Source organism: Bufo bufo, chromosome 1 (assembly GCF_905171765.1).
Source record: "Bufo bufo chromosome 1, aBufBuf1.1, whole genome shotgun sequence".
Taxonomy (NCBI): domain Eukaryota; kingdom Metazoa; phylum Chordata; class Amphibia; order Anura; family Bufonidae; genus Bufo; species Bufo bufo.
This window is the reverse complement of record NC_053389.1, coordinates 520,058,428-520,130,516: the sequence shown is the minus strand read 5'-3', so window position 1 is coordinate 520,130,516 and position 72,089 is coordinate 520,058,428. Positions and strand designations below refer to the sequence as shown.

General features: G+C 44.4%; 1 non-coding gene across 1 annotated transcript; it reads right to left on the bottom strand.

The window, feature by feature from the left end:
- Positions 1–54,486: 54,486 nt before the first annotated feature.
- LOC120987364 lies at positions 54,487–54,669 on the bottom strand. Its single transcript, XR_005775997.1, has one exon. It is a non-coding gene; the product is annotated as a U2 spliceosomal RNA (small nuclear RNA).
- Positions 54,670–72,089: the final 17,420 nt, after the last annotated feature.

Here is a 72,089-nt window from a genome sequence, read left to right as displayed (position 1 = left end):
GGAAAGGCCGGCAGGCCCATCTTATTCTTCATCTTCTACGCCTGTTTTAGGTGTGCAAAATTGTCTAAATGTAAGACAGCTCAGAAGCGCCTCTTCATAAGGCCTCTTGCACACAAAGGTTGCTTTTTTTTCGTTTACGTTCCGTTTTTTTCATTCCGTATTCGGATTATATACGGAACCATTCATTTCAATGGATCCGCAAAAAACGGAAGGTACTCCGTATGCCTTCCGTTTACGTATTTCTATTTTTCCGTTCTGTTCAAAGATAGAACATGTCCTATTATTGTCCGCATAATGGACAAGGATAGTACTGTTCTATCAGGGGCAGCTGTTCCGTTCAACAAAAAACGGAATGCACACGGACGTTATCCCTATTTTTTTGCGGATCCGTTTTTGCAGACCGCAAAATACTAAAAAAGCCATATGGTCGTATGCAATCTGCCTCACTCCGGCGATCCACCACCAACATATAAAACACTGGTCTTAATAAATGTGACCCTAAATTTCTCTGCAAAACACTTTTCTGGAAAAGAGACATGCAAACCTTCCAAAGGGAAAAAAATAGAGTGTCTCATACCAGCAAAACAGCATTTATTTTTTAATTCTTTCCTTTTTTATTTTAATCAGAGCTGTGTAGCAAAAACTAGCTTAGCTACCTAAGAGGCCTTGGTTGGGGTCCAATGGGGGTATTATTTTTCCTTCCTATGTAGAGCGACGAGTATGAGCGAGGAGTATTGCAGTCCTGGCAATGTTCCTCTGGGTTTCTGGGCAAAATATATGCAAATTAGGACTTCTTACATCTGCTGGCATTGATAATTTTGTTAGGAAATTGCCATATCTTTCCCAGAAACAAAAGATATACAAATCTAAAAAGAAAAGCAAGCTAAGCATCCAAATTTGTTGGCACAAATTTACACAAATCTGAATTTCCTCGTGCTTTGTGGTAGCAAATCAGTTTTTTCTAAAATGGTGGCTGCACATGTTACAAAGTGAAAATAAGAAGACGGGAATGCAAGATCACCCATAATGCCATGCAGCCAGCAAATCTGTTATGTCACAGCCCTATAGAACCCTCATTCTCGTGGCCATTGTCCAATAAGCTGGGCATAGGGAAAAACATGGCAAACGCTCATGTGCTAGGGACAGCGTTGCTGAAAATTATTAATAAAAGAATATTGGAGAGGAAGAGTGGAGGGAGAGTGCAAGGAGAGTGCAGTTAGTGTGCCTCAGTATTAAAAGCACACTAACTAAATGTGTGATATATTGTCGTGTGCATCACGTTCTAGTGCACCGACATTCTGAGTTAGTCCGTTATTTTAGTGTTACAATTACTATACACTATGGCCAACAGAGATTTGCCTGGGCCCTCGAAAGGATCGGGCAGTGGCAAAAATATTGCTGTAGCCGGCACAAGCAGCAGCAGAAGAGAGGGTGGTTACGCCCACCGCAACTGGCCAAAGTTGTCACTGTCATCCAGTGGTCGTGTTTGGACTTTCTTGGAATTTCTTGGCAAGCTTCGGCGAAGCTGGCGAATAAAATGTTTAAAAACTTCGCTCATCTCTAAATATAAGGTCACCGCCACACAGTCAGGTTTCTGCATGCAGTTTTGGAAGCCAAAATCAGGAGTGGATCATAAGGGGATAGAAAGTATAAAGAACAGATTTGACTTCTCTTTTTTTTTTATTAACTCCCGTTTTTGGCTTCCAAAACTGCATGCAGAAACCACTAACACTAACAATTTTAAGCTTTTAGTATGCATTTTACAGTCATACTAGCACAACTAAATTTGGGTGGTATACATTATGGCCAAGAAAGCTAATACATAGATTAAGCAGGTTCATGCTGCAGCAATAAATGTCAAGGGAAATTAATTATCACAGTCCAGATAGCAAGTGTCATAAAACAAATTCAGTTGAAAAGATGGAAATAATAAACTATTCACTGGTACTGGATTCCTGTCAAACAAAATAAGAAGACTCATCTGGGAAATGCTAGATTGACAGATCCATACCAACCCTGGCATGATTTATTGCAATGAAATGTATTATCTCATCATTTTCCAAATTTTATATTTTGTGCCTATTTACAGTGGGTACTGATGAAGGGAGTTTAATGGTTGTCCCAAGCAACATTAACACCAAGTAAATGTCAAAGGGAAAATAAATATTTATGATATCACTACTTCACGACCATACAGTCATGACCCGTAATTTTATATATCATAGTTCCTCAACTATAGTCATAACGGACATTGACAAGATGCAGCAATATGGAACTATTCTATGATTTATGCTACTGTCTTAATTTGTTATTCAGAGTTCCTCTCTAGTGTTGATCGAGCACCAAAGTGGCCGAGCACCCGAGTATAATGGAATTCAATGGGAGAACCGAGCATTAAACCAGGCACCCCCTGCTCTGATGAGGGGAGTGTGCCTGGTTCATAGGAAAAGGTCAGAAATTGATGGAAACACCACCGAAATGGTTCTGGAACAGCATGGGGAGGATGACTGGATGCATCTTGGACTCCCAGGTCGCTGCTGGGAATGATGTTGTCCGAGTTGAACGCCACTTTTACAGACTGACAATAATACGCACAAAACCAAAGATAAAATCAATTTTAGAGGAAAAATTGTTAGGAAACATTCTTTCCTGAAAAAAGGCACTCATGTACACAGACCTATTGTCAGGATTCAGTTCAGATGCTATGCTTTTGTTTCACAAATCACACCCAGACTGAAAACGTACTTGTGTGAAAGAGGCCTAAGGCCCCTTTCACACGGGCGTTGCGGGAAAAAGTGCGGGTGCGTTGCGGGAACACCCGCGATTTTTCCACGCGAGTGCAAAACATTGTAATGCGTTTTGCACTCGCGTGAGAAAAATCGCGCGTGTTTGGTACCCAAACCCGAACTTCTTCACAGAAGTTCGGGCTTGGGATCGGTGTTCTGTAAATAGTATTATTTTCCCTTATAACATGGTTATAAGGGAAAATAATAGCATTCTGAATACAGAATGCATGATAAAACAGCACTGGAGGGGTTAAAAAAATAAATAAATCATTTAACTCACCTTAATCCATTTGCTCGCGTAGCCGGCATCTCCGTTTGTCTCTTTTACTGTATAGGACCTGTGGTGAGCATTAACTATAGTTCAAGGACCTGGGATGACGTCACTCCGGTCATCACATGGTACGTCACATGATCTTTTACCATGGTGAATCACCGATCGTCTCCTAGCAACCGTGCGTGAAAATCGCACCGCATCCGCACTTGCTTGCGGATGCTTGCGATTTTCACGCAACCCCATTCATTTCTATGGGGCCTGCGTTACGTGAAAAACGCACAAAGAGGAGCATGCTGCGATTTTCACGCAACGCAAAAGTGATGCGTGAAAATCACCGCTCGTGTGCACAGCCCCATAGAAATGAATGGGTCGGTATTCAGTGCGGGTGCAATGCGTTCACCTCCCGCATCGCATCCGCACGGAATACTCGCTCGTGTGAAAGGGGCCTAAGGGTACCAGCTAGATATGAGCGAATCAATGTTGATGAAGTGGAATTCGATCCGAATTTAAGGAAAAATTTGATTTGCACACAAATCCGAAATCTCCTTACGCTTCGTGGTAACGAATCACATTTTTTTCCTAAAATGGCTACTGCACATGTTAGAACATGGAGCAAAGAACTCTGGGAACGAGGGATCACCCACAATGCCATACATGCAGCCAATCAGCAGCCTGCCAGCCCTGTGATGTCACAGCCCTATAAATAGCCTAAGCCATCTTGGCTATTTTCATTTTCCAGTGTACTTAGTGCAGGGAGAGACGTCAGCAGGTGCTAGGGAAAATTGCTAGGAAGAACTTGAAGACTTTTATTTTGCTGAATAGAAGTTCAGGGAAAGAGAATTAGAAGCGTAGGGAAAGGATAGGGAATAATTATTCCACAGTATTAAAGCAGAACAGGGTTCAATAGGTGAGTATACAGCCTGGGTAATAGGAACAATTCTATTACACCTTGCTGCACTGACTGGGGATCCAAATTAAAATTATACTGCTGCTTTTAGGTTTGCAATAGATGATACCTCTGTAATTCCAGCAAACCGTTCTCTTTATTCAGGGTGCAAGTGCTGTGTGATACAGTCATTAACAGGGTGTATTACTAGGAAATATTTCTACATCTTATTAGCCTTTGTATGGTGCAGTTATATGTTCTAAAGCCTTTTTGGCGTGTCTTAGTGGAGAAAAAAAGGGCTTATTTGCCATGCAGCTGTGCAGTTATATGTTCTAAAGCGTTTTTTGGCGTGTGTTAGTGGCACAAAAAGTATTATTTGCCATTCAGCGGTGCAGTTATATGTTCTAAAGCCTTTTTTGGTGTGTGTTAGTGGGGAAAAAAGGGCTTATTAGCTGTTGTGTGGTGAAGTGAGAAAATTACAGCCCTTTTTGGCATGTACTAGTGGCAAAAAAAAATTGATTATTTGCCATTCAGTGGTGCAGTTATATGTTCTAAAACCTTTTTTGTTGTGTACCAGTGGCAAAAAAAAGTATTATTTGCCATTCAGCTGTGCAGTTATATGTTCTAAAACCTTTTTTGGCGTGTATTAGTGGCAAAAAAAGGGCTTATTAGCCATTGTGTGGTGAAGTGACAAAATGAAAGCTCTTTTAAGCATGCATTAGTGCCAAAAAAAAGTGTTTGCCTTTCAGCTGTGCAGTTATATGTTCTAAAGCCTTTTTTGGCGTGTATTAGTGGGAAAAAGGACTTATTAGCAATTGCGTGGTGAAGTGAGAGAATTACAGCCCTTTTTGTTGTGCATTAGTGGCAAAAAAGTATTATTTGCCTTTCAGCGGTGCAGTTATATGTCCTAAAGCCTTTCTTGGCATGTATTAGTGGGAAAAAAAGGGCTTATTAGCTGTTGTCTGGTGAAGTGAGAAAATTACAGCCCTTTTTGGAGTTGTAAAAAGGTATCTGGAATCATCCTGGATGGAATGTAAGAGCTGGTATTTTATGTGTCAGCAGCAGACATTGCTAATGGACACCTTGATACTTAGTATAGCTGATCCGGGACAGCTCTTACTGGATGTAGTCAAAGTGCTGGGTAGGTGACTACTCCCTATGTTCCAGGCCGGGTTTTGTCAGGCATAAAAATCAGCCAGCACTGCCAGTTGTGGTGGATTTACCTCCCTTTGATAGTGGAGCTCAGGAGTGTGTATGCTATGAACTGAGGGCTGTGCTGGGATTTGAGGTTTGAGTCGGGCTGGAGGACTCAGGCTGCTCTAAAGGCGAACAGGCCACCTATGGACTTGATGAGGCTGAACTGCTAGCTAACAGGGTGTAAATTAACACCCAGGAGAAAAGGTGACTTTATTGTTTATGGACTTTCCTTGTGTGCGAACAAACACCAAGCGACCTGCGTTTTGTGATGCACCTTATCTGCATTTTGTTATATATCAATGTGTGAATAAACACCACTGTTTAATTAAACTGTGTACTTTGCCTCTATACTGCATCCGCTAGTCCTAACTACCAGAGCGAATCCCCACAATTAGTAGAGGCTGGTGTAAACGCCGATATATATTTTTGGGTTTGCATTTTTGGGCACAGTTGTATGTCGTACATCAAACCAGCTGTATTTCAACCCGTGCCCCACGAAAAAATGGAGGCTGTTGTGCAGGCCCTCATGGAGGCTAATTTGCAGCAGTGAGAGACAAACCTGCACCAAAGGAAGGCTAATAATCAGCAGCAAGAGACCAACCAGTTGCTGCTACATGACTTTGCAGACAGCAGGAGCAACCCCAAGCGTCCACGATGCCGGGAAAGCAGTCCGTGCAGCGATCCCTAAGATGACACCCGTAGACGACATCGAAACCTACCTGGCGATGAATGAGAAAGTAGCTACCAGGGAAAAGCTGCCCCGAGACCCGTGGGCTGAGGTCGTTGCTCTTTTCCTGGCATCAAAGTCCAGCGGGTGTAATTTGACTTGCCGGATGATCAAGCGGACAACTACCCGAAGGTAAAGGGTGAGATTTTAGCAAGACTGGGGGTGAATGTGTTGGTCCGGGCCCAGCGGGTACATCAGTGGGGGTTTAAGCTGGCCCCAGTATTATGACTTACTCCACCTTTTGAAAAAGTGGCTACAGCCTGATGTGCTGAGTCCCACGGCTATGCTGGATAGACTATTGGCTGACATATTCTAGAGAGCGCTGCCACCCCCTCTCCAGCACTGGATCGGCCAGGTATCTCCTGGAAATGCCCTGGAAATGGTGGACCTGGTGGAACGCTATGAGGCCACCAAAAATCTCAAGGAGGGTTCTTTTGGGAGGAGGGCAGGCAAACTCCAGAACTCTACACCCCAGGACCACCGGTATGAGCAAATTAAACCCCCCTGGGAGGTTCCCCCTATGGGCCACACCCAGTAAATCTTCCGGCAGTGTCAGGAACTTGGCCACACCAGGGCTGAGTGTCCTCATTGGGTTGAACCCATGGATACTAATTGTGGTTACCGACAATCGCTATATGCTAGGAAACTGTGTTCCGCAGGTACTCTGGAGGCTCTAGACCACTTGTGGCAGGGGGAAGTTGGAGACACTCCAGCAGAGGCGCTGCTGGACTTAGGGAGCTTGGTAAGGGCTACCCTGGTGCAGTCCGCTGAGTATACTGGCTGGAAAGTTGGGATGATGTGCATTCATGGAGACTTGAAAGACTACCCCATCGCGCTGGTGTCTCTAACCATGGTGGCCGGCAGGTGGACCCACGAAACTCAAAATAGGGAGAGACTTTCCAGGTTTCCCTGCCCTATGGCCGGTTGTGAGAGTTAAGGATACCCCTGAGACAGGAATAAGCCCAGGAGATTGGCCTTGTTCAGGGGGATGGCCAGAACCCTGGGAACCTGTTGCCGAAGAGCCAGCAGTAGGGGTGACTGCCACTTCGGTGGAAGAGGGGAGACAACCCCGCGTAGGGTAATGGTGGGAGACGTGGAGGACTTGCCACCGGGTCCTGGGTTGGCAGACCTCAATGTCTCCGGGGAGAATTTTGGTACAGCCCAACGCCGAGACCCAACCCTATCCCGGGCTTGAGAGAATGTGGTAATAATTGATGGTGTACCCTAACAACCTGGGGCCGAGTCAATGTTGCCCCGTTTTGTGGTCCACCAGAATATGCTAGATCGGGTAAACCAGCTGTGCGGTGAAACTGTTGAACAGTAGTGATGTCCTGAACTATTCGCCGGCGAACAGTTCACGACGAATATGGCTTGTTCGCCGCGGCAGGCGAACATATGCGATGTTCGGTCCGCCCCCTATACATCATCATTGAGCAAACTTTGACCCTGTACCTCACAGTCAGTAGGCATATCCCAGCCAATCAGCAGCAGACCCGCCCACCTCCTGGACAGCATCCATTTTAGATTCATTCGGAAGCTGTAGTCTTAGTGAGAGGAGGGACAGTGCTGCTGCTGCTGATATATAGGGAATGCGTTAGCTAGGGCAGTGTTCTGTGTCCACAGACTCATCTGCTGTATATTAGGGCTGGTACATCAGTCTGCTTTTTTTTTTAAATATATATATATTGCAGTTGCCTGCCCGTGTGTGAGAAGCTGCAGGCCCACAGACTGTGCTGTGTGCACACCACTCATATAGGGTGTCACAGTACCTTGCAGATAAAAAAAAGTCCATTATTATTTTTTTTATATATAATCGCAGTTGCCAGACAGTGAGAGGCTGCAGGCTCACAGACTGTACTGTGTGCACACCATTCATATAGGGTGTCACAATACCTTGCAGATAAAACTAAAGACAATTTATTTTTTCTCTGTAATAAATATAATCGCAGTTGCAAGCCAGTGAGTGTCTGGCCTACAGACTGTACTGTGGCCACTGGCCAGGCCACCACTCATACCGTTACAGAGTGTCACAATGCCTTGCAGATAAAACTAAAGTCAATTAATTTTTTCTCTGTGATATAATCGCAGTTGCAAACCAGTGTGTGTCAGGCCCACACAGACTGTACTGTGGCCACTGCCCACCACTTATATAGGGTGGCACAGTACCTTGCACGCATAGTACCACTTATCTAAAAAAAAAATGACAGACAGAGGCAGGCCACCCCGCAGGGGCCGTCGTGGTCGTGGTTCTGTGATTTCCACTGGCCCTGGAATAATGCCCAGTGTTAAGAGGCCAAGTACCCTGAACCCGAAAACAAGGACCTAGTTGACTGGCTTACACAGGACACCCAATCTTCAACAGCTTCTACTAAGAACCTTGACGCACCATCCTCCTCCAGCTCAGCTTCGGTCACCTGCTCTCAAGTTACCACTCTTCCGCCCGCCGCCACCACCACCACTACCACCACAGCCGCTTCACTTGATCCGTCAGAGGAGTTATTTACACATCAGTTGGATGAAATTAGTGATGCGCAACCATTATTGCCAGAGGATGTAGCTAACAGGGATATGTCTCAGTCAGGCAGGATTACACACATGGACGTACAGTGTGATGATGATGATGATGATGATGATGATGTTGTACCCGCTGCTGCTTCCTTTGCTGAGGTGTCAGATACAAGTGAAGTAGTTGATGATGACGATGTGTCCGTGGATGCAACGTGGGTGCCTGCTCGAAGAGAAGAAGAAGAGGGGGAAAGTTCAGAAGGGAAGGAGGAGAAGAGTTTGAAGCAGGGGGAGGTCGTCGCAAGGAGCTAGTGGCACAGTCAGACAGCATGTATCGGCACCCGGGGTCAGCCAGAAAGCACGCCAATCAACGCATGCTGTTGCCACCACCAGAATGCTGTCATTGCAAAGCTCAGCAGTGTGGCATTTTTTTTGTGTGTCTGCCTCTGATAACAGCAATGCCATTTGCAACCTGTGCCAAAAGAAACTGAGTTGTGGGAAGTCCAACACCCACCTCGGTACAACTGCTTTGCGAAGGCACATGATCTCACATCACAAACGTCTATGGGATCAACACATGAGTACAAGCAGCACACAAACTCAAAGCCACCATCCTCCTCCTGGTCCAGCATCTTCAGCCACGTCAACCACTGTCCTCCTTGCCCCCTCTCAACCACCCGCCACTCCGCCTCTCACCTTCAGCAGTTCCATCTCATCTGCCCACAGTCAGGTGTTTGTCAAGGAAATGTTTGAGCGTAAGAAGCCAATGTCACAGAGTCACCCCCTTGCCCGGCGTCTGACAGCTGGCTTGACGGAACTCTTAGCCCGCCAGCTTTTTCCATACCAGCTGGTGGAGTCTGAGGCCTTCAAAACATTTGTCGCTATTAGGACACCACAGTGGAAGGTACCCAGACAAATTTTTTTTTCAAAAAAGGCAATCCTAAACCTCTACTCTGTTATTGAAAAGGAAGTCATGGCATCTCTGGCATACAGTGTTGGGGCAAGGGTCCATCTGACCACTGATACCTGGTCTGCAAAGCACGGTCAGGGCAGGTATATCACGTACACGGCGCATTGGGTCAACCTGCTGACGGCTGACAAGCATGGAATGTGTGGCTCTGCAGCGGAGTTGGTGACACCGCGACGACTTGCAGGCAGGCCTACTGCCACCTCCTCTACTCCTCCTACTCAATCCTCTTTGATAACCTCCTCAGCTGAGTCCTCTTCTGCTGTGGCGTCTGGCTGCACATCAACTGAATCCCCCCAGCTCCCCAGGGGCTATTCCACATCCCGGATACGACAGTGTCACGCTGTCTTGGGGTTGACTTGCCTGAAAGCAGAGAGCCACACTGGACCAGCACTCCTGGATCAGTGGCTGACCCTGCACCAACTGGAGATCGGCAAAGTGGTGTGTGACAATGGAAGCAATTTGTTGGCGGCATTGAATTTGGGCAAGTTGTCACATGTGACGTGCATGGCACATGTGTTGAATCTATGGTGTCAATCTATTCAATTCACCTTTCGGGGACCCTTGGTGTTGTACGTGGCTGGGTGGAGGAAGAAACCTTCAATGACATCAATGGGACATGGCTAGCTTGGTATCCAACCCTGTGCAAATGGGGAGTTTGCGGTTGGGCAAATGGACTGCTTGCGGTTGTTTGCGGTGCATTAAAAGGGGAGTTTGGTCTGTCAATGTCTGTGAAGCAGGCGTAACCCTTACACTACCTGATCGATACAACATCATACCTGATCATATACACACACTGGATGTTTTAAACTACGTTGTTCAAAAAAAATTAGGATTGTTAGGTGATTTATGCCCTTTATGGATTAAAACCCAACTCTGCGTCAACTATGTAATTTTCCATGGGAGTTTTGCCATGGATCCCCCTCCGGCATGCCACAGTCCAGGTGTTATTCCCCTTGAAACAACTTTTCCATCACTACTGTGGCTAGAAAGAGTCCTTGTGGGTTTTAAAATTTGCCTGCCTATTGAAGTCTATGGCGGTTCGCCCGGTTCGCCTGTTCGCGAACATTTGAGGAAATTCGCGTTCGCCGTTCGCGAACTGAAAATTTTATGTTCGCGACATCTCTATTGAACAGTTGGTGGTGCCCAGGGCCTATCGAAAACTCGTGTTAGAGTTAGCCCACCAACATCTTCTCGGGGGTCATCTGGGACTGGAGAAGACAGAGGACTGGATACTCCAATGGTTTTTCTGGCCCAGTGTCTTTAGAGAGGTGGATGACTTTTGTAAGTCTTGCCCGACCTGCCAAACGACTAGCCCCAGCACCTGTTCCACAGTCCCTTAGTGCCCCTCCCAATTATCGAGGTAACATTTGGGAGAATCGCTATGGATATCGTAGGCCCAGTACCGAAGTTTGCTGGGGGGAACCAACACATCTTCGTCATCCTGTACTACGCCACTCGGTACCCGGAGGCGGTGCCACTGCGACATACAGTACAGACCAAAAGTTTGGACACACCTTCTCATTCAAAGCGTTTTCTTTATTTTCATGACTATGAAAATTGTAGATTCACACTGAAGGCATCAAAACTATGAATTAACACATGTGGAATTATATACATAACAAACAAGTGTGAAACAACTGAAAATATGTCATATTCTAGGTTCTTCAAAGTAGCCACCTTTTGCTTTGATTACTGCTTTGCACACTCTTGGCATTCTCTTGATGAGCTTCAAGAGGTAGTCCCCAGAAATGGTTTTCACTTCACAGGTGTGCCCTGTCAGGTTTAATAAGTGGGATTTCTTGCCTTAGAAATGGGGTTGGGACCATCAGTGGCGTTGAGGAGAAGTCAGGTGGATACACAGCTGATAGTCCTACTGAATAGACTGTTAGCTGCTTTTTTCTTGCCATAATACAAATTCTAAGTAAAGAAAAACGAGTGGCCATCATTACTTTAAGAAATGAAGGTCAGTCAGCCGAAAAATTGGGAAAACTTTGAAAGTAAGGGCTATTTGACCATGAAGAAGAGTGATGGGGTGCTGCGCCAGATGACCTGGCCTCCACAGTCACCGGACCTGAACCCAATCGAGATGGTTTGGGGTGAGCTGGACCGCAGAGTGAAGGAAAAAGGGCCAACAAGTGCTAAGCATCTCTGGGAACTCCTTCAAGACTGTTGGAAGACCATTTCAGGGGACTACCTCTTGAAGCTCATCAAGAGAATGCCAAGAGTGTGCAAAGCAGTAATCAAAGCAAAAGGTGGCTACTTTGAAGAACCTAGAATATGACATATTTTCAGTTGTTTCACACTTGTTTGTTATGTATATAATTCCACATGTGTTAATTCATAGTTTTGATGCCTTCATAGTCATGAAAATAAAGAAAACTCTTTGAATGAGAAGGTGTGTCCAAACTTTTGGTCTGTACTGTACATCGGCCAAACTCATAGCAAAAGAGTTAATGGAGATGTTTTCCCGAGTGAGGATACCCAAAGAGGTTCTGAATAACCAGGTGACTCCTTTTGTCCAAGGTCATGCGGGAGCTCTACGGACATCCGTCTATTACCCACAAACGGACGGCCTAGTAGAAAGGTTTAATCAAACGTTAAAAACTATGTTAAAATGAGTAGTAGCTAAGAATGGAAAGAACTGGGACCTCCTTATGCCCTATCTTATGTTTGCAGTGCGAGAAGTGCCCCAGGCCTCTACTGGGTTCTCGCCCATCAAACTACTATATGGCAGACATCCACATGGTCTGTTGGACATAGCCAAAGAGGTGTGGGAGCAACACCCCACACCATATAAAAGTGTTGTTGAATAAGTCACCCAGATGCAGGAACGTATTGAAACCGTGTTGCCGCTGGTAAAGGAACATATGAAAGCAGCTCAGCGAGCTCAAAGTCGGGTGTATAATCGGCAGGCTCGGGTCCAGATCTTTAACCGGGAGATCAGGTTTTGGTTCTGGTACCGACAGTGGACATTAAGTTACTGGCTAGGTGGCAGGGATCCTACGAGGTACTCCAAAAGGTTGGAGAAGTAAACTACAAGGTACACCAGCCATGGTGGCGGAAGCCAGAGCAGGTGTACCATGTGAATTTATTCAAACCGTGGAAGGATAGGGAGACCAGTAGTAATGATAGCCCATGCCTGAGTTTTCTAGGGGGAGAGGTTCCGGCCCCTAAGTCTGATGTAAGGGAAGTGGTTGCCACAGTGAAGATTGCTGACAGCCTCTCCTCTAAACAGACTCAGGAGGCCAGGGAATTTGTTAGCAGGAACACAGATGTGTTCTCAGACTTCCCTGGATGCACTTCCATAATCCATCATGACATTGTCACTGAGCCTCAGGCCAAAATCCGGTTGAAACCATACTGGATGCCGAGGCTCGGCGACAGGCCATCTCTGAGGAAGTACAACTAATGCTGCAACTAGAAGTCATCGAGGAGTCTAGAAGTGAGTGGGCCAGCCCTATAGTACTGATACCAAACCCGGATGGGACGTTGCGGTTTTGTAATGATTTTCGAAAATTAAATGAGGTATCTAAGTTTGACGCATATCCCATGCCCCGGGTAGACGAGCTGATTGAGAGGTTAGTACAAGACCAGTATTTTTCTGTTTTGGACCTCACCAAAGGGTACTGGCAGGTACTCTTAACAGAAGCTGCCAAAGAGAAAACTGCCTCTTATCACACCGGATGGGCTGTACCAGTATAAGGTGTTACCCTTTGGTCTGCATGGCGCCCCCGCCACTTTCCAAAAACGAATGGACTCTGTGCTGCGACCACATCGTCGGTACGCTTCAGCTTACCTGGACGATATTGTCATCCACAGGACCGACTGGGAAAGTCGCCTGCCCAAAGTGCAGGTTGTAAGGTTGAGCGAACCCGAACTGTAAAGTTCGGGTTCGTACCAAACTTTAGGATTTTTGGACCCCGGACCCGAACCCGAACATTTCAGTAAACGTTCGGTGTTCGGCAATTTTTAAGCGCTTTTTGAAAGCGTGCAGAGCAGCCAATCAACAAGCGTTTAACTGTGTGACCTTAGAAGCCATCACAGCCATGCCTACTAATGGCATGACTGTGATTGGCCAGTGCAGCATGTGACCAAGCCTCTATATAGGCTGGAGTTACATAGCGTTGCAGTGTAGGGAGAGGATGCTGCTGCTGCTGTGAGGGAGAGAATAGGACAGAATCTGTTATCAGAACTCCAATTGAACTCGGCGATCTACATAGATATAGTTGTGTGGGTGCAGTGCACAATCTTTTTACCCTGAGCCCAGTGCCAGAGAAAAATAACTTTTATCCGTCTGTTAGTTAGGTGGGCGGCGGCGGCCATTTTATGCAAGCTCAGTGCACCAGCACTGCAATGTGCTTTTGTGACATTCAAATCCAAGCTTGAAATACTTTAATAATAATATGGCTTTGAAAAAACACCCATTTTTGGCAATATCCAACATCTGGTGCATTTGCATGATTAGTCAGTGTGCAATTTAAGCTAGAAATACAGCTATAATTTTCTGAGTTTTTAAAAACACCCTTTTTGGGCAAAATACACTATTTTACAGCCCTTGCAGCATCTGCACGTGTGAAATTCAAGCATTAGATACAGCTTTCATATTCTGTTAGTAAAAAAAACACCCTTTTTTTTACAAAATACTTAATATTGCAGCCCTTTCTGCATCTGTGATTGTTAAAAACAAGTTTTAAAAACTTCAATAATTTTCAGGCTTTGAAAAAACACGCATTTTGGGAAATATCCAACATCTGGTGCCTTTGCAGGATTAGTCAGTGTGCAATTTAGGCTAGAAATACAATATAATTTTCTGGGTTTTTAAAAACACCCTTTTTGGGCAAAATACACAATTTAACAGCCCTTGCTGCATCTGCACGTGTGAAATTCAAGGGTTATATACTGCTGTCATATTCTGTTAATAAAAAAACACCCATTGTGGGAAAAAAAACTTTGATTGCGGCCTAGTCTACATCTGTACGTGTGGGATACACCCTTTACATACTGTGGTTCTTTTCTGTTATTTGAAAAACAGCAATTTTGGGCAAAAAAATTAAATTGCGGCCTAGTCTTGATCTCTACGCGTGAGATACACACTTTAGATACTGTGGTTATATTCTTCTATTAATAAAACACCCTTTTTGGGCAAATTACGCAATTTAACAGCCCTTGCTGCATCAGCCCGTGTGAAATTCAAGGGTTATATACTGCTGTCATATTCTGTTATTAAACAAACACCCATTTTGGGCAAAAAACTTTATTATGCAGCAAAGGCTGCAAATGTCATTGTGAGATACACACTTTAGATACTGTGGTTCTATTCAGTTATTTTAAAAACAACCATTTTAGGCAAAAAAATTATAATTGCGGGCTAGTCTACATCTGTACGTGGGATATACAACCTTTACATACTGTTGTTCTATTCAGTTTATTGAAAAACAGACATTTTGGGCAAAAAACTTGAATTGCGGCCTAGTCTTGATCTGTACGTGTGAGATACACACTTTAGATACTGTGGTTATATTCTTCTATTAATAAAACACCCTTTTTGGGCAAAATACACAATTTTGCAGGCCTTGCTGCATCAGCCCGTGTGAAATTCAAGTTAGGGGTTATTAAATAAACACCCTTTTTGGGCAATTTTTTTTTATTGTGGCCTAGTCTACATCTGTACGTGTGAGATACACCAGTTACATACAGTTCTATTATGTTATTTGAAAAACAGCCATTTTGGGCAAAAAACTTAAATTGCGGCCTAGTCTGGATCAGTACGTGTGAGATACACACTTTAGATACTGTCATTCTATTCTGCTATTAATTAAACACCCATTTAGGGCAAGATCTTAAATTTAAGAAATATGAAGAGAGCGTCAAATAAGGGACGTGGCCCAGGTTGTGGTGCTGCTGGTGGAGCTCCTGTTGCAGGGAGAGGACGTGGTTGATTTGTGCCAGCTACACGCACAAGTGAAACACCTTCCTCAGGTGCGAGTAGGCGACAGAACCTGCAGCGGTATTTGGTCGGGCCTAATGCGGCTCTACGAATGGTGAGGCCAGAACAAGTACAGGCAATAGTAGATTGGGTTGCTGACAGTTCCTCCAGTTCCTTCACATTGTCTCCCACCCAGTCTCCTGCTGAAAGATCACAGTTGGCACCTGCAGCCGATGTCCATCAGTATTTCACTTAACCCCCTTGCAAATCAGCCAAGCAGTCTGAGCCCCAAGTCATGCAGCAGTCTGTTATGCTTTTTGATGACTCTGTTAGCAGGGTTTCCCAGGGCCATCCACCTAGCCCTGCACCAGAAGTGGAAGAGATTGAGTGCACCGATGCCCAACCACTTATGTTTCAAGATGAGTACATGGGAGGACCATCACAGTACGTCTCGGATGATGACGAAACACAGGTGCCAACTGCTGGGGCTTTCGAAAGTGTGCAGACTGACAAGGAGGGCAGGGGTGAAGACTGACTGGGTGGAAGATGATGTGGAGGACGATGAGGTCCTCGACCCAACATGGAATCAAGGTCATGCGAGTGACATATGTAGTTCGGAGGAAGAGGCGGTGGTCGCACAGAGCCACCAGCACAGCAGAAGAGGGAGCAGGGTGCAAAAACGGAGCGGCCGTCCCCTAGACAGTATGCCTGCTACTGCCCACCGCAGCAAGGGACCAAGCACACCAAAGCCAACTCCAAGCAGTTCCCTGGCGTGGCAGTTCTTCAGACAATGTGCTGACGACAAAACACGAGTGGTTTGCACGCTTTGCCATCAGAGCCTGAAGCGAGGCATAAACGTTCTCAACCTGAGCACAACCTGCATGAGCAGGCATTTAAGTGCAAAGCATAAGCTGCAGTGGAGTTGACCCCTCAAAAACCAAGAAAGGTCTCTGGCTCCTCCTGCTTACTCCTCTGCTGCAGTCTCGGCCTCTTCATCCACCTCTGGAGTGACAGTGCCACCCCGCAAACAGAGGATCTGCCAGCGACACCACCACCTGGGTCACCAAGAATCTCCACAATGTCCCACGGAAGCGTTCAGCTCTCCATCTCCCAAACACTGGAGAGGAAGAGGAAGTACTACGCACCCGCGATCCCTAGCCCTGAATGCCAGCATTTCTAAATTACTGGTCTTTGAAATGCTGTCATTCTGTCTGATGGAGACAGAGGGGTTTAAAGCCTTCATGGCAGTTGCTGTCCCACAGTACGTCGTGCCCAGCCGCCACTACTTTTCCAGGTAAGTCATCCGTTCCCTGCACAACCAAGTGGGGGACAAAATCAGGTGTGCACTGTGCAACGCCATCTATGGCAAGGTGCACCTCACTACGGATACGTGGACCAGTAAGCACAGTCAGGAGCGTTATATCTCCATAACAGCACACTGAGTAAATGCAGTGGCGGCTGGGCCTGAGGCGGATAGCAGTTTGGCAGATGTCCTTAAACCACCGAGGATTGCAGGGCGCTTCAGTTTGCCTCTTGTACTTCCTCCTCCTACTCTGCTTCCTCATCCTCTACCGGCTCCTCATCCGGTCAGCGTAACACCTTCACCACCAACTTCAGCACAGCCAGGGTTAAACTACAGCAGGCAGTTTTAAAACGTATCTTTTTGTGGGACAAACCCCACACCATGCAGTGGCTGTGGACGGGCCTTGAACAACAGACCAATGAGTGGTTGGTGCCAGAGAGCCTCAAGCCCGGCCTGGTGGTGTGCAATAATAGGCAAAATCTCGGTTTGACGCACATCCCTTGCCTAGCGCATGTGCTGAATTTGGTGGTGCAGAGATTCCTTAAAAATTACACCGATATGTCAGAGCTTCTGCATAAAGTGCGGGCTGTGTTCTCACCCTGCTGCTCCTGTCAGCGCTGCAGCGTAACTTCGGCCTTACCGCTCACCGCCTCATATGCGACGTGCCCACAAGGTGGAACTCCACCTTGCACATGCTGACCAGACTTTGCGAGCAGCAGGCGATAGTGGAGTTTCAGCTGCAGCACGCACGGGTGAGTCACTCTGCGGAACAACACCACTTCACCACCAATAAATGGGCCTCCATGCGAGACCTGTGTTCCTTGTTGCGCTGTTTCGAGTACTCCAACAACATGGCCAGTGCCGATAACACTGTTCTCAGCATTACTATCCCACTTCTATGCCTCCTTGAAAAAACGCTGCTGGCGATGATGGAAGAGGATGTGGCACAAGAGGAGGAGGAAGAGGGATCATTTCCTAGGGTTTCCAGCCAGTCATTCCCCAGCTGCTCTGAGGGTGGGTTCCTGCATCCACAAACGCCAGGTACACAATTGTCCAGCCTGGGCACAGTTCTGGAGGATGACGAGGTGGAGGAGGAGGAACCTTGTTCACAGCAGGATGGCACCCAGACCAGCTCATGGCCATCAATGGTGCGTGCCTGGGGGGATACAGAGGACACAGACAATACACCTCCCACAGAGGACAGCTTTTCGTTGCCTCTGGGCAGCCTGGCACACATGAGCAATGACATATTGCAGTGTCTGCGCAACGACCGCCGAGTTGCCCACATTCTAACTTGTGCTGATTACTGGATGGTCACGCTGCTGGATCCCCGTTACAAAGACAGCGTACCGTCCTTAATTCTCTCACTGGAGCGTGATCGTAAAATGCGCAAGTACAAGCGCACGCTGGTAGACGTGCTGCTGGTGCATTCCCACCTGACAGCGGGGGCACAGTGGAAGCACAAGGCAAAGTCAGAGGAAAGGGAAGAGGTCACCAATGCAGCTGGGGCACCACCAACACCTCAGAAGGCAGGGTTAGCATGGCTTAAATGTGGAAAAGCTTTGTCAGCACACCACAACAACCAGCACCACCAGCTGATATGGAACGTCTTAGCAGGAGGCAGCATTTCACCAACATGGTGGAGCAGTATGTGTGAACACGCCTACACGTACTGAATGATGGGTCTGCCCCCTTCAACTTCTGGGTCTTCAAATTGGGCACATGGCCTGAGATTGCCCTTTATGCCTTGGAGGTGCTGGCCTGCCCTGCGTCCAGTGTATTATCTGAACGTGTGTTTAGCATGGCAGGGGGCGTCATCACAGACAAGCGCAGCCACCTGTCCACAGCCAATGTGGACAAGCTCATTTTTATTAAAATTAACCAGGCATGGATCCCACAGGACTTGTCTGTACCTTGTGCAGAATAGACATGTATACCGGCCTTAACCAGACTTAACCAGCCAACTACAGCTCAATTGCTCATTCTTGTATTTTGGATATTTCACACTATTTCGGAGTGTACCCTAATTAAAAAAAATAATAATTAAACCAAAAACCAGTGCTGGCTACCTCGTCCTCCTCCAACGCTGCTTCCACCTACAACGCTATGTCTACCGCCTCCTCAAACTCCTACTCCATATTGACCTCCACCTCATAAATCAAATATATATATATTTTTTTTCACTACTTTGTTACATTTTCGGGTGAGTTTCACCAATTTTTGGGTGTGGTGTACCACTGCTATACCTAGTAGACAGGCTAAAAAAATTCACTAATTTGTCTGTTTACATTTTCTGAAATCACAGAAAAAAATTCACCAAACGGATATGCCACTGACTATACTAGCTAGTCATACAAGCAGATGTTAAAAGCTGAGACTTTTGCCAATATATTCCTGTCAGGAACATATCGGAGCCCATCACTATCATTTGCTGGGGATAGTCATTTGCTGCGGTCCATATGCGGTGAGACTGCTCCCCCAATGAAAAACACGCTACAGTGTTTGGGGTTTCAGCAGCTCCCCCATATTTGCCACTATATATTTCTGTGATTTTGTTACATTTTCAGGTGAAATTCACCAATTTTTGGGTGTAATATACCCCTCCTCTACCTAGTTGACAGCTTAATAAATTTCACAAATTTTTCTTTTACATTTTCGGATGACATTAAACAATTTTTTTCGGTCATAGACCCCTGCTCTACCAAGTAGACAGGTTAATAAATTTCACAAATTTTTCTGTTACATTCTTGGGTTGACATTTTACAATTTTGTACGTGAATAAACCCCTGCTCTGCATAGGTGACAGGGAATAAAATTTCTGAAATTCTTATTTAATTGATGCGCGCCACCTCCTTTCATTCAATGCTCAAACTTTAACAAGTTGTCCCACATTTGCGCTTCAATAATTTGTCCCACATTTGCGCTTTAATAATTTGTCCCACATTTGCGCTTCAATAATTTGTATCACATTTGCGCTTCAATAACTTTTCCCATATTTCCGCTCAATAAAAAAAAAATGTAATCCATTTATCTCCCTTGGATGTGGTCTCTCTTTCTCACGCTCCCTCTCCGGCGTGGAACCCTGATTTGCCGATAACCTTGATCAACATGGTAGGCTTAGAAAAGAACATTGAAAGTTGATAGAGAAGTTATCCAAATGGATGGTGGACGTAACGGGGGTACCTCTGCATAGGTGACAGGAACATAAATTTCAAAAAATCGTCTGTTACATTGTCAGGTGACATTTTTCAAATTTTGCCGGATAGAAACCCATGCTCTGCACAGGTGACAGGGAATAAAATTTCAGAAATTCTTCTTTAATTCATGCGTACCACCTCCTTTCATTCAATGCTTAAACTTTAACAAGTTGTCCCACATTTGCGCTTTAATAATTTGTCCCACATTTGCGCTTTAATAATTTGTCCCACATTTGCGCTTCAATAATTTGTCCCGCATTTGCGCTTCAATAATTTGTCCCGCATTTGCGCTTCAATAACTTTTCCCATATTTCCGCTTGATCAAAAAATAATTTAAACCATTTATCTCCCTTGTATGTGGTCTCTCTTTCTCACGCTCCCTCTCCGGCGTGGAACCCTGATTCGCCGATAACCGTGATCAACATGGTAGGCTCAGATAAGAACATAGAAAGTTGATAGAGAACATATCCAAATGGATAGTGGACGTCACAGGGACGTGCGATCAGGCAGAAGTTATCTAGAGTCAACAAAGCGGCAGCATGGCCTCTACTGGCTAACGTTTCCAAATCAAAAATACCACAGTGACAGTCCCTATAATTTTTTATTAATCATTCCAATAACAGGGCATCTTAAGAGTACTGTATTGTTATTTATCGTGTCGGGTATATAAAGCAAATGCTTTATATAAAGTTTTAAAAAAATAAAAATAAAATTTAGCGGATCAAAAGAAAAATTATGCAAACGATATTGATCCGGGAGATGGACATAATCATCTCAAGACGAGTTTGATCAAGAACCTGATTATTTTGTGCAATCAGTAAAACAGGGTACAAGCGTCTATGCAAAAATATAAATGGTTTATTATACAATAGTTTAATATACAATCAGAAATGAATCAACATAAATTTCAATAATATACAATGATATGCAGTACCCAGAATTCACCACTATATGATGCCAACAAAACAATACTCAACCAACACAAGAATATTATGCAATACAGCTTTAAATTTGTGAGAGATATACAATCAATGGATTATGCGGGAAAACTCAATCAAGAAGATGACAGATACGAGCCCTTGCTCTACCAAAATTGATGACCAAACTCAGATAATGGTAGTATTGCAACAAAACTTATAAATTATTGGCTTGATGTCAAACTAGGGAATACTAATATTCCCAACAGAGAGTTTCTCCAATATTATCCCCTTTATTCAGTTATATGCATCGTAACTGAAACAAGAGAAAATACTGATGTGTCAACTAACGTTACACGTCCGAAAATGAGCGGGTATCTGACTAAGTATCAAGCCAATTAATTTAGATCAATACTACATAAAACAAAAATATACATTACCCAAGGGTCAAGTGATGTGCAGAGTCTTGGGGCAGCCAGCTCTCAAGAGTTTTTCCCGATAATCCAAATGATTCTCCAGAGATCTATCATCCAAATGTTTCTTTGTGTTTTTTTTTTTTTTTTCTCTCTCCTTTTTTTTTTTTCCTTTTCTGGTAACTGGTTTCTTAACCCAAAACATCAGATGAACACGCCCTCCGAGTTTGGAACTTCCAATCATTGTTGGATGGGTGTGTGCATTGATAAGGAGCCTGACGTCATAATACTACCCAGAATGCACTTTTGCTACTGATGTAGTATTAACTGCTCATATCTAGGTGGCACTGTTGTATAAGCAATAGGCATCATACCATTAAGGGTTAACTCAAATATGCCTGATATTTTCACTACTACACCTCTGACGTCTAGAGGCCTTGTCTCAGGGCCGAGGGACAAACTTTGATACATGAATGTATACTTTGAGGAACATCTAGACAATTCTCACACTGTGAAATTCATGTTCAGATATGAAAAACAATGAAGCCTCAGAATCTGCAGGTGCAGTGTATCTTCTAACTTTCTAAATGTATAATATATTGTTACTATAACACTAGCTTTTGAACAGCACAGTAATCTTCTCATGGACTTACTTTGGCCTACATGAAAATCCATACAAAACAGTGAATATAAATCAACATTGCTCTTAAAGGCAATGAATACCCATTATAACTAAAATAAGTAGATATAACTGTTTACACTTATGAAAAAGCACAACAAATCCCCCTTCATTACAATGTAATCCAATAGAGAAGTTGGACTACATTGGAATGTCACAAAAGGCTTTTCATTCGGATTCCTCAAGAACCCGGGTGCGCAGATCCGGTTTGTAATGTTCCAACCAGATCTTTGCTAAAGTTTTTCTGAAGAACTTAATCCAACGTACCACTTGGATGGTCAGGAAACTTAACCATCCCAGGATGATAACAATCAGCACACCCCATACATAATCCGCCCCCCATGTCCAAACAGAGGGATTTAACATATCATTATCCGACATAGAATACTGTAACGTGTCCATGGTGACATTATCCTTCCTGATTACCATGCGGACTGTATGGCTAGGCTTGTTGTCTAGCAGAAATTTTAAATCTGGATTTATGGTAATCTCTTGGTTCTGGAAGGCGTCAATACTCTCCACTTCCCCTTCAACGTCCTCTATGTCGACTGGATATAGAGTACGGTTTCCAATCATAATCCTGGAATTATGGGGCACTTTTACAATGGAGACACGAGAAGGTAGGGCAATGACTTTCACCATCACATGATCATTTGAGAAAACAGTCATATCTGGTAAACGGGTACTAACAAGCCATTTGTCTTGTATCAACACAGCGTTCACTACCTTATCCCCCTCGATTTTAGACAGGGTCACCTGGCACTTTTCTGATCCATGTTTCTCATATTCAAGACCACACAACGCATTGGTTGCGTCATAATTGAAAGGATCGCCTTCGCACTGGAAATTGTTGTCCCGGAATGTTACGCAATTGTCTAGAATTGGGACAGAGAGCCAATCCGGTTTCCAGGGCTGATAGGCTACAATGTCAGGAGTCTGAATCCTAACGTGGATATTGTCTTTCCAAGTGCCCACATTATGAATTCTTTTCATCTGGAACACATTATTCGTAGAAACAACGGGAATTGAAAGAAGAAAACAGATTTCCATCTTTATAGGATCAATATACAATGGCACGGCAATCCCCATATTGAATGCTAAGTTCAGTTGAATGTCTTCTACTTTCTCTTCACTGACCTTTTGTAGCATTTTACGAATGATATCATAAGAAACAAAATATAGGGGAATGCGTCCTTCTCTTAAGTCCTGCATTCCACTTTGTACTTCATCATGATAGACTTGAGTATGGAAGTCAATGCGCTCTTTTAGGGAAATAAGTTCTTGTTTAAACTGTTCATTACTCTCATGAAGATTTATTGAATGAGTCAATAACTTTGAGTGTAAGTTGATGGTAACGACAGTATCCTCTACAACGGAATATAAGTCCGATAAATGTTTTTTCTGATTCTCCATCTCTGCATGAATACTCATTAGGTTCCTTTTCAGTGAACCAATCTCAAGTTCCAATGTCTTAATGGAGATGGAATTAACAGCTGATACACCGGTGGCGATGACAGTGCCCACTACGGCAAAGATTATGGCGGCTGTAATCGCAGAAACGAACCGCTTTGGTCGTCGACTTGTTGAAAACTGTTCTCTAGTCATGGTTTTCCTCGTCTGTTCCAGGATCTGTGTAATCCTTTCTTGGGAATAGCCGATGTGCATTTGATACCAAATCTTTATCTCCGGAGACAAAATCTCGGAAATGTTGAACTGTCTTTCGACGAAGACACGTGGATCCAAACTGACGTAGATCTTTTGGGATAGAATCCTCTTATTTGTCAAGAGGAATCCCGTGGTATCCTGTAGCATGATCCCAGATGAAGGGCCTGGTACAGCAATCGGCTCAGCCTGGAACTCCTTCACCAAGATCAGGATGATGTAGATAACGGCAACAACACTTGATGCCATCTTGCGCCTGAAATATATTGTATGACAAATATAAGTACATACATCTTCCACTTTTTATCACTCCTGCAAGAAAAGAGTTAATACTACCATACATCTTTGATTTGGCATCGTTTCTTTTCTTGGACAGAGCAAGTTCTCGATACAAAAGTGAGTCAGGAGATAATTAGTTACAGAGGAAAATACATGAGGATAGGTTAGTATATTTGTATGTTCATACTATACCAATCCTGGGTTTCCGTCTTTAGCTGGAACCTTAATATCTCTTTACTCCTCATCATCTGGCAATCCTTCCATTTGGCGAAGTTGTGACCTAGGATGACAAACACGTAATTGATTAATATGCACCCATTTCTCCATAAATTCACCCCCCTTAGGAATTTTGATCTTGTAGACCACAGGTGACAATTTGTCAATGACGACATAGGGTCCCTTCCAGGAAGGCAGGAACTTCTTTTCCTTCACCTGATCCCGGGCGAAGTCATAGAGATGAACCTGATCAGAAATTTGGTATTCCTTTTGAGTAGTCTTCAGATCATAGTAGGATTTGGCGCTTATGGCTGCTTTTCCAGATTCTTCTGGGCAAATGCAAAAGCATGCTGAAGGTGCTTACGTAGATTCTCTATGTATTGATGGGCTGTTGAAGCATTTATCAAATTTTGGTCTGTTGTCCGGTAGAGTAAATGCTGGGGTAACACCATCTTCCTTCCTGTGATCATTTCGAAGGGAGAAAGTTTGGTTGCTGCGCTTGGAGTGGCTCTGATGGCCATGAGAACCAGAGGCAACTTTACATCCCAGTCCTTACCGGATTCATTGACAAATTTCTTTAGAATGTTGACAATTGTTTGGTTGTAGCGTTCCACTCCACCACTAGATGCTGGCCGGTAAGCTATATGTAGCTTCCTTTTTACTCCCAGTATCTCCCACGTTTTTGTCATCACCTCACTAGTGAAATGACTTCCGCGATCGGACTCAATACGTTGGGGAAGACCGAACCTGGAAAACACGTGGTTAATGAGTAGAGACGCACACACACTTGAACTGCAGGTCTTGCAAGGCAAACATTCTACCCATTTTGTGAATAGACAAGTCACGGTTAACATATATCTGTTGCCTTTTGATGAAGTTGTTACTGGTCCAATAAAGTCAATCTGGATGTCTGACCATGGCATGGACATCCCCCTTTTCATCAGCGGTGCCCGATGAGTGGGTGCTTGCGGCTGGAATTGAGGGCATATTAAACATCCTTGACAATATGTGCGAACGTCTTGCAACATATGAGGCCAATAAGCGTAATCCCGTAGTAATTCATACGTTAACTTCTCACCTCGATGACCAGCCGTTGGGGCATCATGGGCGTGTTGTAACATCAAACCTCGGTATGCTGTGGGTACCACCCATTGTGAGATACCATTCTTCGAGGTTCTTACCAACAATCCATCCTGTAACGAGAATTGGGACTTACCCTTCATCAAAATTCATAACTCTTCTTTGCCTGCACAGTCTTCCATAGTTACGGGACAATTCTGCGGATCTTCAATGTGTTTGTAAAACATACCAATGACTGGATCCCCCTTTTGACTCGCGATGAGATCCTCACTAGGGGAATCTTGGCTCCATTGTGCCACATTGGCTTTGGTTTCCTTTTGGGCCTGTCTTCTTGTCATTGCATCCACTTGGATAGTTCCCATGAGGTCATCAACGTTCAAGACTTCTCCATTAGAGTTGAGCGAACACCTGGATGTTCGGGTTCGAGAAGTTCGGCCGAACTTCCCGGAAATGTTGAAGTCAATGGGGACCCGAACTTTTGGGCACTAAAAAGGCTGTAAAACAGCCCAGGAAAGAGCTAGAGGGCTGCAAAAGGCAGCAACATGTAGGTAAATCCCCTGCAAACAAATGTGGATAGGGAAATTAATTAAAATTAAAATAAAAAAAATAAAAATGAACCAATATCAATTGGACAGAGGTCCCATAGCAGAGAATCTGGCTTCACGTCAGCAGAGAATCAGTCTCTTCATGCCATAGCAAAGAATCTGGCTTCATGTCAGCAGAGAATCAGTCTCTTCATGCCATAGCAGAGAATCTGGCTTCTTGTCAGCACAGAATCAGTCTTCATGTCATAGCAGAGAATCAGGCTTCACGTCACCCACCACTGGAACAGGCCACTGTCACACATTTAGGCCCCGGCACCCAGACAGAGGAGAGCGGTCCCGTAACAGAGAATCTGGCCTTATGTCAGCGCAGAATCTGTCTTCATGTCATAGCAGAGAATCAGGCTTCACGTCACCCACCACTGGAACAGGCCACTGTCACACATTTAGGCCCCGGCACCCAGACAGAGGAGAGCGGTCCCGTAACAGAGAATCTGGCCTTATGTCAGCGCAGAATCTGTCTTCATGTCATAGCAGAGAATCAGGCATCACGTCACCCACCACTGGAACAGGCCACTGTCACACATTTAGGCCCAGGCACCCAGGCAGAGGAGAGAGGTCCCGTAACAGAGAATCTGGCCTTATGTCAGCGCAGAATCTGTCTTCATGTCATAGCAGAGAATCAGGCATCACGTCACCCACCACTGGAACAGGCCACTGTCACACATTTAGGCCCAGGCAGAGGAGAGAGGTCCCGTAACAGAGAATCTGGCCTTATGTCAGCGCAGAATCTGTCTTCATGTCATAGCAGAGAATCAGGCTTCACGTCACCCACCACTGGAACAGGCCACTGTCACACATTTAGGCCCCGGCACCCAGACAGAGGAGAGCGGTCCCGTAACAGAGAATCTGGCCTTATGTCAGCGCAGAATCTGTATTCATGTCATAGCAGAGAATCAGGCTTCACGTCACCCACCACTGGAACAGGCCACTGTCACACATTTAGGCCCAGGCACCCAGGCAGAGGAGGGAGGTCCCGTAACAGAGAATCTGGCCTTATGTCAGCGCAGAATCTGTATTCATGTCATAGCAGAGAATCAGGCTTCACGTCACCCACCACTGGAACAGACCACTGTCACACATTTCGGCCCAGGCACCCAGGTAGAGGAGAGAGGTCCCGTAACAGAGAATCTGGCCTTATGTCAGCGCAGAATCTGTCTTCATGTCATAGCAGAGAATCAGGCTTCACGTCACCCACCACTGGAACAGGCCACTGTCACACATTTAGGCCCAGGCACCCAGGCAGAGGAGAGAGGTCCCGTAACAGAGAATCTGGCCTTATGTCAGCGCAGAATCTGTCTTCATGTCATAGCAGAGAATCAGGCTTCACGTCACCCACCACTGGAACAGGCCACTGTCACACATTTAGGCCCCGGCACCCAGGCAGAGGAGAGAGGTCCCGTAACAGAGAATCTGGCCTTATGTCAGCGCAAAATCTGTATTCATGTCATAGCAGAGAATCAGGCTTCACGTCACCCACCACTGGAACAGGCCACTGTCACACATTTAGGCCCAGGCACCCAGGCAGAGGAGAGAGGTCCCGTAACAGAGAATCTGGCCTTATGTCAGCGCAGAATCTGTCTTCATGTCATAGCAGAGAATCAGGCTTCACGTCACCCACCACTGGAACAGGCCACTGTCACACATTTAGGCCCAGGCACCCAGGCAGAGGAGAGAGGTCCCGTAACAGAGAATCTGGCCTTATGTCAGCGCAGAATCTGTATTCATGTCATAGCAGAGAATCAGGCTTCACGTCACCCACCACTGGAACAGGCCACTGTCACACATTTAGGCCCAGGCACCCAGGCAGAGGAGAGAGGTCCCGTAACAGAGAATCTGGCCTTATGTCAGCGCAGAATCTGTCTTCATGTCATAGCAGAGAATCAGGCTTCACGTCACCCACCACTGGAACAGGCCACTGTCACACATTTAGGCCCCGGCACCCAGACAGAGGAGAGCGGTCCCGTAACAGAGAATCTGGCCTTATGTCAGCGCAGAATCTGTCTTTATGTCATAGCAGAGAATCAGGCATCACGTCACCCACCACTGGAACAGGCCACTGTCACACATTTAGGCCCAGGCACCCAGGCAGAGGAGAGAGGTCCCGTAACAGAGAATCTGGCCTTATGTCAGCGCAGAATCTGTCTTCATGTCATAGCAGAGAATCAGGCTTCACGTCACCCACCACTGGAACAGGCCACTGTCACACATTTAGGCCCAGGCACCAAGTCAGTGGTGTAGTACAGTCGATATGAACCACATGAAGTTTCACCAAATATCCAGTCTGCAGGTTTGCAATAGGGTCATACCAATATACAGGAGCTGCAGCAATGATCACTTGTTAAATATAGTTCCATATATTCATAAGCTGTTAGCAGAGAGTCAGGACATGCTAAATAAACCTCTTCAAATGTGCTATTAGATAACTGAGGAAAGTTTTAACAGACAGAGTCTTTACAGTGGACTCTTCCAGAAAGCCCCCTGTGTATTCTGCTACTTGGTTTGGTCTCCTCAGTGCAGACATTTACTGTGAAGGAGGTAGGATCTCTGTCTAAGTTCTCTAAAGCTAAAGTTCATTTATCTATTGTAAAAAGTTATAATATATACCCATAATAGTTCTGTAGAATGTAAAGAGGTGACTGTATGTTTTTTAGCAGCCTTTAAACCCTGCAGCACATGCTAGGCTGAGTAGATGATGTACAGTTAAAGAGAGATGTGTTCTTCCTAAAATGGCTGCAAGACATGCTGTATTCCAGGTCACCCTGCTGCAATATCTTTGTAAATGATTTTCTCTTGTTCATTTTTCTGTATGCTTTGTTATATCCTGTAACATGTATGTGGGAATGTAATATAATGACTGCCTGTTATGATATAGGTGGGCTGGTGACCTGGCTGTATACCACATAGTGGCAGTGTTTCCCTGTTGTATTACAGGCTCCAGCCAAGTGCAGTACACCTCAATAAAGCTTTAAACCACAGAAGACCTGAGTGTCGTCCCTTAGAGTCCACTTAGAGTTTATGCCTGGAGGAGCTGGTGACCGAGTGAGTGTGAAAGCTGGAGGTGTCGCAGATGGTGCAAGGAAAAGAGGGTTACATTTGGTGCCGTGACTCGGATGTCATCATTCTGCTCAAAGTGACCAGTGAAGATACCTAAAGTAACCAGTGTGCGAGTTCTGAGGTGATTGTGCCACGGCGGAGCTGCTAGGCGGCAGATTGACCTTATTAGCGGTTTATATCCTCTCAGGAATAGAAGATGAGTGGACGAGCCAGAGCCCGCGGAAGAGCACGTGCCAGGGGGCAGCCCAGCCAAGGACAGCCTGGACAGGAGCAAGAGGCTCAAGAACCTAGACGCATTGAAAGACCCCAGCAGCCACCAGCCGAGACTTTGCTTGTGGGAAGAGGGCGCCAGAGAGGCCCGCCAGTAGTGGAGAGACCTCCGACTGATGTTCTGCAGCTTTCAGCTGGATTTCAGGACATATCCCTCGGAGAACGGGGGGTGGCCGCAGGCGTGACTTCCATGACCTTGGAGTGAACACCCGGCAGACCATTGAATAGAAATGTGAGACCTGTTTTTTTTTTGCACTGTGTGACAGGTTAAGGTTTAATCACAGAATCAGACTTCTATCTGCACGGTAGCGTGTGTCTTAGGTTTTTCTGAATGACACTATCAGTACCTTCAATGTAAGATATCCTTTTTGGGATAGATTTCAAGTAGGCCTCAAATACCAGAAACTACCGTATATACTCGAGTATAAGCCGACCCGAGTATAAGCCGAGCCCCTAATTTTACCCCAAAAAAATGGGAAAAATTATTGACTCGAGTATAAGACTAGGGTGGGAAATGCAGCTATAATGCAGAGTGTATGTGTATATAATGCACACACTCTACATTATATACACACATCTGCAAGAGGGTGACTCCCTGTATTTAATGCAGAGTGTGTTCATTATATACACACACACTCTGCATTAAATACAGGGAGCCATCCACAGATCTCCCCCTAAACAGTGCCATCCACAGATCCCCCTACAGTGCCATCCACAGATCCCCCTACAGTGCCATCCACAGATCCCCCTACAGTGCCATGCACAGATCTCCCTACAGTGCCATCCACAGATCCCCCTACAGTGCCATCCACAGATTCCCCTACAGTGCCATGCACAGATCTCCCTACAGTGCTATCCACAGATCCCCCTACAGTGCCATCCACAGATCCCCCTCCCCGACGCTCACAGCAGTATTCTTACTTTGTCTTTGCTCCGGTAATACAGGCAGTGCGGGGAGCGGCGCTCCACTCACTGACGTCACGCGCCTTCTCTCACTAGGCGGCGCAGGCGCGTGACGTCAGCGATTGAGCGCCGCCCCCCGCACTGCCTGTATTACCGGAGCTAGACAAGACTCGAGTATAAGACGAGGAGGCTTTTTGAGCACAAAAATATGTGCCAAAAAAGTCGTCTTATACTCGAGTATATACGGTAGTTATTTTGAGAATGGCAAATTTGGGAATGCTTTTTCAACCCAGAACAAAAAGTCTGCTTTGACGGTCACTACAAATAACTTGACCAGCTAAAACTGTGCAGATTTGGTTGAATAGAGATGTGAGACGTGTTTTTTTTTTGCGCTGTGTGACAGTTATAGGTTTAATCACAGAATGACACTTCTATCAGCACGCTAGCGTGTGTCTTAGGTTTTTCTGAATGACACTATCAATAACTTCAATGTAAGATTTTCTTTTTGGGATAGATTTCAAGTAGGCCTCAAATACCACAAACTAGTTATTTTCAGAATGGCAAATTTGGGAATGCTTTTTCAACCCAGAACAAAAAGTCTGCTTTGACGGTCACTACAAATAACTTGACCAGCTAAAACTGTGCAGATTTGGTTGAATAGAAATGTCAGGTCTATTTTTTAGGCGCTGTGTGACAGGCTCAACTTGCCCCTGATGTAATATATGGCCAAAAAATAACCACACTGTTGATGGTTAAATGCACTTGGGTGACACAGGCTCAGCCTGCAGCTGATGTAGTATATGGCCAAAAAATGATCAGACTGTTGATGGTTAAATGCACTTGGGTGAAACAGGCTCAGCCTGCAGCTGATGTAGTATATGGCCAAAAAATAACCAGACTGTTGATGGTTAAATGCACTTCGGTGACACAGGCTCAGCCTGCAGCTGATGTAGGATATAGCACAAAATAACCACACTATCGATGGTTAAATACACTTGGTGATAGCTCGTGCTGGCGCACCACAAGTCACAAAATGGCCGCCGATCACCCCAGAAAAAAAGTGATCTAAAAACGCTCTGGGCAGCCTCAAAAAAGTGAGCAAGTCAATAATAGCACTTCAATGATCCACAGCTGCAGATCGATCACAGAATGAAGTCTTTTGGAGGAGTTAATCTGCCTAATCTCGCCCTAACGTCGCAGCTGCAACCTCTCCCTATGCTTGAATCAGCAGAGTGACGTGCAGCGCTACGTGACCCAAGCTTATATAGAGGCTGGGTCACATGCTGCACTGGTCAATCACAGCCATGCCAATAGTAGCCAAGGCTGTGATGGCCTCTTGGGGCAAGTAGTATGACGCTTGTTGATTGGCTGCTTTGCAGCCTTTCAAAAAGCGCCAAGAAAGCGCCGAACACCGAACCCGAACCCGGACTTTTACGAAAATGTTCGGGTTCGGGTCCGTGTCACAGACACCCCAAAATTCGGTGTTCGCTCATCCCTATTCGCTCATCCCTATTCTCCATTAATGGCTGCTTGTTTAGCGAGGGAATCTACCAAATCATTCCCCTCTTTATCTATACCTGGAGATTTTGAGTGACCTCTTACCTTTTTCCAGTAAATGGTGAGACCATGGGTGGTAACCATGTCATCGATCTTACAAAACATTTTACCATGCTTGACAGGCTTATTGTTACTTCTTGCCATATTAGACCTTTTCCATCCAGGGAAGTACTCCACGAAGCTACTGCGAACATAATTAGAATCTGTGATTATAACAAACTCTTTAAGACCAGAATCAATAGCCATTTGTACAGCTTTATACACAGCGGTTCGCTCCGCGAACTGGCTACTTTTGGAACCAATTTTGTATCCGACGGACAGGTCTGGGAATGTGTTATTCCATACGATTCCGATACCTGCAACCAATTTGCGTTCAGTTTCTACATCGGTATGGAAAGAACAGCCATCAACATATGCACATGGTAAGGATTTGCAGTATTCTTCTTCATAAGACTTGTATGGAGATGCAGATTGCTCTTCCAGGAAATCATTTTGTGGCGATTCACCTGTATGTCCTGAATTGGAACAATCATGAAGTTCGGCTAATCCTTGAGCAACTGGATTCTTATTATTTTGTTTGTACCTGATTTCCAATGGCCATCCCAATAAGGACATCGTCCAGGCGGTTATCCTGCTGTTTGATAAATTCCCATCCTTGATTCTATCACTCTCCAAATATTGCAGGGGTTGGTGTGCAGTTTCCACAATGATCTTTTCGCCCTGGATAAAACTGAAATATTGAAAAGCCCACACAGTTGACAGTAATGCTTTTTCACAGTCATTGAATTTTACCTCAACCGGTGACAAGGACTTGCTGGCATAGGCGATGATCTTGTTTAGGTTGTCCTGTTTTTGGAAAAGGACTGCACTCACGCTTTTGTCGGTGAAGCCTGTTTCAATGTAAAAGGGTTTTCCACCATCTGGATAGGCAAGGCATGGGGCCTGGATAAGTCTGGTTTTGAGCTCATTCACAGCTTGCTCGTGACGCTCACTCCATTCCCATTTTACTCCTTTCTTCAGCAACTGCAAAAGAGGTTTTGTAATCTCGGCATAGTTATCTATGAACTTACGTGAATAGTTCATCATGCCCAGGAAGGATCTCAACTCCTTGGTATTTGTAGGTGACTTTGTGTTGATCACTGCTTCCACTTTCTTCTTCTGTGGGTTAATTCCATCGGCAGTGATTTCGTGACCTAAAAAATTGACTTTGGTACGACACCATTGAGCCTTCTGTAAAGAAAGTTTTACATCAGCGTTTCTCAGTTGGGTTAGTACATGCCTCAGTTCCGTAATATGCTCCTCAAAAGTTGTGCTTTTGATTAGGATGTCATCCACATAGGATAAGGTACCTCGTTCAGTGGCATCAGGCATTGCCTTATGCATTAACACAGCAAACTCATGACCCGCATTTATGTACCCGAAAGGTAATCGGGTCCATGCATATTGTTGCTTTCCAAACGTAAAGGCCAGTTTGTATTGATCCCTCTCGTCCACTTTGATTGTCCAATATCCTTGCGCACAATCCAGAGCAGTGAAAATTTTGGATCCCTGTATTTGTGTCAAACTCTGGTCAATATACGGCACGGGCCATCCGGACATGTATACACGTTTGTTTAACTGCCTTAGGTCCGAACAGAGACGGAATTGACCATTGGGTTTGAGAATCCCAAGCACAGGATGGTTGAACGAGCTGTGCACTGGACGGATGATCCCCCGCTTCTCCAAGTTTTTGACGATTTCCGATAGCGACTCATATGCCGCCAGTGGAAGTCGGTACTGTTTAACATATACAGGGGGTGCATTGGGATCCGTTTGAATTCTTGCAACGTGTAGGTCAGTTTCCCCACAGTCGTAAGAATCCTTAGCAAACATGTCCTGGAATTCGGCGAAGAGCCCCTTTAGCTGTTGACGCTCCAACTCCTCGGAACATGCGTCAGCCACAAAGATTTGCTCTTCCACCCTTTCCTGAAATTCTGGAAAGATTTCAGGTTGACTTAACTCGTAAGCTTCTTCAAGCTCACTAGTTAAATCGTTTTGAGTATTGCGTACCTTATCCTTTCCTGTTTGGCATGACTCGTACTCCTTTTCATCGATCTCATGGTTGAAAACCAATGATGACTCTTCGATGTGGCATGTACCTTCTTCAGAGCTGAAAGGATAAACAGAATGGATATTAAATAACCCCTCAGGTGTTGAGGAAAAATGTTGCTCCACTACCTGTTCTTCTGTCAGGTATTCATCAGGAATAAGTCCAATGACATCATTTTGGAAACCAAAAGTGTAATGCTCAGAATCCATAGCCAGACCAATTATAGTGTATTTTTGTAGAGATATACTATGGGGAGCCATGTTATGAATTACCATATGCAATGGATCCTGATGAATGTTTACCATAGGAGTCGGCTTTACCTTCAGGCCGAGTTGCTGCATCCGGTTGGACAAACAGATCAAAGCATCTGCATTCTTCAGTCTTTGTCCCTTCTTTATTTGAATGGGAAGAAGAAATGGCTTACATCCTTCAGGGATTTTAACCTCATCTGCAACCACGATACTCACGGCATAGGGCATCTGTTGTCCCCATCTCAAGGCTTGGTCTTCATTCTGGAATCCCTCCGGGTTCCCAGGTAATCTGGACCATAGAGTATTGTTGATCATATCAATCTGCACGGCAAATCGGTGTAGAAGGTCATTACTTATGTACATCTGGTACCGTGGTTCATTCAACACAATGAATAAATGTTCTGTGGTTTTATCTCCTATGGAGATAGACAAAAGACATCTTGCAATCACATTATGACTCTGTGAATCTCCATCCAGATCATGAACCCATTGGTCCTGTGGAGAGGAAACTTTAATCATTTTAGGATTAGCAATCTGTTTCAAGAGACTCAGGCTTATGTAACTGGCTTCGGATTTCAGATCCAACTTGGCGTATTTCACCCGGGCCATATTGTTCACCTGTACGGGAATCAATAAGTTATCATTAACCTTCTCAATCCGTACCATGGATTGAGTATGCCTGGTCAGGTCCGCGACTTCGTAACTTCTCCCTTTAAGAGAAATAGTTAATGCATCCCCATCCAGGGTTACCTTTTCAATTCTGTCCCTCTGGATGGTTATGGTATGTGCGGCACCGTTGACGGCTTCCTCGGACTCACCATTTTTCAGGATTGTGACATCCGGCGTTTGATTGTTCCTAAAATGCACTTCAACAGAGTTAAACCTTTCCTCAATCACATGACAATTACGTTGGGATTGTGCATTGCAAGAGTACTCATAGGCAATGGGTGCCTTCACCTGAGTCCAGACGGCTTCATTGATGAAGTCTACTATGGAACTCAATCTTCTCAGGAGGTCGATTCCTATGATCAGCCGATCATAGGGAAGGTCCACAATCAGTGTGGGATGTCTAATTATCTTCTTGCCAATTTTGAATTTTAACCATGATGTACCTTTTACCTGCAAAGCGTCTCCGCCGACACTTATCAAAGAGCCATCAAACGATTTCAGTTTCGGCTTCTTTGCTGTCCCCTCCAATACCTGTTGGAAGTAACTATATGACAATATAGTGGCTTGTGATCCTGTGTCAAGTAAACCCCTGATTGGCCCAATAAGTTCATCTTGGAGATAGGAATCAAGAAAATATAGGCCTTTGATCTGAAACAAATCACATAAAAAATTAGGGTGATCACTTATTTGACATTTGTTAAGGATTTGACCTTTCTGCAGCATCGCGACCTCTGGTGAATTCTTGGAATTCCAGCTGCTCGCGGCGGCAGCAGCCCCCACCTTTGGAGAACACTGGATCACATCACAGCTTACAGACGGCAGCTCGCAGGTTGACGCTGAGAGGATAGGATCACTCACTGGAGAAGACACATTAGTGCAGGAATCATCATGATTAGGGTCCATTCACACGTCCGTTGTTTCCTGATCTGTTCCGTTTTTTGCGGAACAGATCTGGACCAGATCTGGACCCATTAATTTTCAATGGGTCCTGAAAAAAAATCTGACATTGAGCTGTCCGTTTTTATTCAGGACCCATTGAAAATTGAATGGGTCCAGATCTGGTCCAGATCTGTTCCGCAAAAAACTGAACAGATCAGGAAAGAAACAACGGACGTGTGAATGGACCCTTAGACTTTAATATAGACAACATGTTAGACATCTCCTCCTTGGCCTCAATTTTAGGGTCAAGAACACTGCAAGGCAAAGTAGGATTAGAAATCACATTAGATTCTGTTACAACCATCTCAGTAGCCTTGCACCGGCCTGGGCTCTGACCCTGCCCTGCCTGCATTATGGGGCTGAGCTGGGTCCTGCAGTTGCCCCTAAAAAAGACTCAGGCTGTTTTCCAGTTGACACCTGGGACATTTTACTAATGATCTCCTGTAATTTGGCTACTTGATCTGCCAAATGATCCAAACGATTGTTTGGTTTGCGCACAGTTTGGACTTCTGGTGTTCCCTTATTAGAAGTGGGTGACCGACCTCTAGGTGAGGTAGGGGATTCAGGCCTATTTTCCTTCTGTTGTCTGGGCCTGTTGTTCCAGCGCCTGTATCCTTGGGGACCTCTATTGTAATATTGGGGACGGTAGTTAGACCTCCCAGCACTGGAGTTATCCCCCTCTGGCCCCTTGGGGCTCTGAGGTCTTGCTTGCTTGGGTCCTAACTGTTGTCGCTGGGTTTGTTGGACAGGTCCTGTAGACTGAGGGTACTTACGTGGCTGCGTTTCAAATTTAAAGCCAGGGTTTACCTTAGCTTCTGCTACGCTTTGTTCTGGGGACTTTTTATATCTCCTCTCACTTGTAGCATGGCATTCACTGATGTTATACAGTGAGGTGGCAGCCGTCACCAACTTGTCCAAGGGAGCTTTGAGATCAAGATCTCTAGCCAAGCTAAGCTTAATTTGCATGGGCATTGCATCATAAAACAGCTGTTTGAACTCCTCAGACTCCCAGTTTGGGGATCTATACGCCAGCCCATAGGCATTTTTAAGGATGGGGAGGAATTCCCGGGGACTCTGATTGGGTCTACATGTGAGTTTATAGATATCACGTTTTGCAGCAGTCACAGTACGGTAAGGGCCAAATTCTAATTTGACCTCATGCAAAACATCCTGCCAATCCTGGATCCCCCTGTCCCTAAATGAAACAAAGTAGTGGCGATATTTACCATCAAATGCCCATGGTAGGAATCTGATCCTGTCCGCATCAGAATACAATTTTAAAGAATCCATGGTGGACTGGTACAGTTCTAAGTGATTGGCAATTTCAGCAGAACCCTTTTTAGAGAATTTGGGCACAGTGACATTTAGAAACTTAATAATACTCGAGGAGTTCTGATCCTTTTCTGAACACTGAGTATTTTTCTTTCTAGAGACCACCTCAGCATATGTTGGTCGTCTGAAACTCTCATCCCCCTGATGGGCAATCTTATGCCTGCATGGTAGGGAATGGATCACACGCTTTCCCACATCACTGTCACAATCACTCACGCTCCGCTCACTTCCATCAGACCCTCTTGGCACAGGTGACTTAACCCTAACATTCTTCTCTAGAGGAGGACGTGGAGGGGCACTTCTGTACCCTTTTGCGTCGCTAACGCCTAGTAAGGCGGTTACAGCTTGAAACGCCTGATTTAATTGGTTTAAGGCCTCCTGTTTAATCATGCCATCACCCTCGGGTGGCTTAGGGTCTCGGATGGATTGCACTTGTGGAGAGCATGTGATGATGACCTATCTACATTTTGGGGTGTGAGAATTTGAGGGTCTGGAGATCCCTCATGATCAGACAGATCACTTTGAACATTAGCTACAGTTTGGCTTAGTTCATTTGTTTGCTGCAGACTGCTATAACGGATGTGCAGCTCCTCTGCCTCACTTTTTAATTTGTGATAGGCAGCATGGCTGTGATCGAGCTCGCATTTTAAATCCTCGATCGATGCCTTTGCAGATTCTAATCTTTCTTCCATATGGGATACATATGCTTGCACTTTCGTTATATGCACATGTCTACTCTCTGAGAAAATGCTGACCTCTAATAATGCATACAAAATTGGTGGCAACATCTTTAAGAGGTGTTGATTTTTACTGGCAGTATTTTTAAGCACATCAAGATAAGTTAGTTGTCTCCTGACTGTGCCAAGTGGCGTCCATACATCCACACATTCTCTCTTGGCTTCTGCCTGCAACTCATTTATCCATGCAGCCACATCATGATCCAATTTTAAATGTGAATTTACATATTCAACAACATTCTGGATTAACTGCTCCGGGCTGGATGGACTATCTCCTGTTGCAACATCACTACCGGCTTCACTACCGGCTGTACTCATTTTCTTGCAATAAAGTTATACACAGATTTATGAATAATCTGGTTAGCCAAGAAAGGTATGGAACGGTTTACTATTTGCACAAATAATCAAAGAATTAACTCGATCTCGCTACCGGGGCCTCCATTTTATGTCGGGTATATAAAGCAAATGCTTTATATAAAGTTTTAAAAAAAATAAAAATAAAATTTAGCGGATCAAAAGAAAAATTATGCAAACGATATTGATCCGGGAGATGGACATAATCATCTCAAGACGAGTTCGATCAAGAACCTGATTATATTGTGCAATCAGTAAAACAGGGTACAAGCGTCTATGCAAAAATATAAATGGTTTATTATACAATAGTTTAATATACAATCAGAAATGAATCAACATAAATTTCAATAATATACAATGATATGCAGTACCCAGAATTCACCACTATATGATGCCAACAAAACAATACTCAACCAACACAAGAATATTATGCAATACAGCTTTAAATTTGTGAGAGATATACAATCAATGGATTATGCGGAAAACTCAATCAAGAAGATGACAGATACGAGCCCTTGCTCCACCAAAATTGATGACCAAACTCAGATAATGGTAGTATTGCAACAAAACTTATAAATTATTGGCTTGATGTCAAACTAGGGAATACTAAGATTCCCAACAGAGAGTTTCTCCAATATTATCCCCTTTATTCAGTTATATGCATCGTAACTGAAACAAGAGAAAATACTGATGTGTCAACTAACGTTACACGTCCGCAAATGAGCGGGTATCTGACTAAGTATCAAGCCAATTAATTTAGATCAATACTACATAAAACAAAAATATACATTACCCAAGGGTCAAGTTATGTGCAGAGTCTTGGGGCAGCCAGCTCTCAAGAGTTTTTCCCGATAATCCAAATGATTCTCCAGAGATCTATCATCCAAATGTTTCTTTGTGTTTTTTGTTTTTTTTTCTCTCTCCTTTTTTTTTTTTCCTTTTCTGGTAACTGGTTTCTTAACCCAAAACTTATCAGATGAACACGCCCTCCGAGTTTGGAACTTCCAATCATTGTTGGATGGGTGTGTGCATTGATAAGGAGCCTGACGTCATAATACTACCCAGAATGCACATTTGCCACTGATGTAGTATTAACTGCTCATATCTAGGTGGCACTGTTGTATAAGCAATAGGCATCATACCATTAAGGGTTAACTCATATATGCCTGATATTTTCACTACTACACCTCTAACGTCTAGAGGCCTTGTCTCAGGGCCGAGGGACAAACTTTGATACATGAATGTATACTTTGAGGAACATCTAGACAATTCTCACACTGTGAAATTCATGTTCAGATATGAAAAACAATGAAGCCTCAGAATCTGCAGGTGCGGTGTATCTTCTAACTTTCTAAATGTATAATATATTGTTACTATAACACTAGCTTTTGAACAGCACAGTAATCTTCTCATGGACTTACTTTGGCCTACATGAAAATCCATACAAAACAGTGAATATAAATCAACATTGCTCTTAAAGGCAATGAATACCCATTATAACTAAAATAAGTAGATATAATTGTTTACACTTATGAAAAAGCACAACAATCGTCACTACCTCCCCGAGTCGGGAGTGGGTAATTGCTGCACGCCCCCTCCTTTCTTTCAATTATTCAGTTTTAATAGCTTCTCCCACATTTTCGCTCGATCAAAATAAAATTTCATGAATTGATCTCCCTTGGATGTGGTCTCTCTTTCTCACGCTCCCTCTCCGGGGTGCAACACTGATTCGCCGCTAACCGTGATCAGCATGGTAGGCTCAGAAAAGAAAAGTTGATAGAGCAGATATCCAATTGGATTGTGAACATCACGGGGATGTGCGACATAGTGGGGCAGTATGTTTGCACACGCCTACACGATCTGACTGATGGTTCTGCCCCCTGCAACTTCTGGGTCCCCAAATTCGGCACATGGCCTGAGCTTGCCCTTTACGCATTGGAGGTGCTGGCCTGCCCTGCAGCCAGTGATTTGTCTGAACATGTGTTTAGCACTACTGGAGGGGGTTATCACAGGTTATATTTCCCAATGTTTTGGGGTGTAGCCGAATTTAAAAAAATTAACATAAATGTAAAACCAAAAAGCAGTTGAGGTTACCTCCTCCTCCGCCAGTGCTACTTCCACCTACACAGCCACATCCACCGCCTCCTCAACCTCTTACTCCATATAGCCCTTTCCGTGACATTTTTAGAGCCATTTTAGTGCTCTAAAGTTCGGGTCCCCATTGACTTCAATGGGGTTCAGGTTCGGTGTCAAGTTCGGGTCCCGAACTCGAACTTTTTTGGGAGTAGTCAAAGTGCTGGGTGGGTGACTACTCCCCATGTTACAGGCCGGATTTTGCCAAGCATAAAAACCAGCCAACACTGCCAGGTGTGGTGGATTTACCTCCCTCTGACAGGGGAGCTCAGGAGTCTCTGTGCTGTGAACTGAGGGATTTGAGGTTTGAGCCGAGCTGGTGGACTCAGGCCCCTCTCTAAAGGCGAACAGGCCGTTTATGGACTTGATGAGGCTGAACTGCTAACAGGGTGTGAACTAACACCCAGGAGAAAAGGTGACTTCTATTGTTTATGGACTTTCCTTGTGTGTGAACAAACACCAAGCCACCTGCGTTTTGTGATACACTTTATTTTTATTTTTTAATATCCTTTTTTTATTAAACAACCATTTAAATACAATTAAAATCACATTTGACAACAAAAGGCATATGGGGTCTTCTGAACCACCATCAAAGACAATCAGCCCTGTACAATACCATACGAGGCACCTTGCGATAAATCTCATACATCTAGAAAGAAAAATAACGTAACAAATACCGTACATAGAACAATAAGAGAACTTATTTAAATACATTTCCCTGTACTAAGACCTTCAATTGCCCTGCATATACACCCCAATGAGGTAAAAATATATCCCAATGCACTTGAGGCACTCATATATACACGAGTTAATGTCAATCTCTACCAATTTCCTTTTGGCGGCAGTTACCTGAAAATGCCTCTTCAAAAACTTTTATTTAAATGTTATTCTCGTTTTACATCAGGTAACGACCTATCTATCTAACCTTTTCTTATCCCTCCCCCCATTCCCTTCCCTCTCCCCCATTCCCTTCCCTCTCCCCCACTCCCAAGAAAAGAGAAAAGAAAAGGAAAAAAAAAAAGGGAAAGAAATTTTTTCTCCCCTCCCTTTCCTTAGTTACCCTCTCTGATGGCTCCCCCCACATCCCTCCCAGGACATCTACTTCTCTTCCTTCACCCATCCTTCCCACAATTTGTCCAATTTTTCTTCTTTCCTTTTTGACGCTATATTCACTCTTTCACCTGCTATTGAACTTTTTATTAAACTCTCCCACATTCTAATCGTTAGAGGTCATTTTTCAACCCAGTTTTTTACTATACACCGTCTAGCTTGGAATAATAAAATGGTAGCCAACTCTCTGACTAGTTTGCTCTATATCTTGCATGTCCCCCAAAACGCATATTTTAAAGCTTCAGGGGATATTATATCGATGAGTCCTATCAATTTGTGAGATAAATTTATTCCATGAAATTCTGGATGTGTATACAACTCCATAAAAGGTGTACGTCATCTACTCCTATCTCATCACATTTATGGCATTTACACACCTTATTTTTATAAAATCTCATAAAATTTTTTGGGGTGTAATATAATCAGTGGATGATGAAAAACTGTGTCAGTCTATGCACCGGATTCCTAGAGACTCTCCTTATTCCCATCAAGATTCTCTTCCATCTTTCAGAGTTCATTAAATCCACCACCTCTTCCCATTTCCCCCTCTCTACCATATTTCCTTCCCCATCCACTTTCTGCTGTAATAAAGAATTAGATACAATGGAGATTTTGCGCTTTTCCGTCGTCATCTTAATAAAAAATTTTAGCGGCTGAGGTAGATCTTCTATATCCCTTACGTCTCGCATACATGATCCTATTGCGTGCTTTAACTGTATATAATTAAAAAAATCTTTGTCTGAGACGAAATTTTCCTTCAGCTCTTGAAATCCAATTATTTCCCCATTCTTCCAGACCTGTCTATAAATCCTACACTGATCAAAAAAATAAAGGGAACACTTAAACAACACAATGTAACTCCAAGTCAATCACACTTCTGTGAAATCAAACTGTCCACTTAGGAAGCAACACTGAGTGACAATCAATTTCACATGCTGTTGTGCAAATGGGATAGACAACAGTTGGAAATTATAGGCAATTAGCAAGACACCCCCAATAAAGGAGTGGTTCTGCAGGTGGTAACCACAGACCACTTCTCAGTTCCTATGCTTCCTGGCTGATGTTTTGGTCACTTTTGAATGCTGGCGGTGCTTTCACTCTAGTGGTAGCATGAGACGGAGTCTACAACCCACACAGGTGGCTCAGGTAGTGCAGCTTATCCAGGATGGCAGATCAATGCGAGCTGTGGCAAGAAGGTTTGCTGTGTCTGTCAGCGTAGTGTCCAGAGCATAGAGGCGCTACCAGGAGACAGGCCAGTACATCAGGAGACGTGGAGGAGGCCATAGGAGGGCAACAACCCAGCATCAGGACCGCTACCTCCACCTTTGTGCAAGGAGAAACAGGAGGAGCACTGCCAGAGCCCTGCAAAATGACCTCCAGCAGGCCACAAATGTGCATGTGTCTGCTCAAACGGTCAGAAACAGACTCCATGAGGGTGATATGAGGGCCCGACGTCCACAGGTGGGGGTTGTGCTTACAGCCCAACACCGTGCAGGACGTTTGGCATTTGCCAGAGAACACCAAGATTGGCAAATTCGCCACTGGCACCCTGTGCTCTTCACAGATGAAAGCAGGTTCACACTGAGCACATGTGACAGACGTGACAGAGTCTGGAGACGCGGTGGAGAACGTTCTGCTGCCTGCAACATCCTCCAGCATGACCGGTTTGGCATTGGGTCAGTAATGGTGTGGGGTGGCATTTCTTTGGAGGGCCGCACAGCCCTCCATGTGCACACCAGAGGTAGCCTGACTGCCATTAGGTACCGAGATGAGATCCTCAGACCCCTTGTGAGACCATATGCTGGTGCGGTTGGCCTTCGGTTCCTCCTAATGCAAGACAATGCTAGACCTCATGTGGCTGGAGTGTGTCAGCAGTTCCTGCAAGACGAAGGCATTGATGCTATGGACTGGCCCGCCCGTTCCCCAGACCTGAATCCAATTGAGCACATCTGGGACATCATGTCTCGCTCTATCCACCAACGTCACGTTGCACCACAGACTGTCCAGGAGTTGGCAGATGCTTTAGTCCAGGTCTGGGAGGAGATCCCTCAGGAGACCGTCCGCCACCTCATCAGGAGCATGCACAGGCGTTGTAGGGAGGTCATACAGGCACGTGGAGGCCACACACACTACTGAGCCTCATTTTGACTTGTTTTAAGGACATTACATCAAAGTTGGATCAGCCTGTAGTGTGTTTTTCCACTTTAATTTTGAGTGTGACTCCAAATCCAGACCTCCATGGGTTGAAAAATTTGATTTCCATTTTTGAATTTTTGTGTGATTTTGTTGTCAGCACATTCAACTATGTAAAGAACAAAGTATTTCAGAAGAATATTTAATTAATTCAGATCTAGGATGTGTTATTTTTGTGTTCCCTTTATTTTTTTGAGCAGTGTATATTCCTGCCTGTTTTTCCTTTCAATAGCTCTAAGTAGAGTTGAGCGAACCCGAACTGTAAAGTTCGGGTTCGTACCAAACTTTAGGTTTTTCGGCACCAGGACCCGAACCCGAACATTTACGTAAAAGTTTGGTGTTCAGCGATTTTTATGGCGCTTTTTGAAAGGCTGCAAAGCATCCAATAAGCAAGCGTCATACTACTTGCCCCAAAAGGCCATCTGCAGCATGATTAGCCAACTGCAGCATGTGACCCAGCCTCTATTTAAGCTGGAGTCACTCTGCTCGGATTAGTGTAGGGATAGGCTGCAGCTGCTGTGAGGGAGAGATCAGGGAGAAATCTTATGAAGAACTGCTTCTTTACTCAGCGATCTACAGCAAATGTGTTTTGTGGGTGCAGTGTACAATTTTTTTAAGCCTGCCCTGAGCCAACTACTACTGAAAACTAACTTTTTTTCCTTCAGTTAGTCAATATCAATACATAATCTGCAGCCATTTTATGCAACGATAGTGCACCAGCACAGGATATTTGCATGTCTGCAAGTCCAGAAATACTGCTTTGAGACACTGGGGTTAAAAAAAAAAACTTTCATGTAGTGCACATCTAGGATTATCGCTGTATAAGTGACTGTGACATTTAGGCCAAAAATACTGGCCTTGTTGCTTCCAAGTTGCCTCCTCATTGTACGGTGGGGCGTTTCCTCCACTCCCCACCGTGACAGGTACATAACTTTTACTGCCCACTGCGTGAACCTTCTGACGGCTGTCAAGCATGCAACCCATGGCACCCGTGTAGATTTGGTGTTAACGCCACGGATTGCATGCAGGCCTGCCTCTTATTCTCCTCCTACTCCATCCTCCGTCTCCTCCTTGGCTTACTCCTCCTTTTAAACTGCTACCGCCTCTTCCGCTGCACCCTTCCAGCTCCGCCGAACCTATTCGACGTGTCAGGTGAGACGTTGCCATGCTGTGCTGTGGCTGTTGTGCCTGGAAGCCAAGAGCCACACCGGTCCTGCACTGCTTTCAGCTCTGCGGTCACAGGCCGATCAGTGGCTAACCCTGCTCAATTTGACAGTTGGTAAAGTGGTGTGCAACAACGGTGCCAATCTGCTGAGCCCGCTGAAACAGAGCAAAATGACACACATCCCGTGCATGGCACATGTCCTGAACTTAGTCATGCAGCGATTCGTTGCCAAATACCCCGGGGTCCAGAACGTCTTGCGGCATGCCAGGAAAATCTCTGGCCATTTTAGAAGCTCTTACACGGCCATGGCTTGCCTTGCTGACGTTCAGCGGCGACACCAATTGCCCGTCAGACGTCTGATTTGTGACATCCTGACACGCTGGAACTCCACCTTGTATATGCTTGATAGGCTGCTCCAGCAGCAACACGCCGTTAACGACTACCTGTACTAACTCTGCAACAGGACAGGTTCTGGGGAGCTTTTTTTTTTCACTGCACCAGTGGCTGCTCTTGCGCGACACATGCAGATTTCTGCGGCCATTTGATGAGATCACCAAACTTGTCAGTCGCAGCCAGAGCGTCATCAGTGACATCGTACCTTACGCATTCTTTCTGGAGCGGGCATTGCGTCAAGCCGTCGAGGAGCAGAAGCATGAGGAAGTCGTAATGCTGAAAACATTCCCAGGTGGGGCTACTCCAACTGAATGGTCCTTGTCTTATGTATATACAGCGGCATAAAAGTTTTTTTCTGTCAAGTGAATGCCTAATTTTTGGGGCTTGTACTGGCCTACAGTTAAATTTGTATCCAGTGACCGCCTAATGTACCTACAGCTGAAGAGAAATGGAGAACCACACTCTGAGGGTTCTGGTGCCAACAAAAGGCTGAATTAGCCATGTAACATGTAGTAGAGATTGAGGCACTCAGATCTTTTGGTTTTGCATTTAAGAGGAGATTTATTATTCATACAGTACAGACCAAAAGTTTGGACACACCTTCTCATTCAAAGAGTTTTCTTTATTTTCATGACTATGAAGGCATCAAAACTATGAATTAACACATGTGGAATTATATACATAACAAACAAGTGTGAAACAACTGAAAATATGTCATATTCTAGGTTCTTCAAAGTAGCCACCTTTTGCTTTGATTACTGCTTTGCACACTCTTGGCATTCTCTTGATGAGCTTCAAGAGGTAGTCCCTTGAAATGGTCTTCCAACAGCCTTGAAGGAGTTCCCAGAGATGCTTAGCACTTGTTGGCCCTTTTGCCTTCACTCTGCGGTCCAGCTCACCCCAAACCATCTCGATTGGGTTCAGGTCCGGTGACTGTGGAGGCCAGGTCATCTGGCGCAGCACCCCATCACTCTCCTTCATGGTCAAATAGCCCTTACTTTCAAAGTTTTCCCAATTTTTCGGCTGACTGACCTTCATTTCTTAAAGTAATGATGGCCACTCGTTTTTCTTTACTTAGCTGCTTTTTTCTTGCCATAATACAAATTCTAACAGTCTATTCTGTAGGACTATCAGCTGTGTATCCACCTGACTTCTCAACGCAACTGATGGTCCCAACCCCATTTATAAGGCAAGAAATCCCACTTATTAAATCTGACAGGGCACACCTATGAAGTGAAAACCATTTCAGGGGACTACCTCTTGAAGCTCATCAAGAGAATGCCACTAGTGTGCAAAGCAGTAATCAAAGCAAAAGGTGGCTACTTTGAAGAACCTAGAATATGACATATTTTCAGTTGTTTCACACTTGTTTGTTATGTATATAATTCCACATGTGTTAATTCATAGTTTTGATGCCTTCAGTGTGAATCTACAATTTTCATAGTCATGAAAATAAAGAAAACTCTTTGAATGAGAAGGTGTGTCCAAACTTTTGGTCTGTACTGTATATAATTTTCATAATCCAGCTGCCCAATTTCCACCAAAATCAAAATAAAGAAAGATGACCGGACGTTTCGGTCTCAAATGGACCTTCCTCAGCGGTCAAATTTTTATCTGTAAGGCATGTGGAGTGATCGGCAGGGCGCTAATGTACCTCCAGCCACATTATCACAAGTTATTTTCTGTCAGGTGAATGCCTAATTTTTGGGGCCTGTACTGGCCTACAGTAAAATTTTTAGGCCTCTTATACACTTGCGTTGTCCGGATCCGTCGTGCACTCCATTTGCCGGAAGTGCCCGCCGGATCCGTAACACCGCAAGTGAACTGAAAGCATTTGAAGACGGATCCGTCTTCAAAATGCGTTCAGTGTTACTATGGCACCCAGGACGCTATTAAAGTCCTGGTTGCCATAGTAGTAGTGGGGAGCGGGGGAGCAGTATACTTACCGTTCGTGCGGCTCCCGGGGCGCTCCAGAATGATGTCAGAGCGCCCCATGCGCATGGATGACGTGATCCATGCGACACGTCATCCATGCGCGTGGGGAGCCCTGACGTCACTCTCAAGCGCCCCGGGAGCCGCACGGACGGTAAGTATACTGCTCCCCCGCTCCCCACTACACTTTACCATGGCAACCAGGACTTTAGCGTCCTGGCAGCCATGGTAACCATTCAGAAAAAGCTAAACGTCGGATCCGGTAATGCGCCGAAATGACGTTTAGCTTAAGGCCGGATCCGGATTAATGCCTTTCAGCAAGTGTTCAGGATTTTTGGCCGGAGCAAAAAGCGCAGCATGCTGCGGTATTTTCTCCGGCCAAAAAACGTTCCGGTCCTGAACTGAAGACATCCTGATGCATCCTGAACGGATTTCTCTCCATTCAGAATGCATTGGGATAATCCTGATCAGGATTCTTCCGGCATAGAGCCCCGACGACGGAACTCTATGCCGGAACAGAACAACGCAAGTGTGAAAGAGCCCTTAGCCAGTGACTGCCTAAAGTACCTCCAGACAGATAATCACAAGTTCATTTTTGTCAGTTGAATGACAAATTTTTGGGGCCTGTACTCCCGTGGCATAAAATAAAAAATTTCTAGGCTCCAGCAGGGCACATTTTTGAGAGTTTGCATAAAAATGGCCCAATACATATTTTTGTGGGAATTTTTGCCAATGTTCCCCCTCTGGTATGTCACTTCTTCTTTTGCACTTCTAGTAAGTATTTGGTGGCTGCAAATATGACCTGAAGATTTTTCAGGTTCGCCTGCCATTAAAGTCAATGGGACCCACCGCGAACTCGCGGTTCGCAAACATTTGATCGCAAGCGCACGTTCTCGAACCATCCCGGCCGATGTTCGTCCATCACAACTACTAATGTGTTGATTGCCTCCCTTTCAATTAATGATACAATTACTCAAAATTAGAGATGTCCTGAACTATTCGCCGGCGAACAGTTCCCGGCGAACATCGCTTGTTCGCGTTTGCCGCGGCGGGCGAACATATGCAGTGTTCGGTCCGCCTCCTATACGTCATCATTGAGCAAACTTTGACCCTGTACCTCACAGTCAGCAGACACATTCCAGCCAATCAGCAGCATACCCTGCGTCTCAGACCCTCCCACCTCCTGGACGGCATCCATTTTAGATTCATTCGGAAGCTGCAGTCTTAGTGAGAGGAGGGACAGTGCAGCTGCTGCTGATTTAATAGGGAAATCAATAGTTAGGCCAGTGTATTCAGTGTCCACTACAGTCCTGAAAGACTCATCTGATCTGCTGTAAGGACAGAGTCCTGACAGCACCCCAAAAAGCCCTTTTTAGGGCTAGTACATCAGTCAGCTTTTTTTTTTTTTTTTTTCTCTGTAATCTAACTGCAGTTGCCTGCCAGCGTGTGTGTCAGGCACACAGCGTATACTGTGCCCACTTGCCCAGTGCCACCACTCATATCTGGTGTCACAGTAGCTTGCATTTAAAAAAAAAACAACTTTTTTGACTGTAATATAATTGCAGTTACTTGCCTGAAAGCGTGTGTGTTAGGCGTATAGTGTGTACTGTGCCAACTACTGCCAGTGCACAGTGCCATTCATATCTGGTGTCACAGTAGATTACATTTAAAAAACAAAAAACTAATTTTGACTGTAATAGAATAGCAGTCAGTTGCCTGCAAGTGTGTGTGTTTCAGGCCCTGCCAGTGCACAGTGTCACACCAGTGCAAATCATATCTGGTGTCACAGTAGATTACATTTAAAAAAACAACAGCAATTTTGACTGTAATAGATTGAATAGCAGTTAGTTGTCTGCAAGCGTGTGTGTCAGGCGTACAGCGTCTACTCTGCCAACTTTTGCCAGTGCACAGTGCCACTCATATCTGGTGTCACAGTAGCTTGCACGCATAGTACAACTAAACTAATCTAAAAAAAATGACAGGCAGAGGCAGGCCACCCCGCAGGGGCCGTCGTGGTCATGGTGCTGTGATTCCCTTTGGCCCTAGAATAATGCCCAGTGTTCAGAGGCCATGTACCCTGAACTCTAAAAGTTCTGAGGACATAGTTGACTGGCTAACACAGGACTCCCAATCTTCTACAGCTTCCGCTCGGAACCTTGACGCACCATCCTCCTCCAGCTCAGCTTCGGGCACTTCTCAAGTTACCACTCGCCCGCCTGCTGCCACCACCAACACTAGCACCACAGCTGCTTCACTTGATCTGTCAGAGGAGTTATTTACACATCAGTTCGAAGAAATGAGTGATGCGCAACCATTATTGCCAGAGGATGTAGATAACAGGGATATGTCTCAGTCAGGCAGCATTACACACATGAACGTACGGTGTGATGATTATGATGTTGTCCCCGCTGCTGCTTCCTTTGCTGAGTTGTCAGATACAAGTGAAGCGGTTGATGATGACGATGTGTCCGTGGATGTCACGTGGGTTGCCCGCTCGAAGAGAAGAAGAACAGGGGGAAAGTTCAGATGGCGAGACAGAGGAGGAGGAGACGAGTTGGAAGCAGGGGGAGGTCGTCGCAAAGAGCTAGTGGCACAGTCAGACAGCATGCATCGGCACCCGGGGTCAGCAGACAGCACGCCAATCAACGCATGCTGTTGCCACCACCAGAATGCCGTCATTGCAGAGCTCAGCAGTGTGGCATTTTTTTTGTGTGTCTGCCTCTGACAACAGCGATGCCATTTGCAACCTGTGCCAAAAGAAACTGAGTCGTGGGAAGTCCAACACCCACCTAGTTACAACTGCTTTGCGAAGGCACATGATCTCAAATCACAAACGCCTATGGGATCAACACATGAGTACAAGCTGCACACAAACTCAAAGCCACCATTCTCCTCCTGGTCCAGCATCTTCAGCCACATCAACCATTGCTGTCCTCCTTGCTCCCTCTCAACCATCCGCCACTCCGTCTCTCGCCTTGAGCAGTTCCTGCTCATCTGCCCACAGTCAGGTGTCTGTCAAGGACATGTTTGAGCGTAAGAAGCCAATGTCACAGAGTCACCCCCTTGCCCGGCGTCTGACAGCTGGCTTGTCGGAACTCTTAGCCCGCCAGCTTTTACCATACAAGCTGGTGGAGTCTGAGGCCTTCAAAAAATTTGTAGCTATTGGGACACCGCAGTGGAAGGTACCCAGACGAAATTTCTTTTCACAAAAGGCAATCCCCAACCTGTACTCTGTTGTGCAAAAGGAAGTCATGTCATGTCTGGCACATAGTGTTGGGGCAAGGGTCCATCTGACCACTGATACCTGGTCTGCAAAGCACGGTCAGGGCAGGTATATCACTTACACTGCGCATTGGGTAAACCTGCTGACGGCTGCCAAGCATGGAATGCGTGGCTCTGCAGAGGAGTTGGTGACACTGCCACGACTTGCAGGCAGCCCTACGGCCACCTCCTCTACTCCTCCTACTCCATCCTCTTCTATAACCTCCTTGGCTGAGTCCTCTCTTGCTGCTGCGTATTGCTCCACATCAACTGCACCCCCCCAGCTCCCCAGGGGCTATTCCACATCCCGGATACGACAGTGTCACGCCGTCTTGGGGTTGACTTGCCTGAAAGCAGAGAGAGAGTCACACTGGACCAGCACTCCTGTCCGCCCTGAACGCACAGCTGGATCAGTGGCTGATTCTGCACCAACTGGAGATCAGCAAAGTGGTGTGTGACAACGGAAGCAATTTGTTGGCGGCATTTAATTTGGGCAAGTTGTCACGTGTGCCGTGCATGGCACATGTGTTGAATCTGATTGTACAACGCTTTGTGCATAAGTACCCAGGCTTACAGGACGTCCTCAAGAAGGCCAGGAAGGTATGTGGCCATTTCAGCCGTTCCTACACGGCCATGGTGCACTTTTCAGATATCCAGCGGCGAAACAACATGCCAGCGCTTGATTGGCGACAGCCCGACTCGTTGGAATTCAACACTCCTAATGTTCGACCGCCTGCTCCAACAAGAAAAAGCCGTCAACGAGTATTTGTATGACCGGGGTGCTAGGACAGCCTCTGCGGAGCTGGGAATTTTTTTGCCATGTTACTGGACGCTCATGCGCAATGCCTGTAGGCTCTTGCGTCCTTTTGAGGAGGTGACAAACCTAGTCAGTTGCACTGAAGGCACAATCAGCGACATCATCCCATTTGTTTTCTTCCTGGAGCGTGCCCTGCGAAGAGTGCTGGATCAGGCCGTAGATGAGCATAAAGAGGAAGAGGAAGAGTTGTGGTCACCATCACTACCAGAAACAGCCTTATCAGCATCGCTTGCTAGACCTGCGGCAACGCTGGAGGAGGAGTCTGAGGAAGAGGAGTCAGAGAAGGAATGTGGCTTTGAGGAGGAGGAGGAAGACCAACCACAGCAGGCATCCCAGGGTGCTCGTTGTCACCTATCTGGTACCCGTGGTGTTGTACATGGCTGGGGGGAAGAACAGACTTTCAGTGAGATCAGTGAGGATGAGGAACGGGACATGAGTAGCTCGGCATCAAACCTTGTGCCAATGGGGTCTTTCATGCTGTCGTGCCTGTTGAGGGACCCTCATATAAAAAGGCTGAAGGAGAACGACCTGTACTGGGTGGCCACGCTACTAGACCCCCGGTATAAGCAGAAAGTGCCTGAAATGTTACCGAATTACCGGAAGTCGGAAAGGATGCAGCAGTTCCAAAATAAATTAAAAGTATGCTTTACACAGCGTATAAGGGTGATGTCACAGCACAACGGGAATCTAACAGGGGAAGAGGTGAAAGTAATCCTCCTCCTACCACGACCACGGCGGCAAGGACAGGACGCTTTACAGACGTGTTGTTGATGGAGGACATGCAGAGCTTTTTCAGTCCTACACATCGCCACAGCCCTTCGGGGTCCACCCTCAGAGAGCGACTCCACTCGCCTTAACTCCAGACATCGACACTCTGAGAAGCGATTAACCCCTTGACTACTGGGTGTGCAGGCTTGACCTGTGGCCTGAGCTATCCCAATTTGCGATAGAACTTCTGGCCTGCCCCGCTTCAAGTGTCCTGTCAGAAAGGACCTTCAGTGCAGAAGAAGGTATTGTCACTGAGAAGAGAAGTCGCCTAGGTCAAAAAAGTCTAGATTACCTCACCTTTATTAAGATGAATGAGGCATGGATCCCGAAGGTACTGACAGTGGGCGATACATTTGACTAAAAAAGGCCTGATGAGATGAGCTGCCTTGAGCTAAAAATGGTCCACACGCTGCTGTATTTTATCTCTGCATGCCGGATGACTTGCGTGACTTCTCTGCCACCAACTAGGGTTCAAGCCACAATGTTTTAGTACACTTTCTGCCTGGAAAACACCAATTTTTCTGGCCGCTACTACAGCAGCGGATGCAACAATACCAAATTTTTCAGGCATGTGTACATGCCTAATGTTTCTGGCCTCTGGTGCTGCACTGTGGCTGCAAAAACAAAACAAGAAAAAAGGCACATACATGTGTCAATTCCCCTTCGTGATCGTTACCTTGTTGTGGTGAAGGGGCTTGCGTATCACAATGAAGCGACCACCTCTATGAGTTTGTTGGCAATGGCAATGTTGGCACACCCCAGATGATAAGGTCGTTGCTTCATTGTGACCAGACCAAAAGCGATCGGCTGGATAATTTTGCATAGAAAAAACATTAATTTTATTTGTGATCATCTACAGGGAGTGCAGAATTATTAGGCAAATGAGTATTTTGACCACATCATCCTCTTTATGCATGTTGTCTTACTCCAAGCTGTATAGGCTCGAAAGCCTACTACCAATTAAGCATATTAGGTGATTTTCATCTCTGTAATGAGAAGGGGTGTGGTCTAATGACATCAACACCCTATATTAGGTGTGCATAATTGTTAGGCAACTTCCTTTCCTTTGGCAAAATGGGTCAAAAGAAGGACTTGACAGGCTCAGAAAAGTTAAAAATAGTGAGATATCTTGCAGAGGGATGCAGCACTCTTAAAATTGCAAAGCTTCTGAAGCGTGATCATCAAACAATCAAGCGTTTCATTCAAAATAGTCAACAGGGTCGCAAGAAGCGTGTGGAAAAACCAAGGCGCAAAATAACTGCCCATGAACTGAGAAAAGTCAAGCGTGCAGCTGCCAAGATGCCACTTGCCACCAGTTTGGCCATATTTCAGAGCTGCAACATCACTGGAGTGCCCAAAAGCACAAGGTGTGCAATACTCAGAGACATGGCCAAGGTAAGAAAGGCTGAAAGACGACCACCACTGAACAAGACACACAAGCTGAAACGTCAAGACTGGGCCAAGAAATATCTCAAGACTGATTTTTCTAAGGTTTTATGGACTGATGAAATGAGAGTGAGTCTTGATGGGCCAGATGGATGGGCCCGTGGCTGGATTGGTAAAGGGCAGAGAGCTCCAGTCCGACTCAGACGCCAGCAAGGTGGAGGTGGAGTACTGGTTTGGGCTGGTATCATCAAAGATGAGCTTGTGGGGCCTTTTCGGGTTGAGGATGGAGTCAAGCTCAACTCCCAGTCCTACTGCCAGTTTCTGGAAGACACCTTCTTCAAGCAGTGGTACAGGAAGAAGTCTGCATCCTTCAAGAAAAACATGATTTTCATGCAGGACAATGCTCCATCACACGCGTCCAAGTACTCCACAGCGTGGCTGGCAAGAAAGGGTATAAAAGAAGAAAATCTAATGACATGGCCTCCTTGTTCACCTGATCTGAACCCCATTGAGAACCTGTGGTCCATCATCAAATGTGAGATTTACAAGGAGGGAAAACAGTACACCTCTCTGAACAGTGTCTGGGAGGCTGTGGTTGCTGATGCACGCAATGTTGATGGTGAACAGATCAAAACACTGACAGAATCCATGGATGGCAGGCTTTTGAGTGTCCTTGCAAAGAAAGGTGGCTATATTGGTCACTGATTTGTTTTTGTTTTGTTTTTGAATGTCAGAAATGTATATTTGTGAATGTTGAGATGTTATATTGGTTTCACTGGTAAAAAGAAATAATTGAAATGGGTATATATTTGTTTTTTGTTAAGTTGCCTAATAATTATGCACAGTAATAGTCACCTGCACACACAGATATCCCCCTAAAATAGCTAAAACTAAAAACAAACTAAAAACTACTTCCAAAAATATTCAGCTTTGATATTAATGAGTTTTTTGGGTTCATTGAGAACATGGTTGTTGTTCAATAATAAAATTAATCCTCAAAAATACAACTTGCCTAATAATTCTGCACTCCCTGTAAGGTGATCATTAAAGCCTAGTAGGCCAACAATGGGCCCACACTGCAGAATCATTGTTTTCTGGGTCACTTAACGGTCACTGAACTACCTCAGCACGACCATAGGCTTTGAAAAAAAACCATCGTCTGCAATCTCCCAAACGTGCGCACGAGCACAGTCATCACTATACCAAGATTGACGCATAGAGGAATAAAATTTATGTCATGAGTGTGTCAACTATTGACAACTCTTTGCGGTTGTCTAAAATCTATTCCATACACGTCCCCTGATAGGGGACGTAACAGGGATTAAACTGATAGGAATAGTACTACTTAACACACCACTTATATCTGGTGGCACAGTACATTGCACGGCGCATATGCAGTGCCCCAAATTGGAAGTAGGAGGACCAACCAAGCATCTTTTTCCATCTCCCGGTTCCTAAAATCTATTACACAGACCGGCCCCTGATAGGGGACGTAACAGGGATTAAACTGATAGGAATAGTACTACTTAACATACCACTCATATTGGGATTGCACAGTACATTACACGGCGCACGTGCAGTGCCCCAAATTGGAAGTAAGAGGACCGACCAAGCATCTTTTTCCATCTCCTGGTTCCTAAAATCTATTCCATACACCAGCCCCTGATAGGGGACAAAACAGAGATTAAACTGTTAAGAACAGATTTTTTTTTTTATAAAAAAAAAAAAAAAGAGGACAGCCTCTGCGGAGCTGGGTATTTTTTGGCCGCATTACTGAACGCTCATGCACAATAGCTGTAGGCTCATGCGTCCTTTTGCGGAGGTGACAAACCTGGTGATGGTGGTCAAACCCAAGGCAACATCATCGACCTCATCCCATATGCGTTTTTTCTGGAGCGTGCCCTGGGAAGAGTGCTGGATCAGGCCGTAGATGAGCATGAAGAGGAAGAGGTGTGGTCACTATCACCACCAGAAGCAGCCTTGTCATCGTCGATTGCTGGACCTGCGGCAACGCAGAGAGAGGAGTCTGAAGAAGAGGAGTCAGAGGAGGAAGGTGGCTTTAAGGAGGTGGAAGAACAACCACAGCAGGCGTCCCAGGGGGCTTGTTGTCACCTTTCAGGGACCCTTGGTGTTGTACGTGGCTGGGTGGAGGAAGAGACATTCAATGACGTCAGTGAGGACAAGGAACAGGACATGGCTAGCTTGGTATCCAACCTTGTGCAAATGGGGAGTTTGCGGTTGTGCAAATGGACTGTTTGCGGTGCGTTTAACGGGGAGTTTGGTCTGTCACTGTGAAGCGGGCATAACCCTTGCACTACCTGATCGATACAACATCATACCTGATTGTATACACACACTGGATGTTTTAAAGCACATTATTCCAAACAATTTAGGAATGTTAGGTGATTTATGCCCTTTATGGATTAAAACCCGACTCTGCGTCAACTACGTAATTTTCCATGGGAGTTTTGCCATGGAACCCCCTCCGGCATGCCACAGTCCAGGTGTTAGTCCTCTTGAAACAACTTTTCCATCACTATTGTGGCCAGAAAGAGTCCCTGTGGGTTTTAAAATTCGCCTGCCTATTGAAGTCTATGGCGGTTCGCCTGTTTGCGATCATTTGCAGAACGAACGGAAAATTTTATGTTTGCGACATCTCTACTCAGAATGAGTGATATGTATGTCCTAATTGTTGGGTCTGTTTTTTCTATTAGTCTACTACACTTAGAAGTAAATTATTTGCTATGTAGAAATATCACTTTTACCAAAAACAGTGATTTATCAGGTTAATGATGTTGGACACTTCTATACATTTATACACGGTAACCTGTCAGTCACTGCTGGGAGTCACATACAGTAGATCTAAAAAGTCTGCACCCCTGTTAAAATGTCGGGTTTCTGTGATGTAAAAAAATGAGACAAAGATAAATCATTTCAGAACTTTTTCCACTTTTTAATTTGACCTATTAACTGTACAACTCAATTGAAAAACAAACTGAAATCTTTTAGGTAGAGGGAAGAAAAAATATAAAAATAAAATAATATGGTTGTATAGGTGTGCACACCGTTAAACTAATACTTTGTTGAAGCACCTTTTGCTTTTATTACAGCACTCATTTTGGGTATGAGTCTATCAGCATGGCACATTTTGACTTGGCAGGATTTGCCCACTCTTCTTTGCAAAAACACTCGAAATCTGTCAGATTGAGAAGGCATCTCCTGTGCACAGCCCTCTTCAGATCACCCCACAGATTTTCAATTGGATTCAGGTCTGGGCTCTGGCTGGACCATTCTAAAACTTTAATCTTCTTCTGGTTGATTTGGATGTATGATTGGGGTCGTTGTCATGCTGAAAGATGAAGTTCCTCTTCATGTTCAGCTTTCTAGCAGAAGCCTGAAGGTTTTGGGCCAATATTGACTGGTATTTGGAACTGTTCATAATTCCCTCTAGCTTAACTAAGGTCCCAGTTCCAGCTGAAGAAAAACAGCCCCAAAGCATGATGCTGCCACCACCATGCTTCACTGTGGGTATGGTGTTCTTTTGGTGATGCGCAGTGTTGTTTTTGGGCCAAACATATCTTTTAAAATTATGGCCAAAAAGTTCAACCTTGGTTTTATCAGACCATAACACCTTTTCCCACATGCTTTTGGGAGACTTCAGATTAGTTTTTGCTAAATGTAGCTCTTTTCTTGGTAAGAAAAGGCTTTTGTCTTGCCACTTTACCCCATAGCCCAGACATATGAAGAATACGGGAGATTGTTGTCACATGTACCACACAGCCAGTACTTGCCAGATATTAATGCAGCTCCTTTATTGTTGCTGTAGGCCTCTTGGTAGCCTCCCAGACCAGTTTTCTTCTCGTCATTTCATCAATTTTGGAGGGACGTCCAGTTCTTGGTAATGTCACTGTTGTGCCATATTTTGTCCACTTGATTATGACTGTCTTCACTGTGTTCCATGGTATATCTAATGCCTTGGAAATTCTTTTGTACCCTTCTCCTGACTGATTCCTTTTAACAATGAGATCCCTCATATGATTTGGAAGCTCTCTGTGGACCATGGCTTTTTCTGTGGGATGCGACTAAGAGCATTTCAGGAAAGACCAACTAGAGCAGCTGAACTTTATTTGGGGTTAATCAGAGGCACTTTAAATGATGGCAGGTGTATGCTGACTCCTATTTAACATGATTTTGAATGTGATTGCTTAATTCTGAAGACAGCTACATCCCCAGTTATAATAGGGTGTGCAGACTTATGCAACCACATTATTTTAGTTTTTTTAGTTTTCTTTCCTCCACTTAAAAGATTTTAATTTGTTTTTCAATTGAGTGGTACAGTTTATAGGTCACATTAAAGGTGGAAAAAGTTCTGAAATGATTTATCTTTGTCTCTTTTTTACATCATAGAAACCTGACATTTTAACAGGGGTGCGTAGACTTTTTATATCCACTGTAAGTCCACTGTATTTTTGATCACTCCTATTAATGGCACAATAATTTTTTAGGAGAATGGACCTGTCTCTGTAATATGCTATGCCTTGATAGGGCAGTATAATATGTTCTGGGGCGTAGCTAGAAGTGAATAAACCCCACAGGGGCCAGGGATGTGCAGACAGAGGCCAGGGGGTCACAGGCCAGGGCCAGGGGGTGCAGATAAGAGCCAGGGGCGCAGACAAGGACCAGGGATGGGGCACAGATAAGGGCCCAGGGGGCAGACAGGGGGCCAGGGAGGTGCAGACAGGGGAAAGTGGGGCACAGAAAGGGCCAGGGTGGTGCACACAGGGACAAGGGGGGCACAGATAAGGGCCAGGGGTGCAGACAAGGGCCAGAAGGGGCACAGATAAGGGCCAGGAGTGCAGACAAGGACCAGGGACGGGGCACAGATAAAGGCCCAGGGGGCAGACGGGGGCCAGGGGTGCACAGAAAGGGCCATGGTGATGCAAACAGGGGCCAAGGCACAGACAAGGGCCAGGGAGGCGCACACAGGGGCCAGGGGCGCAGACAAAGGCCAGGGGGGCACAAATAAGGGCCAGGGGGGCAGACAAGGACCAGGGGGGGCATAGATAAGGACCAGGAGCGCAGACAAGGGTCAGGGAGGGGGCACAGATAAGGACCAGGGCCCAGGGATGAGGGAGGTGGAGACAGGGGCCGGGGGGGCACAGAAAGGGCCAGGGTGGCGCACACAGGGGCAAAGGGAGCAGAAACAAGGGCCAGGGAGGCACAGACAGGGGCCAGGGAGGCGCAGACAAGGCCCAGAGGGAGGCAGATAAGGGTCAGGGGCTGTGCTAAAAGAGCCAGGGAGGCACAGACAGGGGCCATGGGCTGCACTGACAAGGCCAATGGGGGCACACAGGCAGCGGGCACAGACTCAGATGGACGATGGAAGGATGATGATGGACAGGCCGGGTCCCCAATGTCGCCGGCGCCGCACTGTATGTGAAGGGGCCTGGACTGAAAAATTGTATTAAAGAAGTCATTTCATGGGTCCAGACTTTGTTAACTAAGTAGCAGGACATGTAGAGCAGAGCCCAGGAATCTCCCTGCACTTACTATTATATCTTGGCGCCGCTCCACTCGCCCGCTGTGGCCCCCATTACCGTCTCCCGCACTGTGTGATAATTACTACTATCGGAGCAGGGAGGAGGAGACTGCCCTTTTTCTCAATGGGCTTTCCTTCTCCCTGGCTGTAGCTCTGTCCAATCGCAGCGCAGAGCGTCACAGGGAGAAGGTGAGTTTTTTTTTTCTCCTTGGCTGTGACACTCTGAGCTGCGATTGGACAGAGCTACAGCCAGGGAGAAGGAACGCCCATTCAGAAAAAGGGCAGTCTCCTCCTCCCTGCTTCGATAGTAGTAAATATAATACAATGCGGGAGACGGTAACGGGGGCCACAGCGGGCGAACGGAGCGGCGCCCAGATATAATAGTCAGCGCAGGGAAATCCCTGAGTGCCACTCTACATGTCCGTCTACTTAGTTTACAAAGTCCGGACCCATGAAAGGTCCTCTTTAAATAATCTGACTGACACGCTGTCGGGGGACGGGCCCCTTGTCAGCCCGGACCCCGAAGCAGCCACTTCCCCGGTAGTTACGCCACTGATTATGTTGACAGATCCGCTTCAACTAGTGCACAATGTTGTTGGTGACAAATTAAGTTGAAAGAGGACCTCTTCTGACATATTGTTATTTCATAAAAAATAAAAGTTACTAAGGACTCTTGACCCTGATTGGCCTGGGAAATATGGTCTGTGTGTCTGCTGGATCTCTCAGGTTGACAGCAGCCCCCCTGAATTGACTATATTTTACTGTTGTGTTCATATATGATTGTGGATATCTTGTGCTGAACTCAGAGTTTAGCACAAGATACGGATGTAGTAGAGTTAATACTCATGATTTATGAGACTCTAAATAAAATGCGTTAAGCAAACACCTTCAATTGCTTTTCAGTGGCTTTTGTCTCAAGATAACGCGATGAGTTAAGAAATTTGAGTTAAGAGCTTGAGTGCTAACCCTGCTACATCGGTATCCATAATCAGATATGAACTGCATCATTAAACACTATGATACAGTCAATCAACAGCAAAAGAATCACAGGTGGCACTGCTGATGCGTGTTCACACTGGTGCGTGCCTGCACAAGCCTCTCGATACCTCCAAACAAAAACCCGCAAGGTGGTGCACAATCCATAAGATAGTCATTAAATCTTGAAAACTGAGATGAAGAAAAAATAGGCAGCACTCACCAATGGTTCATTTGCTTCTTTATTTCAAGCAGACAAGTGCTTCATGCGGCAAGGTAGCAGTTAGCCAGATTCACATACCAGTGGCGATGGCCGTTTTGCGAACGAGTGATCTCGCTTCCTCAGGCCACTACAGGTGCACGCCCATACGTGCTGACTTCTTATACCCCGGCGTCAGGTTGCCATGGAAATCCACAACAACCAGGCGCCGTGCACATAAGAGATCATTAATCAAGATGTTACAACAAAGAGATACAATATTGCAAAAACGCATTTAAATTATTGCGGTCATTCAGACCAAGCTGGCCTGTTGCTCCTGTACAAATGATCCATTTTGCTTCTTTTTGCAAAAGGGTGCGGTGTCTGTCTCCTCCCTGAACTGGGTATGGGACAGTCTCTATCCCAGCAAACTGCAGTGCTTTCACATTACCTCCATGCACCTTTCTCACATGGTCAATTAGTCTGGTGCAACCTTTTCCAGTCCTTATAGAGTTAAAATGTTCCCTGATCCTCTCAAATAAACATCTGAAGGTCTTTCCCACATAGAAGTGGCCACAATCACACATCAAAACATATACTACATAAGTACTTCTACAGTTTATGAAACTCGTGATCCTTTTTGTGATGGGACTTATTTTGACAATCTTTTTTTGGCAGTTATGTTCACATAGCGAACAACTGCCACATTTATAGTTACCAGCCGGCAACCTCTCCTGCAACCAATTAGTCTTTTTTTCTCCCAAAAATCTGCTTCTCACAATCCTATCTTTTATTGTGTGACTACGTCTATACGTGACTAACGGTTTTTCATCCACTATGCCTCTCACACTCTCATCTTTTTTCAGAATATCCCAGTGCTTAAATATTGCTGTGTGTATAGAATTAGCCATTGGGCTAAATTTAAATGAAAATACACATCTCTTTTTGTTGTTATTTTTATTTTCCTGTTGCCCATTCCTACCAATCCCTCTTTTTCCTGCTAATAACTCATCTTGGGACAATTTCTCAACCTCATTTATGTTCTCATCCAATAAATGTACAGGATAGCCTCTCTGCAATAACCCTTCTTTCAAATGCAGTGCTTGTTTTATATATCCTTTGCTATTTATGCGCCTCAACCTAACAAATTGCCCAATTTTTGCAGATTTACAATGCTGGAGATGTGGCACTCCAGCGAGTCGTGCACTCCTGATTAGCCTGTCTGCCCCATAGGCTGATTTTAATTAGTTTCAGTATAAAGCTGTGGCCTGCTCTCACTGCATTCATTGGAAGCTGTCTCGCTCCAGGAAGGGTATAGAGTGGGCTCAGCATGCATGTTGGTACCTGCATCCCTTGTAATGGAGGCCATTATGGCACAAAAAATGGAAAAAGGCAGAGTGGATCCAACATGCATGTGGGTCCAACACTCCCTGAATTTTATGGCGGTCAATATGGCGCATAACAGGTAGTATTTAGTGTTAGGACCCGTGTAACAGAGATCGCCTTGACGTTTGGCATACGGGCTTAGATGATTTTGTACAAAATGCATTGACCAAGCATCTCGCTTTTATAAATAAGCGTAGCATTAGCACCATAATTTTTGTAAGCATTGTTGTACTTTGTCTGATTTGCAGAGTGCTGCTGCATTGTCTCCTTTTTTTCCTCTAGGTCTTTGCCATGGCGGCGTGCACCTGCGCACTGGGAGGTGCTGACTAACCCCTCAGTTTTTTGCAGATCAACCTGACAAATTGCCCATAAGGCACCGATTTTTTGATGGGATATGGATGGAAACTGTCGTGGTGTAGCAGAGAGTTGGTCGCCGTGGGCTTGCGATAGCCCTCCGTGACCAATTCTCTGCCACAAACCGCGACAGACCCTTCAAAAAATTCCAAACGTGGCCCCCCGAAATTCATCGTGAATTTCATCGCCATACAATTCTCTTCATTGAGGTGCTGTACAAATTCCCTACACATGTTCTCTGTCCCGGACCAAACTATAAAAATATCATCAAAAAACCGTAGGAACAATTTAATGTACTGTAGGTAAGGATTACTGGTATTGAAAATACATTTATCTTCCAATCTAGCGAGGTACAATCTAGCAAAAGTACAGGAGACAGGAGTCCCCATTGCAGTACCGTCTATACCAGTCCATTCCAAACCTAAAGACATTGTTCTCTAGAATAAACAACAAGGCTTCCTGCACAAAGTCACAGTAAAGAGGGCTCTTTCCTGCTTGTTGTAAAACCTCAATCACTGCTGTAACCCCTTCAGTGTGTGGTATGCGTGTGTATAAACTCTCCACATCAAGGGACACTAGTTGATAACCCTCCTGCCAATAAAATTGCTTCAAAGAGAGGAGGAAATCATTAGTGTCCCTGATGTAGGCTGGGGCACTACTTAATATTGGTCTTAATAACCAGTCAACATACTGGGACAATGGTTCTGTCACTGAGCAAATCCCGGCCACAATAGGGCGACCCGGGGGATGGCTCAGTGACTTATGCACCTTGGGTATGAAATACCATGAGGGTTTCATAGGATGAGGAAGTATTAATTTCTCCAAGAACTTACTTGGGAGAAAACCCATGGCAACGTACTTGGATACCAACTGTTTTAACTCAGAATGCATGCAACTGGATCCTGTTTTAATCTTTCATAGGTAAACTGATCACTGAGCTGTCTGATAGCCTCTGACACATAATAATCCCTGGTCATAAGGACCACGTTGCCCCCCTTGTCAGCTGGCTTCACAATAATATCATCATGTGATTTTAACCAATCAAGGGCTCTTTTCTCCCCATTTGTGATATTTTCCTGTACCTGGGGGTAAACAATAGCCCTTATTTCTTGCAAAAAATGCTGGTGAAAATTATCAATAACACTGCCAGCCGGCATAGGGGGACAAAACGTGGATCCAACACCTCCTTTAAAATGCCCTGGATCCGTCTCGACTGGGTTATCAAAATCAGTCCCAGTCAGAAACTCCAGGCATGATAGTTCATTCTCATCCAGCTGTGTATTAATGCTAAAGGCTAGTGGATCATATTGCAATGGTATTTCACCTTCTTTTTTCAGGACCTCTGATTTGTTTTTATCATGGAACATTTTTTGTAAATACAACTTCCTGACGGCTTTATACAAATCAACCTCAAACATAACAGGGTCAAACTGTTCAACGAGACTGTATCCAAGCCCTCTGTTGAGGACTGAGATACAGTCTGGAGACAGTTCATACCCCGTCAAATTAATAACCACATTATCAACAATAGTCAGGGGGCTAGCTCTACATGGAGGTACTAATGCCTCCATTAGACCTGTCTCCTCTGGCGTGAGGATTTTCTGGTGTCGTTTCTTCGTATGGCTCCTCCTGGTGCATCTCCTAAAGGGTGTTCAGTTGGTTTATCACCCCTGGAAACCATTTGACCCATATCATCTGATACGCTTGAGTCAGAATCAGTAGTTGTCACGGCTGTATGTGAGCAACAATAGAAATACACAGTACAGAGCAACTGACTGGACCCAGAACTAGGGAGGATAAAGGGTGACCCCTGTCCGACCCTCAACGCTCTCCCTATTCTGCTAAAGCACATGCCCGGATCCCAATGGCGGAACGAGGCATGCCCACGTGCCTAAGACTAATGACCACTGTAACCCCTACAATAGTGGAAGGGGCACGGCCACCAGTGCCCTACTCAGTATATGGAGGGAACCGTGGCCACCTCAGATCCAGTCAGAAAACAAACAGGAACACAACAATGTCTGCAGACTTAGCTGAAGGTGTTGCAGCCACAGAGAAGACGGATCCAAGGACAGGCTGGCAATATCCGGAGTGCTAGCTGCAGCAGAACACAGGTCCAGTGGACTGATAGCTACAAGTGAAGAAACCAAAGCAAGAGCTACAACTGAAGTGAGAACTATAATCCACATCCTATCATAGGAGGAGGGGTGATATAAAGAGAGGGAAATCAAACACATGAAGAACAGCTGTGGTGAAAGAAACCAAAAGTAAACAGAGTAGTGAGAACTCCTCCCAGCTCTAGTAGTGACATCATCACAGGGGTGGAGAAACAGAGCTGTGAGAACGTCCCAAAGCTCTGGTAGTGACAGTAGTCCAACCCCCACTTCTTTGCTGGCGACTGAATCTTCTTCTGTTTGGATTTTTCGTTGTATGTTCCAATCAAAAACCCTCCCGAGATCATAGTCCTGCTTATCACGTAGGAATTTATCCTTTCTTCGTTCTTTCACCTCCGCTTGTGTCACAATAAATTTTTTATTTAGTCTTTTATCAAAGGTTTGCAGTTGAGATTCCGTTTTGTTCTTAAGTCTTGTTTTAACTCTGATTTTGCTTTTCTCAGATCCTCTTTCATTTTTTCATATTCAATCGTATCCCTCTTTAAAACCAGTTCCGTGATCTGGATGGAGAATTGTGCATGTAAATTTTGCCACTCTTTCATGAATTCCTCATCGTTTCCATATTGCATAGGATCCTTATATAATCTCAAACCTCTTGGGACTCTATTGCTCTCCTTGTAAGAGCTAAACGAGTTAATAGTCCAAAATAAACAGACTTTGCGGTCAGCCAATTGCATGATTTTTGCTTCTAAAGCTCTTATTTGAGAGGATCAGGGAACATTTTAACTCTATAAAGACGGGAAAAGGTTGCACCAGACTAATTGACCATGTGAGAAAAGTACATGGCGGTAATGTGAAAGCACTGCAGTTTGCTGGGATAGAGACTGTCCCATACCCAGTTCAGGGAGGAGACAGACACCGCACCCTTTTGCAAAAAGAAGCAAAGTGGATCATTTGTACAGGAGCAACAGGTCAGCTTGGTCTGAATGACCGCAATGATTTAAATGCGTTTTTGCAATATTGTATCTCTTTGTTGTAACATGTTGATTAATGATCTCTTGTGTGCACGGCGCCTGGTTGTTGTGGATTTCCATGGCAACCTGACGACGGGGTATAAGAGGTCAGCACGTATGGGCGTGCACCTGTAGTGGCCTGAGGAAGCGATCACTCATGCGCGAAACGGCCGTCGCCACTGGTATGTGAATCTGGCTAACTGCTACCTTGCCGCATGAAGCACTTGTCTGCTTGAAATAAAGAAGCAAATGAACCATTGGTGAGTGCTGCCTATTTTTTCTTCATCTCAGTTTGCACTATGATACAGTCAGTTCAGGGGAGCCGCGGTTGGCTCAGGAGATCTGGAAGACACACGGACCATATTTCCTGGGCCAATAATGGTTATGTGCATGAGCCCTTAGTAACTCCTTTATTCTCCATGAAATAACAATTGTTTAACATCCAAGGTACATGTTGTGCTATTGCTTTATTATTCTTAATAGATTGCCAGAAGAGTTTTCATTTTTTTCCCTGTCTTCACGAAGCCAAAACTTTTTTTATTTTTCCATTCACATAGCCATATGGGGGCTTCTATTTTGTGGGACAAGTTGTGCTTTCTAATGCCATCACTTAATATGGCATACAATGTAGTGAGAAGCGGGGGAAAAAATCCAAATGGTGGAATTGGAAAAAAATGCAATTCATCCACAGTTGGTTTTCTGTGTAGGTTTTTTGTGTTCTAAGGCCTCATGCACACGACAGTTGTTTTGGTCCGCATCCGAGCCGCAGTTTTGGTGGCTCGGATGTGGACCCATTCACTTCAATGGGGCTGCAAAAGATGCGGACAGCACTCCGTGTGCTGTCCGCATCCGTTGCTCCGTTCCGTGGTCCCGCAAAAAAAAATATAACATGTTCTATTCTTGTCCGCGCTTTGCAGACAAGAATAGGCAGTTATATTAAAAGCTGTCTGTGCTGTTCCACAAATTGCGGAACACACACGGACGCCATCCGTGTTTTGCGAATCCGCGTTTTGCAGAATGCAAAAAACGGAACGAACGTGTGCATGTAGCCTAATACTGAAAAAAATTAAAACTTTGAAAAAAATAAAAACATTTATTTTTTTACATCACCAAATCTGACCCCCATAACTTTTTTATAGTTATGTCTACTAAGCTGTGTGGTGGCTCATTTTTTGTGGGACATTCTGTAGGTTTTATTGTTATTATTTTGCAGTGTGTGTGACTTTTTGATCACATTTTATTCAATTTTCCTGGGTAAGAGAAGCTTTGAAAAAATTTCAAATCGGCCATTTAGTTTCTTTTTCTGTTAGGCCATTCACCGTAAGAGACAAATATTCTTCCAGGAGGCTACAATATTCCGTAGTTAGATAATTTTTTTTTTTTTTACCTGATGCTATAGTCCATAGAACTACAGTATAAGCTCCATTTGTGGTTAAATGCCTGTGATCGGCATTATTGCCGGGCATGGACATTAGCTGCAGGCTTCTTCTGTTTGAAACAGCAGAGACCCATGTCGCCCGCTGCACGTGCAAGTGAGCGCTATGTTAAAAGACCCTCCCAACAAAATTATTAAAGATCCAACTATATTTTATCAGTTGGGTGGTGTCCCTTCACATTCTGACGCTATCCAATCAGTGCTGCCATTGTCAGACTGTGCAGAAAACACCCCCAACCCCCAGTTGGATCTTTATTGCAGACTGCTGGCAACTAATTCATAAACTTCTAATATAAATAATAGAGAAACAAAACAACATAGTCATATAAAAAAGATGCTTTAAAATTGTTATTACATGGGGAGTGATAAAAGTTACTAAAACAAACATGCCAGGAGAGGTGACAGGTCTTCTTTAAGTTTCTGCTCCACACCTAATTCTAATTTGGTCCCTAAACCCAAAACCCACAGATCCATACAATCATTTTATACTGAAGTTAATGAAGTCTATAGAAAGTGTTATACATATGTATCTGGATCATAGACTCAGTGTATTAAGCCACATCTATGCTTGGCAGTCCCAGAAAGTACATTTGTTTAGTTCCAGACAACCCTTTGTTATAATGATTTAATACCAGTCTATCCAATATTCAGAAGGAAAAGAATTCAACTGCATTCAACTGGCTAAACATTTTGTGCAACATACTTCTTAGAGTACAGTACATTTCTTTAATCAGGAAACTATTTTAAAACTCAATGTTACATATCTGTTTCTTCTCTCTTTTTGTCAAAATGCTACGGTTCTGTCACTTCTGTTAAGTAGATTATAAATCAGTCTTCTTACTTTCTAATGTGGCATAAATCAATTGTGTCTGTCCAAAAATGTCTCAAGCATTAATCACTTTATGTAAACTACATGGTTGGACAGCTTCAGACAAGCTTTCACTGTAATAAAAATATAATTTATATGTCTGACATACCAAAAGGGATTTTCAATTTGAAAGTTTTAAGAGACAAATGAAAAATTTATATGATCACTGAAAAACACCAGTACTGAGTGTGAATGATCTCATTATGCATGGTAATGTTCTGGCCTATTACCATATTACAGAGGGCAGATGTTTGGATTTCTAGCCATAGTGACATAACAATGGCAGACTACACCAACACATACATCATTAGAAAACCAAAGAAGAAGGGTCATATCAAAGTGACATATTGTACAAAAGGCATTTTACCTAAAATCTAGTCACGGTACTCTCAATCAATATTCTTCATAGCCTTCTTAACTACTTAAGGACCAAGCCAATTGCGGTAGCGACAATTTAGTTTTTTCATCCCAGCACATTTTTTAAAAGCATGATTTAATGTTCAGTATAATTGTATTCCATTGGGGTGGAATGGACAAGGCTATTCCACCATTTTTTATTATTTTTTTTGTTTCATTTTTATGGTGTTCATAGTATGGTAAAAAGCTATGTTAATTTTAGTCTGCAAGTCAGTACAATGAAGCTTATTTAGGTATTTTGTTATGTTTTAAAAAAAATTGGAACTGTTTTTAAGAAAAGAAATTGCTTTATGTCACCGTATTTCGACACCCAGAAGTTTCCTTTTTCTCTGTGAATGGACCGGTCTGTCTTTATTTTTTGCAATGACAATCTTTACTTTTTGTTCAATTTTAGGGTGCACACAACTTTTTGAGTTAGCCATGTGATAAATAACCTGATATTGTAATATTTTGGACATTTTCAGCAAGTAATACTAATTATGTTTATTTTTTTTTATTTTTTTTGTGACAAGGGAAACATTTTTCTAATTAGATAGTTCAGCAGTATGTCATGGCCACATGGTTTGTAGCCTATAACCAGGGAGGCACTTTGGTTTACCTGGGAAAGAAGATATTCTATCAAAACTTGTTCGGCAAAAATAAAAGCATCAGAAAATGCACCAAACTGTTGTGCATGAGTTAGTACTAAGGCTCTAGATACCACAAATAAATTGAAATTTCTCTAGTCTTCAGCTAATCATTGTCTCAGGCTTTTCATAGAACAGTCGATATCTTTGAGAAGCATGTACAGTACATGTTTATGTATGACTTTTATATATATATATACTTCTGCTATTCCACTGAGGGACTAATTTCATTATAAGATACAGAGCATAAACATATTTGATACTCTATCTTGTAAGTGTGAGCCATCTGAGAATTCTCATCATTTTCATAATGAAATTAGCTAGGAGCAGTTGAAATTATTTAGAAAGCAAATACATGTAGACCAGGAAATGAATTATTCATATTTAGTAAAACATTAGTCAATGATTACATAACAGTTTTTGATTGTTATAAATTTGTTATTATAGTTATGAATATTAAATAAAGTTAATCCTGATAATAGGTTAATTTCATGCCAGGATAGTAAAAAAAGGAATTTGTAAGAGAACTAAACATTAAAAACTACTGTTTTGTAGTTACTTTTAAAAATTTTAATCTGTCCTTCATGACCAGTCCCTCTCTCTGTCCAGCGCATGTTGACTATCCATATGAACATAACATTGTATGACCACATTGTCCAATCAGTGTAGACAATGGCAGATTATAATAGGGGCATTTGGGTCAGCAGCCCCGGGCCCGAAGTCAGTGAGAGGCCCATCACTGCCCCAAACGCCCAAGCTCTATTACATATTCATATTTTAATTTGTCACTAGTGCATCACAAACAGCAATCTGGGCTCCAAGTGGAAGGAGAGAGGGAGGGCAGAGTGAGGAGGTAACTGTGACATCTCCTCCAATCAGGCAGCAGCTGAGTACCCGCCACGCTCTGATGTCCTCAATGGAAGTTCATGTCTCAGTGCCAGTGTGATCATACACCTTGTGGCGTGTTGGTTTATGTGGAGAGGCAGGGCAGAGTAGCATTGGCAGAGAGGGAAGCTGTCATTTTAGGCAGAGCCAAACAGAGTGGCTCTGCCAATATAGTGGATTTAATCTACACTACAGTTTAGTCTACACTAGTTAGTCTGTCTCAGTCTCAGAGCAAAACAACCAGTAGTTGCCACTGGCCAGTTACATACTGCCATACTTGACAGTTACATACAGTATTGTGGCTGGTTGTACACAGAGTCCTTCATTTGCAGGTGGAAGGCAGTGGAACTGGGACATGCATCCTGACCCTGTTGCTTGGTGCTTTTCACTCAGTGGTGATTGAGCCTTGGTCACACTCAGCCTTATGGACATTTAAACAAGGATCCCAGCCTAGAATCTACTACTGAGCACAGCAGCAGCAGCAGCAGCCAGAAGCCAGCGTCTAATTGACTTTGATCCGAATTTCTGGAAAAATTTGATTCGCTGCTAAGCCGAATTTCCTTGTACTTTGTGGTAACAAATCTATTTTTCCTGAAATGACGGCAAAAAAACATACTCCCTTCATCCATTTGAAGATACTGTGCAAAGTCTCGTGCAGGGTGATGTGTGATGTCACCATGTCACGGCACTGGCCGGGTGCAGTCACATCATCAATGATGACATCCATGCACCCGGCCAGGGTGATGATGTCATAACGTCACCGCCAAAGATTTTGCGAGGTGTCTTCAATCAAAATCGATTTTCTTTGTGAAATTTGGCGACGCAGCCAAATCAAATTTTTCATAACTTTGCTCCTCACTAGTCATCAATATGAGATTGCTGCTGTTTGAGGAGACCACGCCACTCCTGGAAGCGCCGAGCCCTCCTCGCAGCTTACAAAGCATAGTGCTGTCTATTGTATAGTGACTGTGCCTGTGCTTGGTATCATAGCTTAGCTCCTTTGACTTGAATGGGACTGAGCTATGCCTGGGCCATGTAACTGTATACTGTGGGATGTTATACCATGTGGGGTGTCATAATATATAGTATGTACTGTGGGGTGTTAAACTGTGTACTGCATACATGTGGAGTGTTGTACACTATGAGAGGAATGGGGAAGTTATAATATATATGTGGCATAGTTTTCTTTAATATTTACCAGAGCAAAATATGGGTTGGAGCATGAAAGTGGGATGGTCGAGGCAAATGGAGGGAGGGGGCCCAAGATGGGTAAACAACCCTGGGCCTATGATACACTTTATCCGCCCCTAAGTAATATAACATTTTGTAAAATTCATTTGGCAAAGCTGACATATTGCATTACAGTGCTATGAGCACATATTGTAGTATAGTCAACACATACTGGACTTAAGGAATCTGTTGCAAGGTAAAAAATAAATATTAAGTAATTAAGCATATTCCAGTTATGTTACATTTGAGATATCTATTTTATTACGCATTCAGGCAGAAACATCAGCAAAAATATCTGCGCAAAATGATGTCTAGCTTGTCAGAGATTTAGTCCAAGTTCACAATTTGCTCTGTAAAATTGCACACATGTATGCAGTATGTCTGCAATGTTTCCACATAGTTTACTTAAACATTATTTTGATGCAGAGACTACTCAGTCAACGCAGTGCCACAAAAATTTGCCACCAGTCCCACATTTCTGCTTGCTGGAGCTTATGGTTTTATATTAAGCCTAGAGCCTTTCCCTCAGGGCTGTCCAATAAGAATGTCTGTTATACACAGAGGCCTATGTCTTTTATATGCACAGAAAATAATTACATTATAATTTTAAAAAGAGCAGCAACATTCAAAAGAGAGAAGAATGAGGGATACAAAAAATATCAGGAAAGTCTATGCAAAAAACTTGATAAAGTAGAAGGGGAAATGAACAAAAAAGTGAAGAAATTCACTGAAAATAAAATCTGGTATATGAAAAATGGCCAGCCCAGCTGCCCCAGTTCACAAAAGATATCAAAATTTGCCAGAGATGCTTTTTTTTTTGATGGGACCAAGCCATATGTTAAAATCAACAAATCAAGATCGATATGCGCAATACATCACACATTCGACAACAAGTCCCTTATCACACACATCAATACAAACAATCATGGGATTCACATCTATCCCAGGAACCAGGGGGGCAAACAGAGTCACTCCACATTACACCACACTAGGTTGGAAGACACCACAGACTCGTCCATCAAATATACCTCCAAAATTGCATGGACAAGCTTCGCTTTCTCTAAGTCACAATCCCATGACCAACAAAATTAATTCACAAACAATCACTTCATGCCTAGGTCATCTGGTGGCATCAGAGGCAGAGCTTACTAGGGACTCATTTGCATACCTTCTTCCCAGACTTCCACGATGAACACTCAAAAATATCCACTCATGAAACAAATAGTCAAAGCTCAAGTACACTATTCAGAAACTTAATCACAAAGGGAGGGAGCAAAAGAGAGCATGGAGAAAAATTAGAACGAGAAGTGGACCCAAAACAGAAAATGGGATAATTACAGCAAAGGGAGAGTCAAATATTTGAGCAGTACCACATTAACTGAGACTCAAGAACAATTATTGGAGAAAGTTTATAGTTTGTACAAAAATATATTAGACAATTGTGTTTAAAGAAATACCATATAAAAACCCAGTTGATAGCTCAAGCCTGTGGAGGAACCAATAGCAGCATACAGATTTAAACCACAAACAAAAAAGTATCCTAGGCAGGAGAGAGGACAAGAAATTGCACCATTTAGAGGGGTGGTAGAGGCAGATTTTTGCAAATTAAAGTTCCCTAGAAAAGAGAAAAGAAATCTCTCACAACAAGAGAATGAAGCGATTAAACAACAACAGAATAAAGAAATTACAATTCACCCAGCTCATAAAGGCGGAGAAGTAGTGTTTTTAGATACCTCCAAATATAATAAAGAATGTTTGACAACTTGCAGAGAATAATACTTATGAAAGGTTGAATTGTGATCCAATCAATAAAAATAGTGAAGACAAGTAAATCATATACAAAGAGCATTACAGGAGAGAATTTTAAATCAACAAGAACATGATTTTATCATAGACAGGGAAATGTCTTCTGTATCCCGAAAATACATAAAGACCTATAAAACCCACCCAGAAGACCAATAGTGTTGGTTCATCGACATCTAACCTTTCAAAATATATAGAATCCTAAAAAAAAATCTTAGCTATCTGAGGGACACAATACAAATTATTACAATATTGGAAAGTTCAGACTATCAACCAGGCTGGATACCAGGAACATTGGATGTCATTTTGT